The sequence below is a fragment of the Brachypodium distachyon genome, chromosome 3 (genome assembly GCF_000005505.3).
Source record: "Brachypodium distachyon strain Bd21 chromosome 3, Brachypodium_distachyon_v3.0, whole genome shotgun sequence".
Taxonomy (NCBI): Eukaryota; Viridiplantae; Streptophyta; class Magnoliopsida; order Poales; family Poaceae; genus Brachypodium; species Brachypodium distachyon.
Genome location: NC_016133.3, coordinates 42059508 through 42126933, shown reverse-complemented (window position 1 = coordinate 42126933; position 67426 = coordinate 42059508). Strand labels below are relative to the sequence as shown.

At 46.7% G+C, this 67426-nt stretch overlaps 10 protein-coding genes and 1 non-coding gene across 14 annotated transcripts; 8 read left to right on the top strand and 3 right to left on the bottom strand.

Annotated features, from left to right (window-relative positions):
* The first annotated feature begins 725 nt into the window (after positions 1–725).
* LOC100825635 (AT-hook motif nuclear-localized protein 10) lies at positions 726–4589 on the top strand. Its single transcript, XM_010236998.2, has 7 exons — positions 726–1112; positions 1211–1291; positions 1392–2082; positions 2515–2567; positions 3197–3328; positions 3521–3682; positions 4028–4589. The coding sequence occupies exons 3-7, from the start codon at positions 1572–1574 to the stop codon at positions 4274–4276; spliced, it is 1107 nt and encodes a 368-aa protein (XP_010235300.1). The 5' UTR covers positions 726–1112; positions 1211–1291; positions 1392–1571; the 3' UTR covers positions 4277–4589.
* A 154-nt stretch (positions 4590–4743) lies between these two features.
* On the bottom strand, positions 4744–7804 carry LOC100825124 (geranylgeranyl transferase type-2 subunit beta 1). The gene is made up of 9 exons (XM_003574712.4): positions 7644–7804; positions 7386–7539; positions 7169–7285; positions 6849–6915; positions 6602–6750; positions 5996–6129; positions 5433–5531; positions 5236–5311; positions 4744–5127 (listed from the first exon to the last, which is right to left on the bottom strand). Exons 1-9 carry the CDS (start codon positions 7704–7706, stop codon positions 5027–5029), a joined length of 960 nt encoding a protein of 319 aa, XP_003574760.1. The 5' UTR covers positions 7707–7804; the 3' UTR covers positions 4744–5026.
* Positions 7805–8303: 499 nt separating this feature from the next.
* LOC100839717 (heavy metal-associated isoprenylated plant protein 28) lies at positions 8304–9824 on the bottom strand. Its single transcript, XM_003572328.4, has 3 exons — positions 9646–9824; positions 9031–9103; positions 8304–8822 (listed from the first exon to the last, which is right to left on the bottom strand). The coding sequence occupies exons 1-3, from the start codon at positions 9649–9651 to the stop codon at positions 8632–8634; spliced, it is 270 nt and encodes an 89-aa protein (XP_003572376.1). The 5' UTR covers positions 9652–9824; the 3' UTR covers positions 8304–8631.
* Positions 9825–11005: 1181 nt separating this feature from the next.
* Positions 11006–14865, bottom strand: LOC100824822. The gene is made up of 2 exons (XM_003574711.4): positions 14190–14865; positions 11006–11696 (listed from the first exon to the last, which is right to left on the bottom strand). The coding sequence occupies exons 1-2, from the start codon at positions 14663–14665 to the stop codon at positions 11372–11374; spliced, it is 801 nt and encodes a 266-aa protein (XP_003574759.1). The 5' UTR covers positions 14666–14865; the 3' UTR covers positions 11006–11371.
* Positions 14866–25259: 10394 nt separating this feature from the next.
* Positions 25260–25368, top strand: MIR7786 (microRNA MIR7786). Its single transcript, NR_127078.1, has one exon. It is a non-coding gene; the product is annotated as a microRNA MIR7786 (primary transcript).
* Positions 25369–30123: 4755 nt separating this feature from the next.
* Positions 30124–34548, top strand: LOC100839108 (aminoacylase-1). Its single transcript, XM_003572327.3, has 5 exons — positions 30124–30714; positions 31420–31872; positions 32718–32855; positions 33604–33843; positions 34061–34548. The coding sequence occupies exons 1-5, from the start codon at positions 30322–30324 to the stop codon at positions 34172–34174; spliced, it is 1338 nt and encodes a 445-aa protein (XP_003572375.1). The 5' UTR covers positions 30124–30321; the 3' UTR covers positions 34175–34548.
* Positions 34549–34696: 148 nt separating this feature from the next.
* On the top strand, positions 34697–37327 carry LOC100838804 (pentatricopeptide repeat-containing protein At2g03880, mitochondrial). Its single transcript, XM_003572326.4, has one exon. The coding sequence runs from the start codon at positions 34770–34772 to the stop codon at positions 36696–36698; it is 1929 nt and encodes a 642-aa protein (XP_003572374.1). The 5' UTR covers positions 34697–34769; the 3' UTR covers positions 36699–37327.
* Positions 37328–37468: 141 nt separating this feature from the next.
* On the top strand, positions 37469–40544 carry LOC100824514. Its single transcript, XM_003574710.4, has 2 exons — positions 37469–37862; positions 39863–40544. Exons 1-2 carry the CDS (start codon positions 37683–37685, stop codon positions 40034–40036), a joined length of 354 nt encoding a protein of 117 aa, XP_003574758.1. The 5' UTR covers positions 37469–37682; the 3' UTR covers positions 40037–40544.
* A 2192-nt stretch (positions 40545–42736) lies between these two features.
* Positions 42737–46306, top strand: LOC100824208 (plant intracellular Ras-group-related LRR protein 4). The gene is made up of 4 exons (XM_003574709.4): positions 42737–44136; positions 44427–45340; positions 45435–45592; positions 45918–46306. The coding sequence occupies exons 1-3, from the start codon at positions 43479–43481 to the stop codon at positions 45576–45578; spliced, it is 1716 nt and encodes a 571-aa protein (XP_003574757.1). The 5' UTR covers positions 42737–43478; the 3' UTR covers positions 45579–45592; positions 45918–46306.
* Positions 46307–52588: 6282 nt separating this feature from the next.
* Positions 52589–60318, top strand: LOC100838194. 4 transcript variants are annotated; one of them, XM_024460658.1, is made up of 5 exons: positions 52589–55212; positions 55315–55378; positions 55454–55505; positions 57509–57595; positions 60025–60318. In XM_024460658.1, exon 1 carries the CDS (start codon positions 52932–52934, stop codon positions 53472–53474), a length of 543 nt encoding a protein of 180 aa, XP_024316426.1. In that variant the 5' UTR covers positions 52589–52931; the 3' UTR covers positions 53475–55212; positions 55315–55378; positions 55454–55505; positions 57509–57595; positions 60025–60318. The 4 variants fall into 4 exon arrangements, with proteins under 4 accessions (XP_024316426.1, XP_024316424.1, XP_024316425.1 ...); XM_024460656.1 differs by having other exon boundaries at positions 55454–55547; XM_024460657.1 differs by having other exon boundaries at positions 55309–55378; positions 55454–55547.
* A 4139-nt stretch (positions 60319–64457) lies between these two features.
* Positions 64458–66875, top strand: LOC100837894 (protein CUP-SHAPED COTYLEDON 3). The gene is made up of 2 exons (XM_003572323.4): positions 64458–65137; positions 65964–66875. Exons 1-2 carry the CDS (start codon positions 64586–64588, stop codon positions 66528–66530), a joined length of 1119 nt encoding a protein of 372 aa, XP_003572371.3. The 5' UTR covers positions 64458–64585; the 3' UTR covers positions 66531–66875.
* The last annotated feature ends 551 nt before the right edge of the window (positions 66876–67426 follow it).

Genomic DNA, 67426 nt, shown 5'->3' with positions numbered 1-67426 from the left:
CTCAATTGAAGGATTGTACCTAGTTTGTAATCTTGCATCGCAATAAGTGTTACCAAGGAACCATGACTCAATTATCGAGAGACGCAACATATTGCTTTTAATTGAATAGACAACATGGTTTTCGAATTGGTTTTACACGAAACTATAGATTGTCTCACCTGATGTTGCGCTTAGTGAAGTTATTGCTTAATCCAGTTCCTGTTTTCGCGATAACACGTTGAACACCCCCCCCCCCGGCGGCCCTCCTGTAACACACACATAATTTTAACATTGTCCCCTCGTACAAAAGTATTCAACACACGGTTAATCACCATCGCTTGCAACAAGAAAAGGAAGAACTTACAATATTTCATTTTTGCAAAAAACTTTAAGACCGTTGTTTGGAACCCAAAAGTTTTTCACAATTCCATGGAATTTTAACCGTCTGGCGTCATAATCTATACTAGCTGTGAGCAGCACTAGAAATCATAAAATTAGATTCTCTTGCCAATCTGGTCAAACAGAAACGTGCTCTTATTCCGGGCCGTGCATGCCAGTTGGGTTCATTCTGGGATTCATCAGGCCAAGTGGCCACAGTGGAAAAGAGCAAGAGGTAGCCTAGGGCAAGTCAGGCCAAAAGACAAAAGCTGAGAGGAGGATCCTAGAGCAAATATCACATACGCCAGGGGCCAAATCGGATAATACCCCTGCATCCATCCATGATCCATCTACTCCTACAGTCCTACTACTAGTTCTCTCTTCTCCTTCTTATCTGCTACAGCAATTATATATTTCCCCCAAAGGCAATTTCGGCGTGCTTTACTTACCACCTGCCTATTTTTCTCTCTTTTTCCCCTGACAAAAAATAAAGTAATCTTTGTATTGCTTTGTTTTTTTGTTAAATTGGGTAAAAGAAAGAGTGCGTGTGAACCGGGGAGAGAGAGGCGAGAAAAAAGGGGATATATTGGAGGGTGTAGGCAAGAAATTATGGGAGCTGGGTAGAGGAAAATCCCCAAATTTCTTATCTTCCTCTCGCGCTGATGTTCTTCTCCTTCTGTAGAGCACTGGAGTGAGTGAGAGCTCGCGGTGTCTCCATTTAGGACAGAGGAGTGTGCAAGTGTGCTTCTTCTCCGGTAGTATTTTTTTTTCCTCTGTTTCTTTTCTGCTCCCTCAGATATTTTCTTTCCTTTGGCTGGAACTGTCGAGGTCCGAATCGTGGTGGTTTCTCTAGGTTTCTTTTCATCTGTAAAATCTGGTGGGGAAGAAGGGGATCTGCCATTTCCGTGCTCATTCTGCTAAATCCCTGGCCTAAGTATGCTTCTTTAGCTTCTCTTTCATTGTGAGATTTTACCGTTCCCCTTTCCAGTTTCTTGAAAGTAATTTCCCTTCCCTTTTTCATATTTTATCTGCAGGCGGTTGTGCTGTAAAACTTTCTGTGTTTGCTGCAACAAAGATCTCGTCTTTGACCAAGCGATGATGGGTTTATGGGTTCTTGCAGCTTCCTAATCCCTAGTCCTAACCTCATCACAAGCGCTCGTGAGAGTTAGTTAGCGGTGTAAAAAACAAATCCAAGCATCGGTTTGCTGCCAGCCATGGAGGTGAGGTCCGAGCAAGGGCTAATGGCGGGGAGGGATCTGTTCGGGATACCCAAGAGCGCGCCGGCACCGGTGCCGTCGTCCGCAGCCATGCAGCAGAGCGTGCGCATGGCGTACACCGCGGACGGCACCCCTGTGTTCGCCCCGGTGAGCTCCGCGGTCGCGCCGCCGGGTTACCAACCGGTCGCAGCGGCGCCCGGCTCCAACATGTCGACCGCCGCCGGGGCCGCCGGAGGTAATGGCGTGGCTGCGCTACGGGACATGGGGGGACCGTTGGCGAAGAAGAAGCGCGGGCGGCCAAGGAAGTACGGGCCCGACGCGGCCGTGTCGCTGGCACTGGTGACTGTGCCGCCGGGTGCAGCAGGGCCGACAGTTGTGCCACAGGGGGCTTCTGGCCCGTTCTCACCCACGGCGCCGGGGAGCGTCGTGCCATCGGCGTCGCCGGAGGGAGGGAAGAAACGTGGCCGGCCTAAGGGGTCTACCAACAAGCCCCGGGTGAATGTTCCTGGTAACATCTGGATTCCCTACAATTATTATGTTTTAGAGGCTATTTTGCCGTTTCAAGATCTTGCTGTTATTTTATGCCCTAATTTTTTTTAATAACTGAAGAAAATGGTTAATTGTTTTGGTGCATATGAGAGAAGAGTTCTCCTTGAACTGGCTTAAGTTCTGTTTGTGGTTAGTGGTAGAACATGAGAACATTTCAGCAATCTAGCATTCCCTTTCTCTTTTTTTTTCCTTTGACAAATTCACGGTGTAATTTTCCTACAATTGTTTTCAGTGCTTCGTATGTTGATGTATCGTTTAGGATGTGTAATGTACCATTCTTTCTTAGTGCACTATTCATTATGTTAATGTGAAAAATGATGCCTGTTGACTTTATCTTTGATGATGTTCTCCCTTTTTACATGGTTAGTCCTAATTTGGAGCTATTTTGCAGGACCGGTAGGAGTTGGATTCACACCTCATGTTATTACTGTTCAAGCTGGAGAGGTATAACAGCAATTTGAACTTATTAGTAGCTTCTTTTATTGTTCTTAGAATATGTTCTCTGATTTAAGTTTCTACATTACTTTTGGACGTTCCAATTTGTCAGTTTGCTGTTGGTGTTTGTATCCCTGTCCGTAAAGTGTGGTTTGATATTTTTAGGACAATCTATGTTAGACAGAATAGAGTTTTATTTTGAAACATGCACTAGTTACAACATTTTAAGCTGAGGACCATATTGTATCTAGATACCTTTCCACCATATTTCCTGATGGCTATTTTGAGTGCATAGTAATTCTTTCGCACAAACTTCCCTCGTGGCCATTTGTGACCTGTAAATCTCAATCAACTTTGTCTTTGACATCCTTTTTCTAAGATCACCTATGGTAATATATCAAATACTCGACACTTGTTCCATTGAGCACAAAATCCAGCCTGCATTACACCAACCTTATCATGTCCTGGCTTGTTCTCTTTCCGTTATACTGCCGATTCAATACAAATATAAGTTATTTACTTATTTGCATAACTTGTATGCTGCATTGTATATTAGAAAGTTTTAACAGAACAAGTTCTGAAGATGAAGGGGAACATTTTCCAGAAAGTAATAAGAACGCTTAAACTCCTCTGTTCAGGACGTGTCAGCGAAGATTATGTCCTTTTCTCAGCATGGAACTCGGGCAGTTTGTGTTCTCTCAGCAAATGGTGCCATATCAAATGTAACACTTCGCCAAACTGCTACGTCCGGTGGAACCGTAACCTACGAGGTTTGTACGTTTAACCAGAGGAAGCTAATAAAGTAGAGGCTACTCACTCTTAAATAGATAGCATGTTGTGATCTGTTGGTACCTAAGATGTTATGGTCAGATGATGATAGGCGTGTTTCATGTGAAATTGTGAGCCCACTGTCTATTATATGTGAGTCACAAATGCTCATTACTCGTTGGTTCTCTCCACAGGGACGGTTTGAGATACTGTCGCTCTCTGGGTCTTTCCTTGTAACGGACAATGGAGGCCAGCGTAGCCTAACTGGGGGGCTCAGTGTTTCATTGGCTGGTCCTGATGGTCGTCTCTTGGGTGGAGGTGTTGCAGGACTTCTTATAGCAGCTTCGCCAATCCAGGTACCGTTTTTTCGTTTTTGCCAATTTTCAGTAGCCTGATTTTTTTTTAAAATTCTAGGTCACCTAAAATAGCACTCTCTAAAGGTGTCCAAATTTAGTGAATGTTCATTGATTTGCACTGCAATTTTCACTCTCAGTAATCAAAATGAAGGTGTGTTCTGAACATGGTTTGATGTCCTGCAAGACTGTAGTTGGTTTGACATCATTATGACACTTGGTCTTAGAAAAAATAGAGGTGTCGATGACATGAGATGCTCCAACTATGCACAATTTTTTCTTGCTTAACTAGATTTTATGCACGAGATGCTCATATCATTTACCTGTATTACTCTGTGCTACACACAGATAGTAGTGGGAAGCTTCAATTCTGATGGGAGAAAAGAACAGAAGCCGCAGGTTATGCCGAAGCTGCAGGTTTCTTCTGAACCAACACCCTTGAAGGTCGTTCCAGCCACTGGGATGGGGCCCAACAGCCCACCTTCTAGAGGCACATTGAGTGAATCATCAGGTGGCACTGCAAGCCCTCGACATCAAGGCTACACTGCCACCAACAATAACCAGCCGCCGATCTTGTCAAGCATGCCCTGGAAATAAACTCAGGATCCTTGACTAAATCCGGACTCTGGTAGACTGTCAGATGAACTGCCTCCATGGCAGAAAATAGAAGTGGCGCATCAGTCTAACTAGCTATTATGTAGTGTAAATCAGAAGTTCAATTAGTGAGCACTGTAGCTGGTAAGTGATAACTGCAACTGTTGTGTAGGTCTCGCCTTGAATTTGTGTATCAGGTAGTTGTTTATTGTTTGTCTTGAGATGATGTATTCAGCTATGATAATGCGACCCTATGTGGCGCTTCAAGTTCTTATGTTCAACAAATTTATATATTTCCAACTGATCTCCTGCAAAAGCTGATTGATTATATGGCTCGGTGACCTGATTTGGTCTATCTCCCTGAATTTAACAAACAAAATGCCGGCAAAGCAAGGCAACAGTCTGAACATAGGACATAATTTTTTGTCAAAACAGATATCAAGCATCAGATCAATGGAAGAGCTGGCAAGTGATCGAGCAAAACAGGCAGTTTTTTTTTTTGAAGGCAGCAAAACAGGCAGTTCATACATAGGAGCTTCAGTTGGAAACAGTATACAGTTGACTAATAGAAGTTTACAAGGATTATACTATTCAGTTCAAACAAGACGATCTTGATTGTATTTAAATTCGATTCCATGTCCTTCATTGTTACGTTCTACAAAACCAAATGTTTGGATTTTCGGGTAAATATGGGGTTTGAACTGCATCGAACATTCAACATCATTCTGCCTATCAGAACTGACACAAGAAATCTTATTGTTGTTTTCTCAAGAAAATCCGGTTGACAACATCCAACGGCAGTGCATAGGCTGGATCCATAGGCTTCACTCCAGGGTACTCCATCAATGAAAGCCCTGCTCGAAAGAGGCTAACGGATTCAGCAAGGGGTTTAGAACTTGAAAATTATTATACTGCAAGGACCCGTATGATAAGACACCACACTGTGGGAAGAAAATAAACACCTGCAACTCCAAAGTATGTGTGGTAGATATCTACTGCATTATCTGGTCTGTCTGAAATCCCACCATTTTCTTTGTCCTGCAGATGAATAAGATTTTATGGCAAAGAAATATGGGAAGGGAGAAAACTTACCTTTTAATTGATGCCTTGATGGAAACGTAATTATCAGAATACCAGAGCAAGAATCATGAGCAGTTACCTGACAGTTCAGTATGAATTTTGCAAGTTTTTCCTTGTCAATCCAGTGCACTCTATCAATCATTATCAAGCTTGATAACACCCACCACGAATAGCATACCTATAGTGAGCAATTCCCTTAAATCTAGTGTCATGGTACAGCGACAAATGCAAAAAGCACGATCTAAGAAGAGAAAGTTGCACAAAGAGACGCACCTTCAAGGGATGGAGTAACAGAATTCAACAACTCCCAAGGGATTTTAACAAAAAATATAACTTTCAAGACTAACGAATAACAGAAAAAATCATGTCTTGCTTGTCCCACATGTCATACACAAAACTAATGCACTTACGGCTGAATCATTCAATCATCCATTTTAAATGAACTCAAAGTTGCGTATGACAATTGGGACCTGCAAATTAAATGGTAAACTTGTGTATGTCGGTTATTTTTGTTACTCATTAGTCTTGGGAGTCGTGGTTTTTGTTAGAATCCCTTCAAGTTGTAGTTTTCTGTTACTCCATCCCTTAAAGGTGTATCTTGTGCAATTTACTGATCTAAGAAAAAAAGGCAGTAAATCTCACATCAGCAAGTTTCTCAGGCCGCCCATTGAGTCCTCCATCTCTACACTGGCGCTCACAAAGCCACCATCCAAGGAGATCTCGATCAACATGATGCAAAGAGCCGGTGATTGCGAGAGCACCAACACAGCAAAATACTGAAGGGAAAATTAGATTTTCAGGTTATCTGACAGCTATAAAGTGACAACTTGTAGACTAATAAAAAAATGGAAACAATCTTGGGAAGAAATGTAAATCTCAGGTGATCATAGGAGCAACTAATTTCCAATAATGTTATGACATACCTATTGAAATACCACAATAATAACTGTAGTAAATATTTAGGCTACAATAGTACATATCTTGCAACTTTCAGAAAAAATGTTTTTACGTCTGTACAGGCGAAGTGCAGTCCAGAATGAGAAAAATAATCTTGTTAGGAAATAAAAAAAAACTCAGGACATCACAGGAGGAGCTATCTAGCAATTCCATAACTCTTCTTCTTTCACAAATAAATAGGAATTCAGATAGATGATCTGATAAAAAGTCACACTAGACACTTGATTAAATTCCAGTTCTACTGAGGTACTGTAAAAATAGAATAAGAGAACAAATGGAAACAATACATACTCTGCCCAGCATGGGACTCTCCTCCTGGCATAGCTCCAAACCCGCCATCCAAGTTCTTACAGCTAACAATATATTCTACAGCCTTTTCCACATTAATTTTATGCAGACGATGCAGTAATGATAAGGTGCATATGGAAATATATGAGAATCTACAAAATATGTATCAAGCTAGTATTAGTAGCTCAAATAGGTGCTGAGTTAAAAATAGAAGATATAAGAACTCAAAAGGAATAGTTAAGAGTTTTACCTAGTGTCAACTTCACCCCAAATGTCACCAGCAAAAGATCCATCCTCCTTTTGAAGTCCAGCAACATCTGACACGATTTAGATAGGAAAAATAATATGGAACAGGGTTTCGAGCTCAATATGCAGCTACTTCAATTCACATCTGAAAGGAATGGTAATGTAAATGCATACAAATGTTTCAGCTTTCCTATCATATTCAGGGAAATCAAGCAGTTGCAAACCAAGTTGAGAGATTGTCTAGAATCATCAGGACATCGTAATCTAATGTTCGCAAATCTACTACGCCAGCATGAAGCTCACACAAGACCTTAATAAGGATACAGTCAGCAATCTTGTCTACATCGAGAACATCGAGCCGATCGAAGAGGCAGAGGACCTGCACGGCGCTGAGCGTGTAGAGGACATGCGGGTCGTGCCCGACGTTCCCCGCGAACCCACCTGCGGAGACACATCCCAAGAACGCCCAAATCAAGCTCTCGCAACTCAAAAGGACCCCAAATCAAGGAAACCGAGACTTTCGCCCCGTCGTCGTCAGTACCAGATTCCGGGTGGTAGCAGGACATGATCCAGTCGACGACCTCGCGGGCGTCGACGGCCTGGAGCTTGTGGAGGAGGTCGAGCGTGGTGAGGCCCCAGTAGGCGCCGCTGAGCCGGAGGTGCTCCATCACCAGCGACTCGAAGGAGTCCTTCTTCTGCGGCCACGGCAAAGGGAGGGGGAGGAGGATGCATGAGCTGTCTGCCGCCGGAGACGGAGATCGCGTTCGAGCGAGGGGGCGGTGGTGGACCGGTGCCGTACCTTCTCCGCGGTGACGATGTAGCGGACGTGCTCATCCGCGGCCAGCTCCCCCGGTTCCCCCATGGCTTCCTTCCTCCTCCTTCTGGTCGATGGCTCGTTGCTCTGCTCTGCTCCGCCGTGGCTGCGCGTGGTGGGATCGGGGAAGTCGGGAGGCTGGGCCGAGGTGCGATCCGGGCTAGGTTCCGTGGATTGCTGTGGGGAAGCCCATGAAATGCGCAAAATAGATGGGCTACTTGGAGCCCGGTGTTGGTAAGTAAGTTGGACCGAGATGCCGCTGCTCAAGACGGCGGCGCCGCAGGGTGATCGACGGGAAAAAACTTTTTTTCTCTTTTATTCGGAGGGATCCCTTTTCTTCTCTCTCTGATATTCATATTCCACCCGCGAGGCCCCGTGCCAAACTAGCACCAACAGTCTAAAACGAATTTTAAAGCAAAGTAAAAATAACCATCAATTTGGGGGACCCACTATCAAGCATCCATGGCTTCTTGTTGTGCCAAAGCCAAAGGTTATATTTCCACGAAAAACTTACTTATGAACTTCATTAGTGTTCGAAGTCACTATTTTATCCCCCGACTCAATAAATCAAAGACTTGACCGGAAAAAAAAAATAGAAAGGGACAGAACCTTCCACTTAGTTTTCTCTTGTTTCCCCCCGGAAAATAACAACAACACACGCATAGTGAATATTGTAAATTTTTTTCCCTGAACATTAAGGGCTATAGCCATACATTGGAGTGTTTGTCCATGCATCTTTGTCACCAACTTAATCCCATGTCTTCATAACACAAAGTTGAAAAAAGAAAAACTTGTAACCTATGTACACACATGGTAAGAAAAGATAAAAAGCCATCCAAGGCACATAAAAGCAAAGAAATTAACGAAAGCAACACCCATCAAACAAGCACCAGCTAGAATTGAAGCCTAGAACCCGGGGTATGTATCATCGATCGTCAGGCTTCAGCCACCGGAGATATCATATATGAGGGGATCAGAAGAAGGCGTAGTTGTTGAAGGCGAAGCTCCCGGCGGCGTAGGTGGTGAGCAGCAGCTCGTTCCGCGGCGACCAGAGCTCGGCCCTGAGCCCCACCCTCCTGAGCGCCTTGAGGATCTTGTTCCGGTTGGCGTAGCCCGTCACCACCACCTTCTGGATGCTCCCCTCCACCTCCACCCTCTCCACCCCTGCATATATGATCATATCCATTATATATTCATTCAGTCTACAGTGAGAATTAAAGGTAGATATTCATTCATGGCATTGTCTAGCTTGTTGGTACTTGGTGAATTAAAGGAGAGATCATATCGGTCTGATCCGTATGGATGGATGGGATGATCAAAGCCAAGCCGGCTTTAGATTTTGGTGTGGGTGTTGAGTGTAGTACGTACGTACCTTTCACTTTGGAGAGGCATTTCCGTACCCTCTTCTCGTGCAGCGCCACCATCTCCACTTTGAGTTCGGTGCTCTGCGTAATGCATTTCATAATCTACGGGGTCAGGGTCAGGGAACCACCGCAGGTAACTTAATCATGTCGTGCACATGCAGATATGCACCGGTCATCATGCGAAAAATGTACTTACATGCGAAGATAAATACGGAGTACATATATAGATAGTGCATGCAATCTTTTTTTATTTTCTTTGTCGAGAAAATCGAAACATTTTGTTTGCCAAAATTCCATCTCTCGTGAAACTGAGAGCACTAGTACATGCATTTGCTTACGGCGGTTTAGGGCATATATACACGAAGGCTAAAATATTTATACGTAGTTCCAACCGACATGCATTGGAACTAGCTAGTGTCCTCTAGCAACTGGAGTATGTTGAGAGAGGCGCACATGATCCGTTAATTTATCTCACGAATTAAACACAAATTCCTCTTCGATCATTCTGAAGAGGCAAAAGGTAATTGAACTAGGAATAGCAGTTTGAGCTAGCCTCACACACTGACACGGACAAATTCAACAACCAAATGAATTGAAGAGCAATGGATTCGATCCATGCATACCTCCATGAAGGCGATCGATCGAGCACACCGGCCGGCGATCTTAATTAACTACACCGTCTATGAATTGCCGGCGTTCAAGACGACGGCGGGCGGAAGAAAAGAAGGAGAATAGAATCGAACACGATGAGGTCGACGGAGCAGGGCACTTATAGCAGAACCACAAGTCTGGGAAAAGCGAAAAGAGCCACCGGCAGGATGTGATGAAGGGAAAAGGTTAAAGGAGACGCCGGCGCCCCAAGAGAGATTCCTGGTGTTTTTCAAGCCACCAATACCTACACCACACCAGCTGCCTGTCGATTCTACGGAGCACTTTTCTTTTTCCCAAAGGAAGCTCGATCAGCCCGGTCGCGGTCTACATGGAGAAGAGCGCGCCTGACCGGCCGCTGCTGTGGGTGGTCGTACCGATGATCGAGGCCTAGCTAGCTTAGGTCTCTCTTGCTGCTAGCTGCTAGTTTTACTTGTTACTCCCTGGCCCTGAGCTCAAGTCTCGATGTTGATTTTCAGCCTTGCATTGATCCACGTAGTATATGTATGTGTTGCTGTACGTCAGTCTCTTTTGGTTTTTCATGTCATCGATCATGTCGATCATGTGCTAGCTACAGTTGTTACCGGTGGCGCAGATGAGATGTGTATGCTCCAAGAAAGGCATATTATGATGAAGATGAGTTCTGAGGTGAGGCAGGGATGCAATCGGGATTAATTCCGTTTATGTTTCACTTCTAGATACGTCACTACAAACTTGCCAGTTCAAAAAATTTACTCAAAATTTGACCCGAAGGGGATGACTCCATCTTGCTAGTATACAAATTCTGATGCTCACATTGACATGGACGTAACTAGGTGTGGTACGCCATTGACGAGTCCAAGCTCGCTTTTGAGGTGTAGCAGTAGTAGTGCCTCCCCTGCAGGCTGGTCCTGGAATACAGTTTGGAATGTCTGGAGATCTGCAGGACGTATCTAATGGTTACAAAAAGAGCAAAAGCGCAAAAGGTAAAAGAAGCGCATGACATAGGTGGAAGTGTGGGGGCCGGGGAAAGAAAAAAGGAGAGCCGTGTGAGATCGACAGCAAATGGACCATGGTGCAAGTTTGGTATTTCTTTGCCTTAGCCTGGGCTCTGAACCGCATCATCATTATTAATTCTACCCTGTTGGATATAAATTACTAGTCAATTATTTGCTTTTTCCCCTAGTTGACTAAGGAGAGCAGCTGCGTGATATACGACTTCATTTTCTTACTTGATAAACAAAAAGGCTAATAATGTAACCAACAAACAGATGCTTCCCTTCTCCATGGAGTAAGAGAAGATCACACACACACACACACACCACAATTGTTAAAGTGCTGTTGAGGCACAAATTGTTGCGCCACAATGATCAGACAATTAACCCACAGGAAAATTGCATGCAGAACCACTAGCATTCTCTTTTCTCTTCTTGGCATTATTGTTCACAAATCCGCTACAAACTTTTCTGCAAACCTTATTATGTCGACAAAACTTACTGCCTCACGGTGCAGACACATATATGCAGCAGATGGATTACACAAAACTTGGAGAAGGAACGAATAATAAACCAACACAATAAACACAACAGCCACCATGAATCATCCATCTCAAGCCTCGCTAACAAGCCACTAGCTGGCTCACCTCTCCGCATCTACCTTTTTGGAACCGAGTTTCACTATTTTCCATCAATCATAACGGAAATTGCGACAGGTTTCTGACCTTCAGACCAACACGTTTCTGCTGGGTCTGGGGAAGAGGTCCTTGAGCAGGACGACGTCAATATAGCCAGGGCAGCCCTTGCAAGACTCCTTGTCGCAGTTGCCGTGGATCTTGCTGTGCCGGACATAATCGAACTCGCTGGAGGCGTTGCCAGGGATGACATGGTACCCGACTTCCTCGATGGCGGTGTGCTCGCTGCAGACAGCGTTGAAGGTTGTTTCATCCAGGGTGCCATCACGGTAGACAATGATGCCTTCCTGGTCGTTCCTCATGGCCCTGAAGACCTTGTCAAATACCCGGTCCTGCTTCGTCGTCACTGGCATGCATCTGAACGGAAGAGAAATGAAAGAACCAGAATTAGTTATATTCAGAATTTCAGATGCATTTTTTCACACAGCTCGCCTATTCTTTGGGCTAGCAAAATTTGGTAAGATAAACAGCCACAGGCAGCTGATTCGAGATGACAAACCAAACAACCCAAGATTAATTAATTTCAGTGCAAACTAATAGTTGCAAAAGATTAGCATGATTTGCAAAAACAGATCCCTAGCAACACCTGATCTCACGCCTCCAAACTTCCCTTAATTTTAACACATCCCCTAACAAATATGCATATGCCCATGTCAGAATACTGGGTGTACTGCAAATATTATTATATTTGTAAAATATGTTCATTTGCATTTTCGAACATACAATTGTTTTATTTGCCCTACATTCATTTTATGATTGTGCTTAACTCAAGTAGAATATTGTTTTCATAAAATTTGCAAGTGCATAGTATTTGACTATTTTAATAACTTATTGAAATTTGCTAACAACCATTTACAACCTTCATCAGGCCTATTATCTTTGCAACTGACAACCGTCAAGCATCCAATGGCTATGGGTGGCTAACGGGCTATATAAGTATGTGAGTTAGAGGGGCATAAAAAGATAGGAAGCGGGTAAAATCAACATACATGAGAACATACAGGAGAGTGCTAAGTTACCTACATGAATTGAATAAGTATGAGTAGTATTTTAGCTCTATTCGTTTTAAAAAAACTAAATGTCACATTCTTTAACGACAAGTAGAATTAAATGTATATCTAAATTTACTAAATAATAAGACCAAATTGCTCTAAAATATTAATAATTACATATAATCAAATATGAATACAAAAGAATGTTATTCAGCTTACATATTCGACTTATTTTAGTGTTATATCTCTCTCACTGTTAATATCTAATAATGTTTCAAAAAATATTTTATTAATTTAGAAATAAAACAATAAATATAATATCAAATTAGTCATATACTTCATATACTACCTTATAAGAGGTAATGATAAACCCATTAATTGAGTCTGATTCATTAGGCAACTAGAAATTAAGGCCTAATTTCCAATACTAACTCAAATCAATGTAATTAGACAACTATCAATTAATGTATATTTTCTAACCTCAGCTGTAATCCAACTATGAATTAATGTTCGTTTCCTAATCGTTCCAGAGTCATCCTCCCCAGATCGTGTGGATTGCGTCCCCGCTGTCAATCAGGTGTATACCGTAATCGTTCCGTAGTAGTAGTTTTGGTCAACACCGATTCTCGACCCTCGTTCCCGTCCCCATTACTCAACCCGCTTGACCTGAAAACTCGGCAACTATTTGCGTACTTTTTGACAAGTTGAGCGATGAAAAACATACTTTTCTCAGATCCGGTTAGTACGTACATATCGCCGTACGAAATAGATGAAGTGCAAATAACAAAGTACCAACACTACTCCGTAACAAACTATACAACTAGATAGTTTAAGTTACTAAAAAAAATTATATTTTGGAAATTAAACATTTCATCATCATCATCATAATAATAATAATGATTTCGATAGTAAAAATAGTCATTTAAAAATAAAATATCAACATACTTAAGAAAGATATCAACCCGATTTATCAAAAGCATGACTCGCACTACGTATTAGTATTCCAAAAAATATTTCTTTCACTCGATGTTCATAGCAATTACTCTCATTTATGAAAATGAAGTGGCTGGCTAGGAGGAACTAGCCAACATATTAATAGAGCAGTATGAGGAGTCGATCCTGGGCCGGCCAACACACCAACTGTGTCAAGACAATAAACAATTGAGCGTTTATTTCAGCAAGTTCAGAATTCGATATGTTCTATAACTAATCCTTGAATCAGCGTGGCTACTGTAACGCCCTAGCGTCACTCCTGGCAGCTCTCTAGGCTTCAAGACTGGCCCCACAGACCAACATATGTCTTTCCAGCGCACTTTGTCCTCACTCATGCTCTCTCGGGAGAAACTTTCTGGTCGGTCACCCATCCTCAAATTGCTCTCAGCCAACCACGCTTAACTTTGAGGTTCCTTTCGGATGGGCTACCGGAAAAGAAGGTATACCTTGTTAATATGAGTATTCTATCAATCTTATTAAGCCGTAGGCCAGTATGCCACAGCTAACGTACAGTAACGAAAATCTATCCTCAACAACAGCGTAGAGCTGCTGCTGCTGCTGGGCACCTTTTCAAGTTTTCAGAACAGCAAAACGACGCTGCCCTGTCCGTGATCATTTGAGAGATGACGGCCGGCAACGAGTCAGAAGTAGAGTACTGAACATCCACTATCTAATCCGAGCTATCACCGCTTATACACAGACGTCCTTCAAATTTCCATGGTTCTTAGCCTCATATAGGCGCGCGCACACTGATCGAACCAGAAAACATATTTTATCTGCTCTGTTTTTTTTTTCCTGTTCTAGTACAAACACTGCAACACATATTCGGAAATATTCGGAAAGGGATGGGACTGACGGGACGGACCTGACGTGGAAGAGGTTGGGCACACGGGCGGCGCCGAGGTAGACCTCGACGGCGCCGAGGAAGGCCTGGTACGTGCGGATGTGCAGCGCGTCGACGCGCGGGTACGGCAGCCGCGGCCTTGGGCCCGTCCAGCCCACCACCGCATTACCACGCGGCCCACCCCCTCCGCCTCCGCCGGTTCCGCCGCCGAGGAAGGCGTACTCCCTCCACAGCACGGCCGGCCGCTCCTGATGATCCTCCGTCCCCGTCCCCGTCTCCGGCGCCGGCGGGGGCGGCGGGGGCGGGGCGAGCGGCAGCGCGACGAAGCCCGCGGCGTAGAGGATGGGCTCGAGGTCGTCGTGGGTGAGTATGGGCCGGAACGTGGCCGTGTGCCACAGCGCCAGCTTCTTCGCCGCCTCCTGCACCGTCAGCCGTATGTCCCTGCTGCTGCTCCTGCCGCCCCCACCCGCCGCCGCCGATGACGCCGCCGCCGCCATGGATTGGATTGGTTGGGGAGGGAGCGGGGGTTTATCGAGGGGACAAGGGAGGAGAGGCGGGGACGGCTCTTGGAGTTTGTTTACGAATCAAAAAGACAGGGAGAGAAATTTCTCCTTTCTCGAGGGGAGGAGCCGAGGGAGGTGGACAGGGGCAGGCGTTGGGATTCTCTCTGCTTCCGCGATTTATTTTCTCCCTTCTCCGTCCGGCTGCGGGCCAGCCGTCCGTGATAAACGCTCCCCGTACCCGGGTACCCCTGCCGCTTTGGTGCGAGCGGTTTTTGCAGCCGTGTGTGTGCCGATGACATGTGGGGACGGCCTCAGGGCGGTTTTCAGAGCCGTGGGGATGACGTGTGGGGTCCCCTTTCCCCGTTTCGGCGCCGATCCGGACGTGATCTGTGAAACGGTGCCGTGTTCTTCACCGTGGGTTTACGCAGTGGAAACGGAAACGGGGTTTCTTCTTGCTTAAAATCGGAAATGGAAGGAAATCATTAATTTGATGTCGTCCAGAAATGGAAGTCCAGCAAGCAAAGTTTGATGTATTTTGGGCTCTCCGGCTCTCGCGTGGTGTTTCTATGTTGTTGTTTTCTGGTATTTCTTGATCGATGAAAATTAGCGATTTGCATCTCACATGTGTTATAACTTAATGATTATTAGATTAAACTTAAACATGAACTGGCCATTAATAGAGCACTAACAGTAGAGAGATTAAGGTGATTCATACGTGCGATGGAGGAGGACGCCATTACTGTGGAGTCGGTGGAGAGTTGACGCAGTGGCGATGCCGTAGAGGAAGTAGTCGATGGAGGTGTTCTGGTGAAGCTCCTCCTTCCTTCTGGCCGCCACCTGCACTGCCCCGGGACGGGAGCAGCAAGCTCGGGTCTTCTCGTCGTGGTCAGTGCTCCCCAGATCGGTTTGGGTTTGTTAGCGTTTCGGGAGTACGTGAGCAAAACGAGAACCAATCTCTTTATCCGTTTGCTGCCGATCCTCCTTTCTTATATAGCACTGCACGACAGGGGACCAGAACCATCGATTGGTTTGGCACCCCCGATCAGGGTGCGTTTAGTTGAGATAAGGCCACGAACGTTGGTTCGTGGGCCCCACCCTTATCCTAATCCCATCTTACTCAGTCTAAGCCGAGACCAACCAACATTCTCCCCCTTAATCGTTAGGCTTATTTACATTCGTCCCTTTCCACAGGAATATCATACCAAAGTAAGGTGTTACAATGACCGATAATATGTCTTTGAAACTCAATACTTATAGTATTACTATATAATAAATTGGAGTTGGTCGGATTGCCGCGGGCGCCGTACGTCAACTTCATTAAATTTACATGAGTATGCCACCGCGCCCCCTCTTGTACGTCCCGATGCGAACCCCCCTCCCTTCGTAAAAAAAACCCTCTCTCTTGTCTACCTGACCAGCACTCGCCGCCTCCTTCGACCGCTGCTTCTCCTCCCTCCGCCGCAAGCCTCGCTTCTCGTTCTACACGCCGCAGCCGCCCTCCTCCTCTACGAGCGCCGTCTCCGCCAGGAAAGATCTATGGACGGCCCATCGCCGCCGCGCTCCTCCCCTGCGCACGCCGTCATGGAGACTGGATCCGCCGCCGCCGCCATGGATAATAAACAGTCTGAGAGAGAGTCGATGAGCCAGTCCATCGGGGAAGATGAGGTGGACGAGCCGTGGAGATGAGAGAGAGGCGACGTGTCTCTGAAGTCGCTCACGCACGTGAAAGTCAACCATGGCCGCCGAGGCAGCAACAGCAGAAGAGGCGCCGCATGAAGCGGCGACAGCCCTCGCGAGCTCGCTGCAACCGCACATGGCCTTGGCCTTCTTTGCGTTGGCTGCGTGCACCGTGGCGAGATCGGCAGAATCGGAGCGTCACCCCTCTTCCATGACCATGCCTCATTCCCTCTTCCCCGACCACGGCTTGCCCCGGTTGCCCTGTCTCTAGAGGCGAAGCACCGCAGCTAATGAGGCGTAGTCCGACGAGATCCAGGCAGAGACAAGGAGATGTGGGGTCAGTGAGGACAGAACGATCCACTGCCTTGTGCTTCACCTCTCATGAGCTCCTCATTCAGATTCATTCCTTGATTCAACAAATTCAATGAACTCGGCCTCTATTAGGACATAGGGCGATGGAGATTTTTTTTCCTTTTTTCTGAGATTCTGTTTTGGTTGTTTGTTCTTTCCAGATATTTGTTCTTGCATTTTTTTTATGACAGATCTTGTTACTTTCCATTCATGGTTCAGATCTTTCTTCCAAATGTTCATGTTTCTGATCTTGTTTCATTTATTTCTTGCAATTAGTTCATGGTCAGGGAAGACAAAGAGGAAAGGGAGATTACAATTAGAATATAATAAAACCATAAGAGGAGGAATAGCAGGAAGAGATTTGGCCAATCTGAATCAGCCCAACCCGATTCGATTTCCCAATCAATAAGTATCTTTTGCATCTGTTGTACGAGGCCACCTTGTGTATTTATATAGATGTACTCACATCCTTCAGTTTTTTAGTGTGTTAGATTTATATGCTTTGGGCCGGGAAGATTAGAATCCTTAGATAGTGTATACAAGTGACGACCATCTTGTGTTTGGACCGTGGCAGCGCACGAAATTTCCACTATACTTATAGTATAGCAGCCTGTTTCAAAAGATAACATTTTTCTTATTGGGAGTGGTTCCCTTTATTGGTCCCTTAAATTTCCAGGATCATTAAGCTTCCAGTAGTCCCATGCCGGCAACATGATCACAAAAAATACTGGGTGGTGAATCCGCAAGCATATGAGTGGTGCTGATATGCTTGACATCAATGGTTTGATCATGGATTCTATCTTTCACAACATGATACTTTATGTCAATGTGCTTGGCAGCAGCACTTGACTTGTTGTTACTTGTATAGAAAACCGCGGGTTCATTATCACAGTACAACGCCAGTGGTTTAGAAATGCTGGCTACCACTTTAAGTCCGGGAATAAAACTCTTTAGCCATACAGCCTGCCCAGTGGCCTCCAAACATGCTACAAATTCCACCCAGTGGCCTCCAAACATGCTACAAATTCCGCTTGCATCGTAGATGAAGCAGTCAAAGTTTGCTTGGAGCTTTTCCACGATATGGCTCCCCCAGCGAGTGTGAATATATAACCTGACGTGGATTTCTTAGTATCCACACACCCGGCAAAATCAACATCTGAATAACCAACAACTTCCAGGTTATCAGATTTTCGATACGTTAGCATGTAATATTTAGTACCTTGCATATAACGCAAGACTTTCTTTGCGGCCTTCCAGTGGTCTGGTCCTGAATTCGATTGGTATCTGCCAAGCATCCCGGTAACATAAGATAAGTCAGGGCGTGTACATACTTGTGCATACATAATGCTTCCGACAGCTGAAGTGTAAGGAGCATGCTTCATTTGATCAGTTTCAATTTGGTTTATGGGGCATTGAATGTCCCAAACTTATCGCCCTTGACTACAGGAGCAGGTGAGGAGGAGCACTTGTGCATATTGTATTTCTTCAGTACCCTCTCAAAGTATGCTTTCTGTGATAGTTCTAATGTGCATTTAGACCTATCTCGATGAATCTCAATGCCAAGGGCATATGAGACTTCACCGAGATCTTTCATATCAAAATTAGATGACAAAAAATTCTTGGTTTCATATAGCATATCCTTATCGCTACATGCCAACAATATGTCATCCACATGTAGGACTAAATTTGTGAAGCGACTGTCTTTAAATTTGACGTATATGCAGTTGTCCACAACATTTTCCGTAAAACCTAAAGTTCTGATAATCTTATCGAACTTGAGGTACCATTGTCTTGAAGCTTGATTCAAGCCATAGATTGACTTCTTCAGACGACATGCTAAATGTTCTTTCCCTTCCACCACAAAACCTTCCGGTTGAGTCATGTATACATCTTCATTTAAACCACCATTTAGGAATGCCGTTTTAACGTCAATTTGATGTAGCTCTAGATCATTATGAGCCACTAATGCCATAATGATTCTAAAAGAATCTTTGGATGACACAGGAGAAAAAGTCTCGTTGTAATCGATTCCCTCTCGCTATGTAAACCCTTTTGCGACAAACTTTGCTTTAAATCTTTCGACATTCCCTTTGGAGTCATATTTAGTTTTGTAGACCCACTTGCAGCCTACCCATTTAGCTCCATTGGGAATTTCTACCAAGTCCCAAACATTATTTGTGTCCATAGATTTCAACTCTTCCTCCATGGCAGTTACCCACTTAGACGAGTTTTCGCTTTTGATCGCCTCCTTATATGAGGATGGGTCCTCCACCTTTCCAACATCATTTATATCATCACTCATAAAAGTGACATAATCATCTGGGATGGCCTTCTTTCTTTCACGTTGTGATCTTCTCACAGGAGGTGATGGTGGAGGATCATTTTCTGATTGAGGATCCTCATTTTCTTGGTCTCCAGTTGGCTGGGGACCTTCTTCTGTTTCAGGATCTCCATTTGGTTGAGCGCCTGAGCGACGAACCTCAGGTTCAACATTCCGTGTCACGTTAATATTTCGTATTGGGAAATAAATCTCTTGGATGGCCGGGGATGGGACACATACCCGTTTCTCCTCAAGATTAATTTCCCTTATTTCCGTGACTTCATTATCCTCAAAAAATACCGCTTGTCGGGTCTCTACAAATTTAGTGGTGTGACCCGGACAATAAAAACGGTATCCCTTTCCAATATGAGGGTATCCAATAAAATGGCAACTTATCGTTTTTGGATCTAATTTCTGAAGTTGTGGATTGAAAATTCTTGCTTCTGCAGGGCAGCCCCCCACACACAGATAGTTCAAACTCGGCTTCTTTCCCGTCCACATCTCAGGTGTGTTCGGTGTTGACTTTGTTGGAGCGAGATTTAATATGTGCGCAGTTGTCTTTAAAGCCTCCATCCATAGGCTAACTGGCAAACTTGCATGAGTGAGCATATTTCACACCATATCCATGAGTGTGCCCTTGCGACGCTCAGCCACACCATTTTGCTGAGGTTCACCAGGCATTGAATATTGGGCAACAATCCCGTTCTCAGCTTAAGGGTCCGCATATGTCAGTATGAATTAATTCGAGGACCCATGAGGCTCTTGTAGCTCCCTTCTTAATCGTTTTTTCATATTTTCCTTTAATGCAGTCAATACACTTGTCTGCATCTGAGAAGTCTAATGGGAGAAGAATTTCATTTTTAATAAGGCATTCCATTCTCCCCCTCGAAATGTGGCCTAAGCGACGATGCCACAATTTTGAAGAAGTACTTGTGTTTCTCCATTTCTTCTTAGCATTACATTCATCATTCAAAACTAACATCATTCACATTTAAAACATTAACCAAAGAATTAAGCATTAACATATATAATTTGCCTCGTCTGACACCGAGGCCAACGTCATTATTACAATATTTGATAACGCATCGTTGATTTACAAACAAACATGCAATAGAAATATCGTCGAAGCAAGAAACTTAAATTAAATTCCTACTTAATGTAGGTACATAAAGGACATTATTCAAATGTAGATGAAAGCCGCTGTGTAGCTCCAATGTGAGAGTCCCCACGGCTTCAACATCGGCTTCCTTCCCATTGACGAATTTAATGCTTCTTGTTCTTGCCTTTATGGTACGGATCAAACTTAATCCCTGCAAGGAGTTTGCAACATGAATGGTTGCACCTAAGTCAATCCACCATGTATTTTGAGAAAAATCAACATACAATGATTCATCAACGAAAGTAATTTCATCATTACCTCTCTTTAACATCCACTTGAGGAATCCATGGCAATTCTTCCGGAAATGGGCTATCTCCTTGCAAAAATGGAAAGCATTCTTCACATCTCCAGCAGAGGTGCTGGCAGCATGGCCCTTGCCCTTTGGAGCAGCTTGAGTATCATTTTGAATGAACTGCTTCTTTGGGGCCTTTGAAGAAGATGCCTGGCCGTCATGCTTTCTCTTGGAAGAGCCAACATGAAAAGCCTGGTCCTTTGCCTGTTTCATGATCCTCTGTTCCTCCTCAACAACTCGAGGAGTCATCTCCGCGAGCGACCATTTTTCTTTCAGGAAATCGTAATTGATCTTGAACTGATCAAATTCTGGAGGGAGAGACTCTAATATCAAGAGGATTAGGATATGTTCATTAAGAACAAACTCCAAAGCCTTAAGCTTGGAAGTCGCATTCACCATCCTCAAGATATGGCCTCTTACATTTCCTTCAATCACATACTTCTCAAGAAGCTTGCCAAGAAGCTCTCGAGAATATACCTTTTCCGAACTTTTGAATTGTTCTTCAACTACTTTAAGAAATTCTTTAGCAGTGCCCTTGTCGGGGAGATGTTAGGTTCGTTGCATAGGAAACAAAAATTTCCTACGAGAAGTGCGGAAGAAAACCCAAGAATATATATACTAGATGTATGTAACAAGAGGGATCATGAACACCATACCCTCGTAGACCGCTAAGCGTTACGATCACGAGATCGTTGTTGGTGTAGTGGAACTTTCAATGAGATTAATCTCAGTGCCGAACGGACAGCACCTCCTTGGTATCCACACGTTCAGCTTCACGTTGTCTCCTCCTTCCTCGATCCAGCAAGCGAGAGGGAGAGGTAGACGAGATCCCGGCAGCACGACGGCGTGGTGACTATGGTGAATATTCTCACGGACAGGGCTACGCCGTGCGCGTGAGAAGAGGAGGAGAGGAGGGCTCAGGGGAGAGAGATCCAACTGAAAGCTTGGGGTGTCTCTCTCCCTTGCCCCCCCCCCCTTCTATTTATATAGGGGTAGAGGAGGCGTGGCCGGCCAGGACTATCCCGTGGCCAGGACTCTCCGGCGGCCAGGACTCTCCCGCGGCCAGGACTCTCCTCCTGGCCGCATGGGCCCTGTGGGCTAGCCCCTCGGCCCATTAAGGCCAGGGTGCTCCCTCACAGGCCCATTTAGCCCAGGGATAGGTGGGCCTCAAGGTGGAACCCTCCGGATCCCTCCGGAACCTTCTAGAAGCTTTCCGGTCAAAACCGGGAAATATTCCAAACTTTCCAGAACCCTGAAAACAACTTTCCATATATAAATCTTTATCTCCGGAACATTCCGGAGCTCCTCGTTGCGTCTAGGATCCCATCCAAGACTCCGAATCATAATTCGATATCATCATCATTTATCTCATCTAACCCAAGCAACATGAAACGTTAAGTGTGTGACCCTACGGGTTCGAGAACATGTGGACATGATCAAATATCAATAACCAATAGCGGGACCTGGATGTCCATAATAGTTCCCACATATTCCACGAAGATCTCATCGGTTGAACCACTATGTCGAGGATTCAATTAATCCAGTATCCAATTCTCTTTGTCTCGCGATATATTACTTGCCCGAGATTTGATCGTCGGTATCGCCATACCTAGTTTAATCTCGTTACCGGCAAGTTCTCTTTACTCGTTCCGTAATATAATACCCCCGCAACTAAACACATTAGTCGCATGCTTGCAAGCTCATTAGGATGTTATATTACCGAGAGGGCCCAGAGATATCTCTCCGTCACAAGGAGTGACAAATCCCAGTCTTGATCCATACAACCCAACAAGCACCTTCTGGGATACCTGAAAAACACCTTTATGATCACCCAGTTACGAGATGACGGTTGATGCCCACAAAGTATTCTTCCGGTACTAGGGAGTGGCATGATCTCATGTTCTAAAGAAATAATACTTGACATAATAAAACATAAGCAACTTAAACTTAAGTGACACGATCAAAAGCTATGTTTAGGTTTGGGTCTGTCCATCACATCATTCTCCTAATGATATGATCTCGTTATTAAATGACAACACATGTCTATGGTTAGGAAACCTTAACCATCTTTAATCAACGAGCTAATCTAGTAGAGGCGTATTAGGGACACGGTATTTGTTTATTTATCCACACATGTATTTGAGTTTCCAATCAATACAATTATAGCATGGGCAATAAACATTTATCAAGAACAATGAAATATGATAATAACAAATTTATTATTGCCTCTAGGGCATATTTCCAACAGGAGAGCCCCGATGATATCAGGGGAGATTGAAGTTTTCATAACAAGAAAGGCGACATGATTTGAATTGTCACACTTCTCCAGCTTTATTCATAAGCATCAAACCTGGCAACTCCAGTAGCTGGAGGCTTAGGTTTCTCTTCCCTGAGAGCATAATCGAGTCCATTGACCCCAAACTCATTTTGACATGGGACTTCCAATTCTGAAAGTTGCTCCCCGTTAGTACCTCAATGTTGTCATAACGCATCAATGTAGCGGCTGTCATTATAACATAAGAAAATCATAAGTTAAATTGCATGATTAAAAATTTACGTTGGTAGATTTATAAACATGCAAGAGTATACAATTCTAAGTCATATCACCGTTGGGCAGAAAAGACAAAGAATTGTAGCAAACAAAATGTGGCAGCTCATAAATTAAAACAACGTTGGTCAGAATTAATTTTAGTGCCAAAATTTTACCAAATTAGACATCAAGAATATACATTAGTATTTTAATCATTAATTGATGCCTAAAAGGTAAACATCATAGGACAAATAAAATATTCCAAATGAAGCATCTCGTTGGTTCAACCTCATTCAAAATAATTAAATGTCCAATTTGTGTCAGCAAGAAAAATTTTGGGCCATTTTCCATCAATTAACAGTGCAAAACATATTAAAAGAACATCTTATAGGGTAAATGCACTGGAATTAAAGAAAAAACAATAAAACCTCATTTTGGCCGAAATTGGGCCGGCCCACTTATTTCCCACGCGGGCGCAGCGGAATACATAAGGAACTGCGTGGGCCATCTCAACCTAGGCCGAAGCCCGTGGCCAAAATTGGCCCAACTCTTTCCGCAAGCCCATCAGGAGCCCTGCGTGAGGGCAGACCCAACGGCTGAGGCATTCCTCCGACGGAACAAAAACGTTCCCCCTGGAAAACCCTAGCCGTCATTTCTCCTCTCCCCGACCCAACATATCCGGTTCTTCCCGATTCGCGCGGCGACGCCCATGGAGATGCGCTCACGACCGGCGGCAACGACGGCGCAGAGGCTGCGCTCACCGGAGCAGCGTGCGTGGGTCGACACCCCGCGGGCTCCTCTGTCAAGCGTGGACTCCGGCGCCCGTTTTCCCTTCGGGTGGCGAGCATTTTGAGGGGCGCGGCGGCCGGCCGACCACATGCCGGCGAGCTCGGCGTCGTTCCCACGAGCCGGAGCGACGTGGTGGCGGCGGGGGCGCCCTCGCATGCTGGAGTTGCCATGCGGCTCCTCCCCGAGGAGAGGATAGGCGCCGCCACGGCCCGTTCATGGCGGCCGGCGGCCAGCGGCGGGTCATTTGGTTCCTGCGACGGTCTATGGAGTCCAAGACCCCACAAGGCCCGTCCATTAGAAGATCCCGCCGAGGTTAGTACAACATTTTATCCCGAAATCTTTTGATTTGGCGTTCTAGAGTTCGGGGAAATTGGGGAAAAATTCTAGGGATTTGGATTTGGTTCCCCTCCTTCTAAAATTCTTGCTAACCGACATGCGTGAGTGAGCCAAAATTACCCACGGCAAATTAATCCGATTAGAAAATTTACATCATTAACAGTGTTAATCTAATCTTAATTAATCCTTAATCATGCAAGATTAGCACTAACAGAAAATAATTAAGCAACATTAACCCTAATCGGATTAACCCATAAACCAAAAAATTAGGCTCTAATAAGAGCACTAACAGTAGAGAGATTAAGATGATTCATACGTGCGATGGAGGAGGACGCCATTGCTGTGGAGTCGGTGGAGAGTTGACGCAGTGGCGATGCCGTAGAGGAAGTAGTCGGTGGAGGTGTTCTGGTGAAGCTCCTCCTTCCTTCCGGCCGCCACTTGCACTGCCCCGGGACGGGAGCAGCAAGTTCGGGTCTTTCCGTCGTGGTCAGTGCTCCCTAGATTGGTTTGGGTTTGTTAGGGTTTCGAGAGTACGTGAGCAAAACGAGAACCAATCTCTTTATATGTTTGCTGCCGATCCCCCTTTCTTATATAGCATTGCACGACAGGGGACCAGAACCATCGATTGGTTTGGCACCCCCGATCAGGGTGCGTTTAGTTGAGATAAGGCCACGAACGTTGGTTCGTGGGCCCCATCCTTATCCTAATCCCATCTTACTTGTTCTAAGCCGAGATCAACCAACAACATGAACGACGGATGATGTCTGTTGCCATAAACATAAGTGTTTGTCCTCACGGGATTTATTTCTGTCGTGTTTGCTTATCTAAGAAACTTGCGTGTGTGGGTTGCGTTTACGGCTGATAAGTTGGTCAAACCGAAACGGAAAGGTACGAATGCTGCCGTCATTTTAAACGCGCAGAAGATAAATGCAACCTCTGAACCATATCATACCTGGAACATTTATGTCGACCGACGTAAATGATGCAATGTTGTGAAGTTCAAAAAAAAAAAGCCAATGCTGACCTTGTACGCAGCTGTGCATATGACAAGCGTGGTAAGCTGCCGCGTAATGAAAAAAAGATAATGAATTATATCGTTGGAACAAGGAAAACCATTATTGTATTCCAATATAAATCTAACCAATGTGTCTGTGTCTGTGTCTATGTCTATGTCTGTGCACGCGTGTGTTAAACTGCAGAATTGCACAAACTGTGGAGTAGTCGGCAGAGGAATCACTGCGAATTCATAACTGATCGCCCGCACAGGCTGTTTTAGTTGCAACTTGCAAGTTGTTTCGTGATGAGAAGCCTGCCAATCACCTCCTTTGTCATAGTAATGTGGAAACAAAGAAAAACAAATGGCCGTACGCAAATAGAATCGGATCAATGGTGCTATATGTGGTATGCGCGTGTTATGTATCTGTGTCCTTTTTTACATTTGGTAAGTTGCACATAGATGTAAGAGTTTGTACGAAGTAATGATACATCGTCATAAGTGCTCCCCTCACACAGATGCTTGTGTGCGGGGTCCACTTACCTGGAGCAAAAATCGCGTATGAGATAGAGCAAACACAATAAAGTGATGCAAGCATGTCATAAATGTAAAAGAAAACTTGCAAAAGAATTGTACATTTTTCATCAAATGAACATTTATGAACCTGTGTGATGTGCCAGGTTATACGTGATTGTGCTCTTGATACACAACCCACGCTTCTTAAAGAAAAAGAACGTTTGTGATCGCTAAGCAAATGGGAAGAGGCAATTTTCGGTGCTTTTAACACACACAAAATAAACAAAACAACAAACTTGTTTTTTCCATAAGCTGTTAAAAAAACTTTCACAATTTTTTTTCCACACACACAGAGAACGGACACCAATGACTCATTATTTCAGTACTAAAAGTAACCGACATCTGAATCTTTCTTTGCATTACCGGTGGGCCGAGCGGGAGAGAGATCTGCGTGTGCGTGGAGCCGGAGCCGCGCGGGATCCTCGGCGGGCGGCGGGGCGGTGGCCCTTGGGCCTTGGGTGGCCTGAGGCAATGCACCGAACCGTGTCGGGTCCGCCCGAGGCTGCTGCGACTGCAACTGCCTGTTCCCTGCACGCTCCGCACCCACCCTCTGCAGCCCACTGGTCCGTACGATCGATCGATCGCGCCCTGACCGTGCGCTGCGCCGCACCGGTCGAGCCAGCAGCTGACTTTCTGCGGTCCGGCTCCACCGCGTTTAATTCGTGGTTCCGTTCCATTCCCGTCCAATGAGGGACCGGGAAAGCCACGCCAAACCGCGCTTGGTTTTTCTTCTCTCGATTCGCAGCCTCCCGCAGGGGTCGTCTCGGCCGGTTCTGCTCTTGTCTTGCGCCGCGCGCGACGCGCGGTTCTGCCGGCTTGCTATGCAACGCAACGGAATGGATTGTCACCGTTTTTTTTTCTTTTTCTTTCGGAAGAGCGGACGTGTTAACTGAAAGGCAGGCCGTCCGGTATGATCCTATTAACCGGTGGTCGAATTAAGCGGTGGTCGGATTTACACCGCTGAACATGACCTCCTTTTCACTTTAATCTTTGGGAAACCTTATTTATTTTTTATCGGACGTATCCATGCTACAGATCACTCCGCGCTTTTTTTTTTAGCAAACTCTCTCATGGATCCTCCAAACTTCCCCTTTTTTTTATCTCGTAGAGTCTATTTTTATCTCTTAAAAAATTTCATCCTTTTTTTTATCCTTATCTATACCTATCTAAAAAATACGGTCCATTTCCTTCGCCACGCGTTTTTGTTGCTTTCCTTCCCTCGCCTCGCGCAGTGCGTCCAGATATGCCATCGTGCCCGCCCGCCTGATCGTACCCCCTTAGCCCCACTAAAAAAATTCTCACGCCCCACCACTCTCCGATCCCCTTCTCAAGCGCATCTGCTCCGACGCATCCATGGCGGACGTTGCACCTCCGGCGTCTCCATCGGCTTTGGCGGCACGCGGGGCGACGGCCTTGATCTACAGCCATGGCCCTCCCCCGTCCGATCCCGTCGATCGTCGGTCAGCGCCCCCGCACCTGCAGGCTGCACCATGTTGCTCGCACATGAAACAAGGGTTTCTCTCACCTTGGTAGTCCCAACGGACCGAATCAGCTGCCGCGGCGGATGGCGTGGTGACGCCGGCAGGGGGCGTGGCAGCATAGTGCCGGGCAGCGGCAGCCCTGGCCTGGAGGCGGGGGCTGCTCGGAACGGAGGCCACCACCGGCTACCTGGCAGGTCACGCGGCAGCAGTGGGGAAGGGCAGGCGGCAGCTGCTCCGAACGGAGGCCGCCACCGTCTTCCTAGCAGGTCGCCCGGTAGCGGTGGAGAAGGGTAGGCGGTGGCCGCGGCTTCGAATGGAGGACGGTGATGGACTGACGGTCGGCGGCAGCGGCTGCCTCGAATTGGCAGCGGCTTGAGAAGCACGAGCTGCTTCGCGAAGGAAACGGCAGCGTTTCCGTCTGCTCGCCTTTTTCTGAATTTTTTGAAATTTCTGACTGCAACTGCTATGTTTTTCTTCAGTATACAAGGGAACTGATCACTGGTCTCTACTGGATCTCAATCGGATTTGTACATGCATTAGTTGCCGACAAACAAACAAAAATTTTGCCAAAGAATGGGAAGGGAGGAAGAGCACAGCTAGAGTGTGTAGTAAAGGGACACGTGTGAAGGACATAGTTGGTTGTGTCTACATCTGCAATAAGGTACGTAATTGAAATTGGCAGCTGCGCTGTGCTTGGAAGTAACGTTTGTGAAATAAATTCATTACCTATATATCTTTTCTCAAGATACGATGGAACAAATTAAACCGAAGATACAAACCGATGGCGAGGAAGGCCGGAAGGAAAGCAAATGGAAGACATGTCTATATCTTAAGTATAATTTTATTAGATATATATCTTAAGTATAATTAAGTACAACGAGTGGATGTTCATCGAAATTACCAGCATGCCTGACTGCTTGTCTGGTTGTATGTTCACCTGATAGTTGTATAAGAAAAATTGATTTTATATCACACAGGATTTTATAGTCAGCCATGATTCTGTTGACAGTGTTTGAAATTTCTCAAAGAGGAGCAGACGCGTTGGAGGTTCATAGTTAGGTTGTCTTCAGGTCAATTTTAAGGTTCCGTAGCAACGCACGGGGACATCTGCTAGTTTCAGAACTTATAAATTCGGAAGCATTTGTCCTAGTCTAAGTTGGAGCAGTATTTCTATGATCTGGACCGGTTCTCATCCCCACAACTCCAACTCAACGGCGTGGGTTTGTTTTTCCCGGCCCGAATACCTCGTCATTCTGGTATTTTTTTTTCAACAAATCCATGTAAATTAGTATTCCCTTCGATTCTAAATCTTTGTCACACGACAACAATTTAAAATCGATGGAGTAGCTCATAAGTAGCTTTAGCTCTTGTGTACATGGAAAACCCATAGCTTTGAAGGCAGAAACGTGACAAAATTAGTCCATGGTTGCAAACTTCATAAAAAAACACGTTCAATTGACAAGTGCAGAAAAATCATGTACCGCCCAAAAAAGAAAAACAACAACAGATTTCTCCTCCTCTCCTACGAATCTCACCCCCCCCCCCGTCCGATCCGGATCTCGCCAGCATGCCGCTCTTGGTCCTCCACTAGCTCGTGCGCGTCGGCGGGGTCCGTGTGCGGAAGGAGGATACAGACCCGCGGCTCAATTGCGCGCCCCGACCGCCGCCTCCACCGGCTCGTGCGCACCGTTGGCTCCCCGCGTGACTTGGACGGCGATGGGATGAGCCTGAGGCCGGGATGGCAGTGGCCTCACGCAAGGCAACAGAGACCGCGTTGGCACGAGCCATCGGTGGCCCTCCCGACGGGCAGTGGTGCACGGCGAGCAGTGGCCGGACGCGATGGGTGGGCGGCGCGCGGGCACAGCGGACGGGCGGACAAGGCTACGAGAGGGCGTAGGCGGGCGGCGCACAGGCGTACCGGGCGGCGCGCGGGAGCAGGCGGCGCGCGGGAGCAGACGAGCGGCGGGAATCTACGGGCAGAGGCGGTGCGCACAAGCGGGCGGCCGCGCATGGTGGCGCGATGTTCAGTGACAGGATGAATCGGGACGGGGAGAGGAGTTGCGCTCAAGATGGATGGAGAGGATAGTCAGAGCGAGAGAATTTGGGAGAAGTGATTTGAGAAATAAAGTACGAAGTAGGAGTAATAGGAGAGCAGGGCAAGGATCCATTAAGCAAAATTTTATACTGTCGCTTGCTTTATGTGATGGCTGCTGCTGCTTGCTATTAAATCATCACCACACGGGGGATCGAGCGGCTTGGACGGATGGAAGTTATAAACGTTATCATTGCTATGTTCTTCATTATTCATGATTATATTAAGAATCACTTTATGAATTCAGCAAAAAAATTGAAAGACGCTCACACATGACTTTTCAAGTGTGGTGTATGTGAGAACAGTCATAACCTGGAAGTAGAGAACAAAAAACTTAAGCATGTGTCATTTTCTCTTTACATGGGATATAGAAATAAGATAAGTGCAAAAGAGAAACTTGATCAAAGTATACATATGTGCTCATGAAACACATCAACATTTAACTGGACATTCTGATACAATTTCCCGTTGTTCCGTAGCAACGCACGGGTCTTTTGCTAATTTAGATATGTTCTCAGTTAAACTTAAAAATGTTTGACTATGTTTATATTTAAATGATCAACATTTAATATTTACAATACCAAATAAATACAACATGAAAACATATTTTATTATGGAAATAATAATACTAATTTGGTATTTGTAATATTTGCCATACTTTTCAACACGATCAATAAAGCACGCATTCTTGAAGGAAAAAAAAGGTTTCTTGGATAGAATTCTTATTTCTGGTTCGATTCTCACTTCTTGTTTTTTTTTACGTTGGCACAATGGCATAGAATCCGATTCACCTGTTTCCACGTCAGTCGCCAATTACTCTTTTTTTGGAAGGGAGTCGTCAATTACTCACAATTATCAAAACCAAAAAAAAGGTGAAAGGATTCCCCTTCCCACCAGGCCACCACCAGTGGCTCACCGCAACAACTCCGAAGTCCAAACCCGTCTCCGCCGCTCTCCCAGCACATCGTCGCGAACCTCCCACCCCGCAGCTCTCTCATCGCGCTCGCCTCGCCAGTAGGCCGGAGCAAAAGCCTCGACGCGGGCGCGTCCCTCATGGCGGGATTCACCGGGACTCTCCTCCCGCTCCTCCTCCTCCTCTCCGCCGCCGCGGCCGCGGCCGCCTCGCCGGCGCCGTCGGACGCGGTGTCCCGGTTCCAGGAGTACCTCCGCATCGACACGGCGCAGCCAGCGCCGGACTACGCCGCGGCGGTGGCCTTCCTCCGCGACCAGGCGGCAGCCGCGGGGCTCGAGGCGCGGACGCTCGAGCCCGCCGCCGGCAAGCCCCTGCTGGTGCTCCGGTGGCTCGGCCGGCGGCCCTCTCTCCCTTCGATACTTCTCAATTCCCACACCGACGTTGTGCCTTCGGAGCCGAAGAAGTGGGAGCACGCCCCATTCTCCGCCGCTCTCGACGAGGCATCTGGCCGCATCTACGCCCGCGGCTCCCAGGCAAGATCGCTTAACAATTTAGACTCGTTTCCTGTGATTTGCGTATAATCGTTATAGCTGTAGGCTGTAGCCTCATACGAACGTAGTTATATCCCAGTGAAGCTTCTTGGTTGCCAACAGTTCTACTACTGTTTTATTACTCAACCAGGCTGCTTGATCCATGGCTAAGCTGGAGTACTTTCTACTTGATCTAATAAACTATGCATCTTTCTAGTTATGATTCGTGATCTCTCATGTGTCAGATAAGTGAATTTTATGACTGAATTTGCTCACAGATGTTCTCTATGGATGCTGTTTCGGAACTTGCGAGTTGTGTCTAGATTCATTCCTGCTGTAGAAGTGTAGAGATCTATACTTCATGTGCCATCGTGTCCCTGTCTGTGCACTTGGTTCGGATGCAACCGCTATTACCTGAAATATATGAAAGCCACCACCTATGGTTGTATATGCACGTCTCTTGTCCCCAATTGTCCTTTTCCGGAACAACTTAAAATTATCGTTTCTCCTTTGTTGTCTAATACTAGTATCTAGCTAGATTTAGATTTGTGGTTGGAAATCCATGATCCTTTGTTGACCTTCTAGGGTATATTCTTTCTGAAAAGTGAAAACTGCTAGAAGCTAGTACAATGCTGTGTAATATGGTATTACGTCTATGTGTTTATCTTATCTAAGAGATACGATTTTTGCTGTCGCCCATGAATGTAGGACATGAAGTGTGTGGGGATGCAATACCTTGAAGCCATCCGACGTCTCCGTGATGCGGGATTTGTCCCTGATCGGAATATCTACATAACATTTGTCCCTGATGAGGAGATTGGTGGACATGAGGGTGTTGAACTATTTGTCACATCAAAGGAATTCAAAGAGATGAATGTAGGATTGGTTCTTGATGAGGGACTTGCATCCCCTGGGGAGGAGTATCGGGTGTTCTATGCAGAGCGTAGCCCTTGGTGGCTCATTATTAAAGCAAAGGGTGCACCAGGGCATGGTGCAAAGCTGTATGATGGTAGTGCAATGGAAAATTTGATGAAGAGCGTGGAGGCTATCCGGAGGTTCAGGACATCTCAATTTGATTTAGTTAAGTCCGGAGAGAAATCTGAAGGGGATGTTGTATCAGTGAATTTTGCATACTTGAAGGCTGGTACGCCGACTCCGACGGTTAGTTGATTCAAGTTTCCTGTTTACAATGTAGCTTGTAATTGGAGTTGCTGCTTGATCTTTTACTAGATCCTGTCAGAAAATATTTACTAAAGATATTTTTTTGGAAGAAAATCCCATCAGAAAATATCAGTAGCTCCTGATTCCTCACTTATTGCTAATTTGATGTCCCTTTGTTGATTAGCCTATCTCATCTTTTTAAATCCATTTTTAAGAAGATACAATGCATAGGTTTCATATTTGGTATTCGTTAGAATTGAACACTAGGATCCATGCTCAAATATCTGTTTTGCATTGATTTAGTTTAATTTTTCACGCCTAAGAATTCCAGACAAGGTTAGTTTCTACCTGTAGGCTGTAGCTGAGGTAAGCAATAAAGGAATTACCCACCTGCTAAAAACAGAGGACCATATGCTTGGGAATACCTTCGTTATTTTCATCAGCATTGTAATTCAACAACTAAGCTATTTTCTTCCCAGTTGGTGTTGTTTAGTAACATTACATCGGAAGTTTTTTTTTTAGAAATATCATCAGTAATTCACCTGATACTTTTTTGTTCTGCCCATTCATGGAGTCATAGAATTGATTTTCTTTTTTTGTTCTGCCCATTCATGGAGTCACAGAATTGTACTCAGCTCTCAAAGTTCATTTTTTCAGAAATACACCATTGAGTTCACAATCATCATTATCTCTCTGATGCTCTTTTGTACTGTCAATTCCTGGATCAATTGCAGATTATTTTTATCTTGCTCACATAGAGTATGTAGAAATGAGAATACTTCATCCAATTCACCTTGATTGACTGATGTTTCCAATTAATTAGTTTATCTTCGCTATTCTCTCAGGGTTTTGTCATGAATCTACAACCATCTGAAGCAGAGATAGGTATTGACATCAGAATGCCTCCTAATGTTCATATTGAAGCACTGGAGAGGCGTCTTGCTGAAGAATGGGCACCTTCTTCACGCAACTTGACCTTCGAGGTATGACATTCTTGATAGGGCAAATACTTATGCAATATGAACATATTACCTTACAATCTTTGTTTTAGACATCTTGCATCCGTCTATGATGTTTGTTGCATTTTGGTCTTCCGTCATGGTGGATAGCCCATCTGCAAAGGTTTAAGTTGACATTGTTTTTCCGGGCTGTAAACCTTTTGAGTTCTTTTGGGTAGAAAGGCAAGAAACCTTTGGAGTTACCTTTTAGTTAAATTAGACACAATTAACTTGACAAGTTTACTGTTTAAGGCAACTAGATTTTCAGAACAATTGAAGAAGTATCATTTTCTTGCAACTCTTCATTCAGTTGAAGGGTTGAGGTAATTATTGAGGTTTGCATGTTAGTTTGTATTTGCGACATTTTTTGGGTGCTTAGGTTGAGGCTGTTACTTTTACTATCTAGCTAGTGTGTTAAAAGACTTAAGTCATGAATATTTGATCTGGTCACTGAAGTATAACTAAATCTAGTTTAGTTTGTGCCTACAATAGATAATGTGAAAAGACAATGCATTGCAGAAAATTCGCCAAGAACGAACATTATTTAATCAAGGGGTGTGGACTAACATATTAGTGTTACGTTTTGATGAGCAAAACAACAAAGGAACATTTCAGCTGAGATTTCCCTTTTATTTTGAATGCTGCAAGCTTGCGAGTAATACATGTTTGACCTTTGTTGCTTGAAGCTCAAAGAAGTCCCTAATCATGTTTCTTCTGGATGTCTATTTGACAGTTTAAACAGAAGGGCACTGTCTTTGACAACTTTGGGAAGCCAGCCATGACACTTGCTGACAGTTCAAACCCATGGTGGCCTGTGTTTGAAGAAGCTGTAAAGAGAGCTGGTGGCAAACTTAGTAAGCCGGAGATATTTCCGGCGTCTACTGATGCTCGTTACTTCCGCCAAATTGGAATACCAGCATTCGGTTTTTCTCCTATGGCAAACACACCAATACTGCTCCATGATCATAACGAGGTTTGCGTCACTGTGCTCCAGTTAATACACAAGTCATTGAGTTACTGAAATATTATTTAGCCATAACTATAGAACCAGAAACATCAACGTGCACATATAGTGCCTGGCAACTGAAACAAAATCTGAAATAGCAAGGTCAATTGGCCATGCCACTTTTCTTTTATACACAAGAAAACACCAATATTCTTAACGATTATCATTTGCGCATGTCTTGCAGTTCCTGAGCAAAGATGAGTACCTCAAAGGAATTGAGATATACAAGTCCATCATCAAGGCACTGGCTACCCACAAAGGTGACGAAGTCGATGAGGAGTCCAGGGCAGAGCTGTGAGAAAAGATGACCCTTTCCTGCCATGGTGGTGTACCTCTCGGCTCTTGCTGTGGAGTTCAGAAGCATGATCCGTCAAAACGAATGCTTCGTTTCTGCTCCTGGGACGGGAGCAACACGGCAAACACGATCCATGTACATTTCTAATAATCTGACCTAAAATAATTGATGATACTGCATCTGTATAGTTCCTCAGCATATCATACTTCCGTAAGTGATGGTATTGCATCTCTAGTCTCGGCGTAATTGACGTTACTTCTGCTGCCTCATGCGTCACTGCTGTATAAACCTTTGTGGCAATGTCTCTGTTTTTACCTGCTGTATGTGCTGTGATATGTCTTGAAGCTTGGATCTTATTAGCTAATGTTTATCTGAAACTAGCTGAAGTTTCCGGCCTAATCTGAAACATGAATTTCAGAGGAGAAATGCGATCCAAACGTGCCTCGGTTCTTATAACTAAATTTCTCAACTTTGACAAGATTTGTTTATCGCTTGTTTTTGGATCAGAGAATGAGTTTGTTTTTAAATGTTTGGCCGTCTGGATCAAATGTGTTCGTTGTATTTCTCTTGCGCACGACCGAAACAGCTCTAGCCGTCCATGAAATCGCTGCTCAAACATCTCCTTCGCAAGCGTCTCACCGCAGATCGTCGGAGTCGCCGCCGCCTCCACTCCGGCTCCCATTCCCACCCACACCCTCTCGTCTCCATCTTCTCCCGCCTCTGCCTCGATGGCCCCTTCACCGCCGCGCTCGCGCTGCTCCCGGACATCGCCGCGGCCGGCGTCCGCGCGGACCCGGTCTCCCTCTGCCGCCTCATCAAGCTCTGCGTCCGCCACGGTACGGTCGGCGACGGCCGCGCCATCCACCGCCACGTATCCCTTTGCGCCCATGGAGGCGGAGGAGCGACCCACGGCAGCCTCTTCGTCTCCAACTCCCTGGTCTCCATGTACGCCAAGTTCGGCATGCTCGACGACGCGCTCGAGCTGTTCGGCGGAATGCCCCAGAGGAACGTCGTCTCGTGGACAACCGTCGTCGCGGCGCTGGCGAATGCCCCTGGGAGGAAGAAGGAGGCGCTGAGGTTTCTCGTGGAGATGCGGAGGGACGGAGTGGCTGCCAACAGTTACACGTTCTCGAGCGTCCTGGGCGCTTGCGGCACGCCAGGGGTGCTCGCAGCCATGCACGCGGACATCATTAAGGTCGGGCTGGATTCTGACGTGTTTGTGCGTAGCTCCTTGATTGATGCGTATATGAAGCTTGGGGATTTGGACAGCGGGCGCGGAGTTTTTGACGAGATGGTCACCTGCGATTTGGTCGTGTGGAATTCGATCATCGCGGGATTTGCACAGAGCGGTGACGGTGTTGGGGCGATGGAATTGTTCATGAGGATGAAGGAGTCTGGGTTCTTGGCGAACCAAGGTACTTTAACCAGTGTACTCAGGGCGTGCACTGGGATGGTCATGCTCGAGGTGGGGAGGCAGGTCCATGCTCATGTGCTCAAGTATGACAGGGACTTGATTCTGCACAATGCACTTCTGGACATGTACTGCAAATGTGGGTGCTTGCTGGATGCAGACGCCTTGTTCAGCAGAATGCATGATAGGGATGTCATCTCGTGGAGCACCATGATCTCTGGTTTGGCGCAGAATGGGAGAAGCGTTGAGGCATTGAAGGTTTTTGACTTGATGAAAGCTGAAGGACCTACACCGAACAACATAACGATGGTTGGAGTTCTATTTGCATGCAGTCATGCCGGTTTGGTGGAAGATGGTTGGCATTACTTTAGGTCGATGGACAAACTCTTTGGCATTCAACCTGAGAGAGAACACTGCAACTGCATGGTCGATCTCCTCGGTCGGGCAGGTAAGCTCGATGAGGCTATGAAATTCATTGGTGAGATGAAATTTGAGCCAGACTCGGTCATATGGAGAACTCTTCTTGGGGCGTGTAGGATGCACAAAAATGCCACCCTTGCGTCATATGCAGCAACAGAGATCCTGAAACTGGAGCCTGAAGATCAAGGTGCCCGCATATTGTTGTCAAATATATATGCTGATTTGCGACAATGGTCAAATGCTGAGAAGTCATGGAAGACGATGAGAGACCAAGGGGTCAAGAAAGAGCCTGGGCGAAGCTGGATCGAGCTGGGGAAACTGGTCCATGTGTTCATTGCTGGCGAGTTGTCACACCCATGCTCAGATCGTATAGTTCAGGAACTGAACCGACTGATCAGGCGGGCCAAAGACCTCGGTTATGTTCCCCAGACAGAATTTGTGCTGCAGGATCTTGGGACTGAGCAGAAAGAAGATCTGCTGAAATATCACAGCGAGAAGTTGGCCATTGCGTTTGGAACAATGAATTCAATGGAGGGGAAGCCTGTTAGGATCATGAAGAACCTCAGAATCTGTGGCGACTGCCACGCATTTGCGAAGCTCGTCTCCAAGACTGAAGGCAAGGCGATCATCATCAGAGACCCGGTTCGGTTCCACCATTTCCAGCATGGAGTTTGCTCATGTGGCGACTACTGGTAGACATGATGATACACATTGCCGAGGCTCCTGTTGCGACTAGTGGCTTGATTAGAAGTCCCGACGGCATTTTCTTTGTGGCTGATAACAACTTGTAGATTCTGAGACGCTCCGCACCCTTGATCTTCATCTTATACTTGGAGAAACATCCTGTTTGTAAGAGTTTGGAGCAGAAAGGAGTCCGGTTGAGTATTGGCAATGGCTTGACGATGAAAATCCTGTTGGACAACTGGATTCCTGGCATTACTCCGAGCCTGCGTCGTCCTCTTGTGCCACTATCGAGCGGCCAGACTGAATTCTCTGTCATGGGATGTGGATTTGGTCCGTTCCATTTTTGAGCATGGTGTTGCTATCAAGTGCTCCAGGTACCGATCAGCCTTGCTGATCAAGTGATGTTTTTGTTTCCTGGCCTTTCTCTGTGGGCCATCAAGGCACCGGGCAAGATGATCTGTGGCGCTTTGCTTATGACTGCCCCCCGTTTGGTCACTAGATGACGCGCATATATGTCCTGGCCTTGGACGCCTGCCTGTTCTCTAAAAAGGAGGAGCACATGGAGCATGCGCTGCTAAATTTGCCACATGTACACTGGTATTTTTTGGAAAAAGAGTAAAAGTATGGCACTTGTTTTTGGATATTTTGTTTTGTTTTCGGAGACTCAGTAAGAGTATATGCGTATATAGCAGTCAAAAGAACAAGGGCAAAATAAAAAAAAGAGGGGTGGAAAGCAAGAAAAGAAAAGGAGAAAGAGAAAGGCAAAGTGAATAAAGAGGCCCACTGGGCTAATACCCTCCTCCGCTGCCCATCCGCGATCCGCCTCATCCACGCAAACGCCGAAACAGAACAGGACCAGGAAAGGAAAACGCGCCCTGGAGAATTCCGGCGTCCTCTTCCTGCAAGCCCTAGAAGAAGCCATGGTCCGTGGAGGCCGCCGGTGACCGCGGCGCCGATATAGCAAAGAGGTCCGCGGGGGAGGCGAGGCGCGGCAAAATGTCGGTGCGGATAAAGGCGGTGGTGGACAGGTTCGTGAAGGAGCTCAAGGAGGCGCTGGACGCGGACATCCAGGACCGCGTCATGAAGGAGCGCGAGATGCAGAGCTACATCGAGGAGCGCGAGCGCGAGGTAGCCGAGCGGGAGGCCGCGTGGAAGGCCGAGCTCTCCCGCCGCGAGGTAACGAATCCCCTAACCCAATCCGTTTCTATTTTAATTCCTGCCTCCCGTCACCCTGATCAGCATCTGCTGGTACTCTCACGAATTCTCGCTTGAAATGTGAGTATTTCTTGATTAGTTGGTAACAATGTCCTTCTGTTTCTTGTGATCCTGTTCTCCACCAAAAGAGAAAAAAAGAAAAAGGAATCAGTTTGTTGTGATGCTGAAGAAGTACATTGTACTTCCAAGGGATTATTCCTTGCGTTTAGACTGTAGCATTCACGAGGCATCAGGGGAATAAAGCTGGCTGGCCCCGTTCAGTTCTATAGAGAATATAGTCAACCATATAAAGGAGACTGACAGGTGAAGATAAGAATGTAACTAGAAATGTCTGAGAAATTGGTTCTGAAACAATGTCTGAGAAACTTTGGTCCTTATATGGTCTTAAGTGATTAGAATAAAGCATATCAGACTGGTAATCTTTAGTTCTTAAGCACGACATGTCATGATTTATTGTACATGCACCAGAAAAGGGAATGCTACACCTTGGTACTTCGTACTCCCTCAAATCCGTGCCAACCTTTATGGAACAGAGGGAGTATTATCCAACCTTATTACTGTAATTATGGTTACGTAGTATAGAAATTTCCTTGGAAAAAAAATTCCTCGCAAAAAAAACATAGTGTAGAAATTATACACCTGATCGATTGAAGTGTGGTAGCTGAGTCTTGGTGAAATTCTTCTAGGGAAAGCAGAAGAAAATTTAGACTGAAGAACAAAAATGAATTTCTAGCCAAAAGAAAAGTGCATATATATATGGTCCTGGTTTCGTCAATACCAAGTATCCCATATTGTAAGATGACACTAGACAAGAAAATGAAAATCTAAAATAGGAAGCACCTCCTTTGTGTACTGGGAGTGTGGGACTGGTAGAGACGTAGAGGTGACAAGCTGGAGGGAGGTGGGAAAGTGGGAACAAATATGTGTACCCTAGCTAGGGCTACAGGGATCCCATTTTGGGCACATAATCTCATAGACTTGTGCACCCTAACGGCTGGTATGCTTTGTTTGTGAACCTGGGCTAGTTAATCATTTAACTAAAAAGCTAGATTGAACAGCCACATTACATAATTGTGTTATCCATTTTTCCTTATTGTTATTATTTTGAATGGTACATTTCCATGGTAACTGGTAAATGCCAACGTAAGGTTCAAATATTCCTAAGTTGATTACTTAACTATACTCCATTTCGATATGGATTTCCTTTGAGTTCAGACAATAATTAAGGTGTAAGTGAAATGCCAATATGGTCTTTCAGTCATTTCCACTTTGGAGGCAGAGGAGTTAATTAGCTTAGCAAGCATCACAGCAGATCAATTAAAAAAATAGAAACATGCAGGCCAGCACATGAGTAATTAGCTGTCTTTTCATGACATTGATGAAATGCAAAATAATAACATGACTAAAACTGCACTGAAAGCCAAAGTTTTGCAACACAAGTATTTTTAGAAAACTTGGAGCGAGTAAAAGGACATCTATTTTGAAACAGATGGAATACTGAATATGATATCATCATCTTGCTTGTTTACTTGCTGCTTCTCCAATTATGTATCTGTATGGTCTGTTGGGCAAACATCGACATCTTGTAATCATTATTAATAGACAATTGCTTTGTGGGCCAACCAGGGGATAGTATGTCGAGATGATAACTTAAAAGCCAAAACTGAATCATATCCTGAACTGATGAAAGTTTAAACCTAGTGGTGAAGTTTTCAAACTAATAGCAAATCAATATGGTATTTTCCAGTTAGAGCAAAAACCATGCAGCGTGTAGTCCAACAACATTTTCGCCCTGTGGAGTATGCCATAGAGAAACTCGAAACCTTAAATTTTCAACATGGCTCAAGGACCTTTAGGTTTCTGATATCTCCTATTTCCTTTTGGTTTCACTGCTGCTCTGTAGCTCATCATACATGCTTTCTTGACATATAACATGCCATGCTATACTTGGTCTTTTGCAGGCTGAAATTGCACGCCAAGAGGCAAGACTGAAAATTGAAAGGGAGAATCTAGAGAAAGAAAAGAGTGTCCTAATGGGAACTGCTTCGAACCAGGATAACCAAGATGGCGCCCTTGAGATCACGGTCAGCGGCGAGAAGTATAGGTGCCTCCGCTTCTCCAAGGCGAAGAAGTGAGGTATATGAGCTAGGGCACCACTAATCAGGCAGATGCCCGTCGGTAATCCACCGTCAGCAAATTTTAGGCCTCGCGTCTTATTCAAATCAGAGCAGCAAAAAGAAATGCCCCAAGCGTCCTCCCAAGGCCCCAACCAAGTAAAGGAATCTCTTTTCCATCTGTTTGTTAGGCACTAGTCATTTAGTCACTGCTGCCTCCCTCCTGTTGCTAAAATAATTGGGCGATTGAACTGAACGCCACATGAGATGATGCCGGCCTGCCGGTCGATCAGAGTGTCCAGGGCTGCAATGACATCAAAGGTTGTCCAGTTAATCACCAGTACTTCATCACAAGACAGGAGCCATGTTACCTTGATTGCCAGTGTCCATTCATTTTGACAAACAAGTAGGAAGGTTCCCTATTCTTTTGTGTTTCCTTTAGAAAACTTGAGGTGTCCATGTTCTTCCAAACTGATAAATCTTGAGTTTCAAACCGAATACAAAACAGGCTACGCTTTTGTTTACTCTACCCCTAATTCAGTTATACTCCTATAATCTGGCCAAGCATTTGGTCATAATCTGAGTGTCAAATTAGGACCCCCCCCCCCCCCCCCCCCCCCCATTTTCCTCTTGGTGAGAGTGACCACTGGAGGGCTGGAGGCATATGAGACTACGAGTAGATAGATAGGTAGGTGGGTATAGGTAGGTAGCTGCTCCTGATGACGACTGTTACCCGAAAAGCTAGAGCCTGTCCTCCAGCACAAGTTTGTTCTAATAATAAGTGCCTGATGTGTTCTCCTCAACTGTCTGCCCTTAAAACAATCTTCAAATATTAGTGTCCACCATGCAGTTTTAATTGTTATATTTTCTTAAGCATGTGTTTGTAAGAAGTTTAAAAATTACTTAATCCCTTGTCCTTACTTAGATGCTTTCAAACAAACTACTAGGTAGTTATAGTTAAACAGATGGACAGTGTAAGAATATAGTGTCATCGGTTGGGATGGATCTAATAATTGACAGTTAGGAGTACTTCTCTGTGGAATCATGAGGGCTACTGCACGGGCAGCACAGCACATAGTACTGCTAGGACACACATTGGGATCTGCAGAGCAGCATAGGCTGTGCTGTACTCTGCACCAAACAGCCTAGCCTAGCTACATATCCCCTCTCTCCAGTCTTATCTCATATCCATCTCATCTTATCTGTGTTTCGTTTTGAAGCAGCCATGTGCTGCGTGGGCACCAGCGGAAGAAAAGAAACAGTGACCAGCTAGGCGGTTTAGGGTTGTCACAAATTATTCAGCCATCTGCACCCCTGCATCTCACGATCTGTGTGCAACTCGCCGGTCCCTCGTGCCAGTGACAGGGGTCGAAGACAAAGAAAGGGGTGTCATGGTTGGTTGCTGGTGCGAGCAAATATTTGCGCGTGCAACCGCTTAGCTGAAACACAAGAGAGAGAGAGGAAAAGACAATTGTGCACACGTGGCCTCTGATGCTGGTTTCACAGATAAATCATTTATTCAAACTAAATTTTTGTTGACCATCAATCAACATTTTAAAAATTTAATATAATTAAAATATCAAATTAATGCTCTTTACAAAAAAATGCTACCTACAAAAACATATTTGATGGTGGATCTAGTGATTTTGATATGACACGACGGATATTTGATATTTTTTTACTATAAATTTGATCAAATTTAGAAAGTTTGGCGGTCAACAAATTTTATACATCTTATAGTTTGGAAAGGAGGAAGTATTAATTGGACCCATGAGGAGTTAAACAAAGATCACATATCTGTTTGACTGTTATTCTTCCGCTTATACTATATGTGAGGCTTCCATCCAAGATCGCAATAATAAGAAGAAAACTTTCCATAAGTGCTTTCTTCGTTTCAAAATAGTTGTATATGTTGTCTTTGAAACAAAATATCATTTGGTCTCTCTCGTCGTATTCCAACGTTATTTATTGCACCATGCATAATAAAGAAAGATAAAATAGATCCAGATTTAATGTTGAAAACACCAGGACCAAGATAAAACACAGATAACAAAGCATAACACTAGTACCAAAGCAAAAATGGGTTAATGCATGCAAATATATTAATACTTGAGTGGAAAACAAGAGAATTAATGCATGTAGTTAAGAGGGGGACATGCGAGAGGAGCTTTAGATTTGTGAATTTCAATACGAGCATATGAGCTTTTTAAATACTGCTCCGCCGTCCCATATTAAGTGTTGCTGATTTTTTCAATACTCCAGGGGAGTACTACTAACATTGTGTTTTTTTTAACGTTTCTTACTTTCTTTTTGAACGTCTGTTTGGTACTACTTTCTCCGTTTCATAATTCTTGTCGAAATCTTACATGCATCTAGACATTTTTTAGTAATAGATACATCCATTTTTGTGCAAATTTGAGACAAGAATTATGAAACGAAGAGAGTACTAAACAGTAGTGAAAATTTGTATCCATTCTTTTTCACGATTTCAACTTACATGTTGTTTAACTTGGTGGATCATCTCGCTTGACCTATAAATAGCAAATCTGTGAAATAAATCAGCATGGCATCTTATACCTAAGCATCTGCCGTATCCGAGTGTTAAATAGCATCTGAAACCTTAGATGTTCTGTACCATCAGCGGTAGCCAAATCAATCTGGATGAAAAGCAAGCCGCTCGCTTTTTCTCTCCCTTTTCCCTCCAGGAAAAGAAAAGAAAACCATGGGCCGAATGGAACTTGTATAATAATAATGCAGAGGTAGGAACAGAAGAGGATATCAGCAGCAGAAGTAGCTTCCCTCTCTCGTCCCCAGGCAGGCAGAGGCTCCAATGGAGTTGTAAGCACTGTCCATTTCCCATCTCCCCACCCCGAGAAAACCACCCCGAGAAAACCAGGGGCACGCCAAGAACAGCCCACGGGACGCACCGAAGAAGCTCGGTCGGTGCGAGCCCGATTCCCCAAATCCCGGCCGCCACCCGCCGGAGCTGGCAATTATTATTAACACGTTCCTGCAAATCTTGCTCTTGCCCGGCCGCTCCTCCGGCGAGTGACCGCGTTGTTTCGCTCGTTCGTTCGTCGGTCGGGAAGGCAGGAAGGTAGGTTTTTCCATTGGGATTTGGGAATTGCGCGGCTCGCGTTCTTGGATTTGGTTACGCGCGAGAAAAGTTGCCATCTGCTTTTTCTTGCCGGGGGTCCAAAGCTTTGATCTGCGTCACACACCTGTGCCTGTGTCTGCGGTTCTTCTTATCCGGAAGGCATCCGAGGGGGAGGAGACCACGGGCGGCACGTGAGGAGCAGTTGGCGATGGCGAGAAAGAGCACCGGCGACGGGCGGATGCCGCTTACATAAAGCGCAGGCGGGGCGCAGGGGGGCGGTTGGAGAGGAGATCTGCATTTCCTGAGCGTTTGGGTGCAGAAGAGAGATACAGAGAGGCAGAGGGAGACAGACCGAGAGAGGGAGCAATGGGCACCGCGGTGGAGGCGGCGGCGTTCGGCACGGTGGAAGGGGTGGTGGGGGAGGTGATGCGGCTTCACCGGTCGCTGCCGGCGCGCCCGTCGCTGGAGGAGGTGGAGGCGGCCGAGGCGCTGGCGCGGGCCGCGGACCGGGAGGAGCGGGCGCGCCTCGACGCCGTGGAGGCCCTGCGGAGGTCCCCCGTGGTCCCCGAGGAGCTCTTCTACGTCGCGCAGGAGATGCACCGCGCGCTCGCGGGCTTCCAGTGCCGGGAGCAGAAGCGTGACGCCACACGGCTCCTCGAGCTCGACGCGTTGCACGCGCTCTTCGACGGCCTCATCCAGCGCGCGTCCCAGTGCGTGCCCTCGTCCTCCTCCGGCGCTGCGCCGCGCATCACCACGACGACGACTGCTGCCGCTGCCGCCTCCTCCTCTTCGTCCGCCGTGGTGGCGGCAGTGGACCGCTCCTCTCTGGGCACCAACGGGTTCAATGTGGAGCGGAAGGTGGGGAAGGGCACGGGGCGTGTCTCCATGGATGACAGCTATGTCAAGAAGGCGAAGGCGACAATGTGGGACGGCGGGGTTGCGGCGGCGAGCTCCCTTGCGCCGCGGGGAACCGTTACCGCAAACTCTGCAAAATCCGCGGCGGTTCTAGTGGATGGCAGTTATGGTGAGCCCTTTCTACTTTTAAGTTTGCTTTATATGCCAAAATTGTGCTGAAATGTAGTGTAGGTGTACTGTCATGGTCTCATGGAAGTTATTATGTTTTTGTGGCTTCAATTTTTTTATAGATTGGAAGCATATTCATACTTAACATAGGCCAGGACAAAATGGGAAATTTCTTAGATATCGACTAATCACTGTTTTGTAAATGGATAATTAATTGAACCCTGTATTGTTGGCTGGAGCTGGAATTATGTGCATATTGATTGATTGGTTGGTTGATGAATTGGTTTGCAGGAGATGATAAGGAGAAATTCAGCCTCATTAAGCTAGCTAGCATGATTGAAGTGGCTGCGAAGAAAGGCGCTAGGGATCTCAACTTCCAGGGAAAGCTCATGGCCCAGATTGAGTGGATACCGGATTCAATTGGAAAGCTTATTGGGCTTGTTACCCTTGATATTTCGGAGAACCGGCTTGTGGCTTTGCCAGAGGCAATCGGGAAGCTTTCTTCTTTGACCAAGCTGGATCTTCATGCTAATCGAATCGCTCTTCTCCCTGAATCGATTGGGGATCTCCGCAGCTTGATTTGTCTCGATCTGAGAGGCAATCAGCTTACTTCATTGCCCTCTAGTCTTGGCAGGTTGATGAATCTCGAGGAGCTTGACATGGGTGCAAACCGGATTGTCACGCTACCTGATTCAATAGGAAGCCTCACAAGACTGAAGAAGTTAATGGTGGAGACAAATGACCTTGACGAGTTGCCTTACACAATTGGTCATTGTGTTTCACTGGTTGAATTGCAAGCAGGCTATAATCATCTGAAGGCACTTCCAGAGGCTGTTGGGAAGCTAGAATCTCTGGAGATACTCTCTGTGAGGTACAACAATATCAGGAGCCTTCCAACTACAATGGCATCTCTGACTAAGCTGAAGGAGGTTGATGCCAGCTTCAATGAGCTCGAGTCAATCCCTGAAAACTTTTGCTTTGTCACTTCTCTTGTTAAACTGAATGTCGGAAACAACTTTGCTGACATGCAAAAGCTGCCTCGCTCAATTGGCAACCTTGAGATGCTGGAGGAGTTGGATATAAGCAATAATCAGATTAGGGTTCTTCCAGATTCTTTTGGAAACCTGCATCATCTCCGGGTGCTTCGTGCAGAAGAGAATCCTCTACAAGTTCCACCAAGGGAGGTAGCTTTAAAGGGAGCTCAGGTGATTCTAGCTAACTGTCCTTGAACTATATATTATCCATCATATGCGACGTAGTTTAGTGACCTGTACTTCTTCTTTTTGTCATGTTTTGTAGGCTGTTGTTCAATACATGGCTGATCATACTACCAAGAACGCTACAAAGTCACAGACAATTAAGACAAAGAAGACTTGGGCTCAGTTCTGCTTTTTCTCCAGGCCTAACAAAAGAAAGCATGACCGGATAGACATGGAGACATGATTTACTCGAGCCAGGTGAGAATTAAGGAAATGTTTTCGTCGTTTTCTACTGCGTAAATGATCATATCACTATGACCCAAAGCTTGCCCTTCGACAATGGTCGATGGTGCATATTTCTGTTGTAGAACCAAGTCGGTTCGATTGCATCAGGTTTACTCTCCTTTTCACTAGGCCAATTCACCTTCAGAGTAACCCTCTGAATCTCCATCCTTCAGCAAAACAGCAGTGCACAACTTATCAATACGAATAATTAGATAGAACCATTGAAATCAAGACTGAAGTTTTTTATGGATGTACTGCTTGAGTATCCTTTAAGATTCTAAGATGCAATGGCATGCAGGATGCCAGATGGAGCGTAGCCTTATGCCTGTCGCTGGAAGATTGTCCAAGTGAGTAAAGTCAGCCTTCAGGATGGTGGTTCTTTCCACCTGTATTGAACTGTGTGATCAGGATATGCTCAACAAAAAAAAGAACCGTGTGATCAGGAAGCCGGAGGAATCGAACGAGAAAAAAAGAACAGAACAGTTTGCATGTTTGTTTCATTTTATTTATATATATGGTTCTCTTTTCCTGTAAGAACTACCAATGTTGCCTTAGAAAGAAGGAAAAGAAAAATACTCCGGTGGCTAACTGGACAATACCTTTTTTTGGAGACATAATTTACTTGTATTTATTCTTATATTAATTAGACACGTAGTACAATTTCAATTTGTAATTTGGGCCAAGAAACGCCGAGTCCGGCTTGCCTATACGCTGGGAATGAGCTTGATTTGCCATGCACAGGAAACTAAATCGTTCGACAGAAAAAAGAAGAGAGGTGGATTGTGATTGGAATTTCGTCTTCAACTGCAGGCATGTCTCACCTTCATATCCATGAGAGTTGGTCGCATCGAGCTCATGTGGCCAGCGACACGATATCCTGTCCGAACAAACCAATCTCTTTCTTATGGGAAGGAATATCGGCAGATGGCTACTGTTCGCCGATCTGTGAAAGCAATGTTTTCGTTCGTGTACTGTGGAGGAGATCCGGAGATGCATATGCCTCGATGCGCCGACGCCATCAATCTGCTTGGAACACAGTACAAATCGGCATTCTTCTTTCTTGCTTGCTTCAAAACAGGGACTGTCTGTGGAGTGATGCTATGCATTCCTTTCTCGTTCCAGATTAGAGATTCCTATACTGGTTCAGACTTCAGAGAGAGTGTAGCGACAGAACGCTTGTCTGTATTTTATTTTTTTAGGGGAACGCTTGTGTGTATGTGTGGCCCAGTAGTCAATCATTCTGGCCCGTGAACGGAAAGAGCGGACAATGTTATTCAGAGCGGGCTGCTTTTAGCGGGCCAGGCCCAAAGCTTAGACTCCAGCTATTTTCTCTCGCGCTCAGTCTGAAGAATCCAAACACTCGTGTTCTCCAAGAATCGAAAATAAACTGCAGAAACTTTACTCTAAGGATTAAACTTTATTCATTGCTGTCATAGAAACAATGGAAGATTTCCATTAGATTAAACTTCTTGCGGAAATCAAACAATTCCTCAGGAGCAGAATTCTCCAAAATCAAGCCCCGGCTAATTTTATACTATGCCTTTCTTGCTTCTGCCGCCGCCGATTGAGCCTATCTGCAGCTTTGCTTGCAATATACAGGCAAATTTATACGGTGTCTCCTATAATCGTGTCGTGCTTTACGTGATATGGAGCTGGAAGCGAGAGCAAAGCAAGAGATGGCAGTAGCCGACCAGCCATCGGAACATAATCCCGACCCGGAGAAGCAGCAGCCGCCGCTCACCACGAAGGCGGCCGGCGCCTGCGGGCGGTGGTACGAGTACTCCAGGGCCAAGGCGTTGTCCTTTCCCGGGGCGTTGGCGCTGGTCTTCGTCCTCGCGGCCGGCATCGCGCAGCTGGCGGTGTGGGCAGACCGCTTGGACTACGTCTTCTTCGCGTTCAGCGTCCTCGACGTCTGCGTGCTTACGTCGCTGCTAGCGCGGTTGGCGCTGCCGGACCCGGACCAGCTGGACTGCGCAGGCCGACGGTGCCTGCGGCTCGTGCTCGCGTGGGCGCGCGAGGTGGCCGGGTATGTGGCGGTGTTATCAGCTCTCGTCTTGTTTCTGGCGACGCTCGTGTTGCTGCTAGCCATGTTCTTGGCTATCGCGGAGTCCCGGGCCCCGCCGGAATGGACAGCCAAGCCATGAGTATAGCCGATCGATTAATTTATGCCCGTTCTTGCAGCCCTTGTAAATTAAGCCCGGCCTGCTCGCCGTTCAAGTTAAAGCCCCGGCTAATTCTGTATTGCTGTAGTACTATTATGCCTTTCTTGGTTATGCCGCGGCCGATCGGCCGCGGTGGATATGAAGAGAAAGATCTCTATCTCTTCATCAATGCCACAGCATAAAAGTAATATTAATAACAGAGTAAAAAATTATAAGCATATCCACCGGTGCACAAATCAGGTAGCAGTAGCACTAATCCTGTAGCTAGCGTACCACCGAAACTGGCCGATCGAAAATTGCCTCCACGCTATGAAGTAGGAGTATGGACTACGGGTCCAGCGCGATGCTAGAAAATGGCCTGTATTTTCACACACAAGAAGTTTGTGGAATGTGATAGATTGGACACTCCAATATCGTTGAGTTTGGTGTGCGGTTCATGAACTTCAGAGTATGTGCCTCGATAGAAAGTTTAATTCTTGTATGTATGAGACTATGTGCCCATTTCTATTCATATTGTCAAGTCTGACCCATTTCTATTCATATTGTCAAGTCTGACTTTTGGACCACCAGTTAAAACTTAAACCGAGAGCCTTACTTGTTAGAACACCGGTCCACTTTTTTCAAGAGGAAATTGCACGAAGAACCCATCATTGTGAGGTTTGTTGCGCAAAACATCCACTATTCGTACTTTTTTGCGCAAAACACTTACTATTCGTCTAATCCGTTGCACATAAGTCCTAACCCGAGTTTTAGCGTGATAACGACGTTTCTGACCGATGGGACCCACAAGTCATTGCCAACATGCCATCTCGGCCTTACCAGCGTGGATAGGGCCGGGCCGAAGAGAACCTCGGGCCGGCGGAGGCGCGCACCTCGTCCGTCCGCGATCTGGGCGCGTCCCGCGCGACCGCCCACGTCAGGTTGCACCACCGCGCGGCGCCACCCATTCCCCCAAGCCTGCACCGCGCTGCTAGCCGCGTCCGCCCGCAAGCCTGCGCCACGCTCCTGAGCCGCGTCGCCTACGCCGCCTGCACGCCCGTGTCATGCCGCACCGTCCGCCCGTCGCGCCTCACTACCACGAGGTCCTCTTCAGCCCGACCCAATCAACGCTGGCAAGGCCGAAATGGCATGTTGGCACTGACTTGTGGGACCCATCAGTCAGAAACGTTGTTAACGCGCTAAAACTCGAGTTAGTACTTATGTGCAACGAATAGTAAGTGTTTTGCGCAAAATGTACGAATAGTGGGTGTTTTACGCAATAAGCCTCGCAATGTTGAGTGGTTTCTGCAATTTACTCGTTTTTCCAATTATGCCCAAGATGCCACGAATTATGCCCATTCCCTGCAGCCTTGTAAATTAAGCCGGCTCACACTATGTCTTTCTTGGTTCTGCCGCGGCCGATCGAGCCTATCTGCAGTCAGCACCATAAATGTTCTCGATTAGACGATGCAACTGATGCATTCGCACCATCGAGTCGCAAACAACGGGAGCGGTGTCTCCGACACTGTTATTAGCATCTTGCAACAAGGATATCAGTTGCAGGACCAAAGCAAAAGATGGTATCCGACGAGTCGTCGACGGATCCCGACGTGGAGAAGCAGCAGCAGCAGCAGTCGCCGCCCACGACGAAGGCGGGCGACGATCAGTTGACGCCGGCCGGCTGCCAGTGGTACGAGTACTGCAAGGCGAAGGCGTGTTCCTGGCCGGCGGCACTGGCGCTGGTCGTCGTCCTCGCGGCCGGCACCGCGCTGCTGGTGGTGTGGGGGGACTGCTGGACTACCTCGTTTTCGCGTACATCCCGATCCATTTCTGCTTGTGCACGTCGATGGTAGCGCTGGTAGAGCTCCCGAACCCGGATCATCAGGACGGCCGGTGGCGGCGGCTCGTGCTCCCGTGGGCGCGCGCGGTGGCCGAGCAAGTGGCGGTGTGGTCATTGGTCATGGCGTTTCCGACGCTCCTCGTGTTGGCCTTGTCCTTTGTCTTTGAGATCGTGCGGTCCTTGCTCCATGGACAGTGACGACACGATCGAGGATCCGGCCGTTTGCTGATTCTGCTAGATATCCGTCTGAGAAACCATCGATCTTTTACAGCTGTATGTAGTGAAGTATCTAAATAACACACGAAAAAAATGGTTGATCGAGCTTATATGCTCTAATTGGAAAATTGCATTTGCGTCGGTACAAAAATAAAATAAAAATTCTATCCCTAAATGGTGCTTAGTTATAATGCCTTTAATTTTAGTAGCTTTACTGGGTGCGCATCAAACTGAAACCGCATGTACATTTTAATGAAGAGATTGAAACACTAGAGAAAAATGTTCGCAATTTTTTACATGGCAGAACTTCGGTCATTTATGGTAGCAACAAGTTGACGTCGGCAGACCCTGTAAAAAATGGCCAAGCCTCACGTGAGGACCCCCCGTAGTGCAACATACCGCGGCTGGGGGCGCCGGAGGCTTCTGGTTCCCGCCGCAAGCGCCAGGCCATGTAGGAGCTCTCCCCATGGCTATGGCTATTGGCTAGTGCCGAGCCCTGCTCTGCTTCTGCTTAGCAACAGAATCAAGATGGCGTGCACCTTGGCCCTGAGATCACCCTTCCGGCTACGTCCTGATCGCTCCATGAGTGAAAAACATCCCCAACCATTCCCTGAGCTCCATCGGTTAATGTTATTTACAGCCACCTAAGATCATCTTCACTAGGCTCCTAAGCAAGGCTACTACTCAGTTTTTAAGAGCTGACGTCAAAAAATCGTTTTCAGCGGGGCCTCTGCTCAAACCGCTGAAGCAGGAAAGCCCTTACATTTCTCGGGAGCTCCCGAGCCAGCCCTTAATTCTGTCCACGTCAGCTTTTTTTCTCTCTCATGTCTTCTTCCACGCACGTCCTATCCCGTCACCCCATGGCCACCATGCCCCGGCTCTGACCCGAGCTCCATGCCGCCGGTCGCCCCGTCTTGCACCGTGTCGCACTTGGCCGCCGCCCGTTGGCCGCGTTCGGACCTCGGGCCGCCGCCTCCCCGAGCACGCCGCCAACCTCCACCCCCAACGGCACCTCCTGCCCGACTCCGGCCGCCGCTTCCCTCCACCGCCGCCGATGCACGCCCAACACAGGAACGCTGCCGCCGCTCCGCCTTGCCTCGCGTCGCGCCTCTCTCTGCACGCCGCCGCTCCTTGCCCCGCGCCACGCCTCGCTCTGCACGCCGCCGCTCCACCTTGCCCCGCGCCGCGCTGCGCCGCCCACGGCCGCGGCCGCGGCCGCCCTTGGTTGGGCTGCCTCTGCCGCCTACGACCGGGATGGGGAGAGGCCGCTCGATCTGGCCATGGCACTGCGACAGTCAAGGAAGAAGACGAGATTTAGGGGATGACGCACAGATAGGTGGTTCCCATCTGTCAGTGTAAGAGAAAAATAAAATAGGGACCGAGATTTAGGAGATACAGTTGAAAATTGACATAAAATAGGGGCCAAAATTTTTAGGAAGAAGCCCCTAAACAACAAGTAAGGGTCATATTTTGGGGGCCATTGCTGAAGATGCTCTAGGAAGATGGGAAAATAAAATCTGTGAAAGCCACCTAAGATACCACGACTTATGCCCATCCTTGCAGCCTTGTAAATTAATCCCGGCCGCTCGGCGTTCAACTTCAAGCCCCGGCTAATTTTAAACTACGCCTTTCTCGGTTCTGCCGCGTCCAATCTACGGCTTTCTTGGAATACTTTAGACGATGTCTCCTCCGCAAGGATTAGACGAGACGCAACTCACAGAGTCACAGGCTACCAAATTAAGCAAAAGATGGTGGCCGCCGACGTGGAGAAGCTGCAGCCGCCGCTGCCACTGCCCACAACGAAGGCGCACGAGTTGGCGCCGCCCGGCTGCTGTTGGTACGAGTACTGCTACCGCAAGACCAAGGCGTGCTTCTGGCCCGCGGTGCCAGTACTGGCGATGGCGCTGGCCGTCGTCCTCGTGGCCGGCACCGCGCAGCTGTTGGCGCAGGAGGAGGCCTACGTTGCGTACGCCCTCTTCGCGTTACAATCGCTCATCGCCTGCGTGGTCTCGTCATTCCTGGTGCGGTGCGCCCTGATAATCCCGGCGGACACGGGTCATCATGATCAGCTGGACGGCGGCGGCGGCCGGCTCGGGCACGCGCGGGTGTGCGCGGTGGCCGAGCACTTGCTGCTGTGGTCGTTCGCCATGACGTGTCTGGTGACGCTCGTGCTGTTGCTGGCCGTCGTCTTCGAGACCGTGCAGCCCGACCCGGCGGCGGCCTAGAAGGTTTTTTTTTTAGGGAAGCAGAGAACCCCTTCGGAGATCAGATCGATCGTGCTATAGCTAGCCCATCGAGTTGGGCTTCTCTGATGTACCAAAGCTATTATATTAGTACTAGCCCAGCAACGGCTTCTTTGGGCTTTGATTGGCCCATCTGATAGCTAGGCCGGAGCAGGCCGACAGCATCATCCGCTCACAAAGATGCACGCACCAGCCCATCTAGCTCTACCAGTCATCTGCACATCAAAAAGAATTTAACCTATTCTGAAAAAAGAAAAATTACCCGTCCGTCGTGTAGCTCCGCTCAGGTTCAGGCGTTCAGCCACACACATGACACAGGCAGCTCCCTCGTGTTTCACGGAGTCATCCACGCGTGTTGGCCGCGGTGTCGGTGCGCTATACCCATCCGCTGATCCGCACCGTTGAGGCTTGAGAGAATCAAAACGGAGGATCTCGCGACCGACCGACACCTCCGAGCCCAGCGTACGCACGTACGTACCTAAAGCGATCCGTCGAAACCCCCTCGCTTATCACTTTATCAGGTCCTGTATTTGCAAGCAGGTCTTGGATCGATTGGGTTCTCGTCGCAAACGTGCGCTCCTTTTTTTGCGTTCGACTTACTCTAAACAAGAGACTTTAGTAGCACTGTAGACAGTGCTGCGAAGAGTATTAAGTACGGGCAGATGTAGACTGGAGTAGATGTGTATACACACAAAGTTTGTTGGTGTAACTGACAGTAGGCGCGCGTGCAGCCACCCGAGAATCAACCCACCCAAAAGGCCTTCATTTCCTTCCTCTCCTCTTGCTACCAACCAAAGCTTCAGACTCCAAACACCAAAAAGCAAGCAAGAAACAAACCCAGAGAATCGAATCTGAGATCTCTCTCCAACAGAATGGCCACCGATGCGATCCTGGAGACGATCAAGCCGCGCCGGAGCCTGTCGCGGGAGGACCTCCCGGTAACCCACGCCGCCTCCGCCTCCGGCAAGGGCAAGGCGGGCGGCGACCTGGACCTGTCCGGGATGCGACGCCGCGTGTCGTCGTCCCTGTCGGCGCGGATCCGGCCGCTCTCGTCCTCCTCCTCCTCCTCCTCGGCGGCGCTGTTCCGGCGCGCGCGGTCGATGCCGTCGATCAAGGCGCTGGCGGCGGCGGGCGCGCTGCGGCGGTGGTGGGAGTGGGGGCTCGGGTGGGTCATGGCGCGGAAGCCGCCCTTCGCGCGCGGGTTGGAGATGAGCGACGACGAGGCCAAGGCGCTCGGCGGGTGCCACTGCCGCGGCACGCTGCGGCACGTCTTCTTCAGGGCCCGCGCCGAGGTGCGCCGCCTCCTCGGCCGCGACGGCCGCCCCGTCGCGAGCTCCGCGCAGGACTTCAGGTACGACTCCGACAGCTACGCCCAGAACTTCGACGATGGCGGCGATGCCCACGCCAGATGCTAGCGGCAGCTGCGGCTGAGCGCCGCTTACCTTCCCGCATTCTGCCGTTCTCGGCGAAATTGATGGATGCGGCATTGCGTGCACAGAGTTGCTCCTCTGCTTCTGCGTACGCGGGAATAAACGGGACGAATTGTTCCTTGGTGGTAAAATGTATAGTAAGTACAGTATACGATGCGTGATTGTTTCTCTCTGTGTGTGTGAGCGGATCATGATATACCATCATGTTCTTTCACTCTTGTTTCTTCCGATTCGTTTTCTGATCCATGTAAGTAAACCGACCATGATGGTGGTCGATTCGATCTTGGACCGGCAAAAATGTACATACTCTATGTGTTGAATGCTCCTGCCGTCCTGCGACACCATGCATAAGCAAATCAATGAACGGACATTTCTGAAATCGGAACCAAATGGCATAGAGAGCATGTACTGTACTACTCGGACGAACAGAGCAGATGAGCGGATATTCGGATCGGATGCTGTTTTAGTTTATTTATTTTTCCCTCGTGGGATTCAGATTCAGATCTGGTTGTTCCGGTGGTGGTGTTGTTGGTTCAGGGTCCCTTTCCATTCCAGCCGCGCGCGTACCGCGACGCGGGAGCTACCGTTTCTTCTCTGGGGAGCTGTTAAGCTGCAGGTACAGATTTCCTGTTTGTTTACGGCGAACTGATCGATCTGGGAGAGGTTGTGGGGGAGATAGACGTACAGAGGGAAGATGATGAATGATGATGGCGAGTGGGAGCCGGACCAACCGTGGAAGGTGGCTGTCGTCGTCTTCATTGCACGATCATCGGCGTTGGGGCCAGCGGTATGAAGGATGATATTTGTCCAGGTCACCTGGGCTGAGCTGAGGACGATTCTGAGAGCCTGAGAATTGAAACTGAGTTGCTGCTGGTGCTGCTGCTTTTCTTTTTCTTTTTTCTTTTGAGGGGGGCTCAGCTGCTGCTGCTAGCCGACGTGTCCACGACTACAAGGTCACGTGCGGGGGGAGTCGTGGGGATTCCGAGGCGAGGGCCACACGACGGGCCGTCTCGATGCAGACTTTTCTTTTGTTTTTTTGACTTTTGACTACCGGTTTGTTTGCGGGCCGCGGCGGGCAACCACGGCTTTGACTCCTTGAGGTTTAGGAGCTCCTTCGGGCCTGGCCCAAGAAGATCATCGGGCTAGCAAAATCGTCCGATTTTGCTAGCGCCCAGGCGCCTGATTTTTTTGAGAAAACCAGTCGATTTCTGGGCCGTCCATCACATGCATCAAGATCCGTAAAAGCTTGGTTGGATTTTCCTTTTCTTTTAGCTCACACAGCGGCGTCGGGTGGTCTGTCTCTACCCATTCCCAACTACCAAGCCGCATGCCGCCGCCGCTCCTTCTGCGCCCTTCGCGGGCTCGTCGCCGCCGCCGCTCCTTCTGCGCCCCGGGATCGTCGCTGCTACCGGCCGTCTCCCCTGCTACATGCCGCACGCGCGCCGCCGCTGATCCTTATGCGCCGCCGCCGCGGCCACGTCACGGCAGAGGGGGTCCTAGGCGGTTCTGTTTTCTGTCCCCGTCTGGTGAGTTGCGCCATCCCCATCCGGAGAGGTCCAGGAGCTCGTCTTCCTCTGGTCACGGCCGCCCCTCGCGTCGCCGCACACGTCCCTGCCCGGCGGCTCGGGGTCGGCGTTGTCGCAGCCGCTCCACCTCGACGGCCTCGGCGCAGACGAGCTCGAGTGTTTCGGGAGAGTGCGAGGTGGAGGCGACATGGTGTTCGGTGAGTCCCCCGTCGGCGTCTCTAGCTTTTGTGCGATCTGCGATTTGCTTTGCAGCGTTTTGCCCTGATTTTTTGATCTCACTTATGTGTGGGGAGGCAAAGACAGCAGAGGCGGGGGAGGATTTGGATCTGCGCTCGTCGGCGGTGAGGTCTGGTCTGCTATCCGGTGAGTTGCTCATTTGTTTCTGCTTCCTCTGTCATATGGCTGTACTAATTCACTAACTTGAGTTCTCTTTTGTAGCTGATTTTGCTTCCCTCTTCGCGGCGAATTTGGCGAGGCAAAGGCAGTAGAGGTGAGGCGTGTCATCAGTGGCGCAGGGTGTTCTCCACGCATTGTGAGTCCTTCATTTCCTCTGTCCCCGGGAAAGCCCTGGCCAAATGGTAGATCTATGTTGATTCCTCGAGCTTGTGTATCATCCGGCTCTTGCTGTGGTTGGGACTCATGCGGCAGCAGTCATAGCTGATTTTTGGGTTCATTCCTCTGGCGCCGTGTTGGTGATTTATCGGATTGGATTTGTGCGGTTTGTTTGGGCGTTTCGTGTTGCTGTTATGTGATGTTTCTGAACGCCGACTAACTGTAGAAGTTATTAGAGCCATATTCAGAGTCAATTTGGAACAGTGCTTCAGCTCATGATTATGTGTGTTGGTGGTGCTTTTGATACTGAAACAGAGCCCTATTTGGTTGATCTTGCAACCTAATGTTCATTTGAATGAATATAATCTAGCAATTCCCATTTCATGGTTATTTTCTGGTGGTAGGTGTTTGCATAAGTGTTGTGTGCAGTGTGCACTGAAACTGAAACTAAGGGTTGTAGCTTGATTCTTACTGTTGTGTGTTGGTTGAGTTTGGTTCAATGCTAGGAGCAGTTTGTGGTGTCCAGAGGATTTTGATGCATTTTATTTTGCCCTGCAGTCATACTAAAAATACATAAGAGTGTGCTTTGTGTTTATGTATTTTCTACTGTTATACATAAGCTGGATGAATCATTTAGTAACCATTTTTAGTTAGGGTTTTATTTAAGCAGTTTACTTACCGTGCCATCTAACAACATTCTCTTCCCATGTGGTTGTGGTTTATATATCAATGGTGTTAGGCACTTGTGCATTTTTCACGGACTGTACAATGTTTTTTTGGAGTGTAGTATATGTGTGTGGTAACATGTGTAAATTTTGCTGCTATTAGGTGTAATCGACTACTAGGATTGATTCATGCACCACGCAGGTGTAGGTTAACAAGCGGATGTCTTAATCTCATCAATTTGTGTTTTCCTTGTAAAATTCTTATCATTTGCACTGTTCATCACTTATAATTGCACAAACTAATCCAGGTGTAATTTTTGTTAAATGCATGTGCATTAAGGGTTTAACAAACCTCTATTATCAGTACTTTTGAATTTTGTGGACCAAGGTTTTTGCACTACCCGGCTACTTTAATTGCACCCTTTTTAAAAGTTGTAAATCTTGGAGTTAGCAGATGCAATAACTAACTAAACATTCCTATGTATCCAGTGCATCAGCAGTAGCCCATTGTGTAGGTTTTGTTGGTTTCTACTACTCAAAATTTTGAAATATATGCCTTTTTTTGTTAATTATATTTTTTGCACTATCACCTCGTTATAATTGCAAGATAAAACATGTGCAATTTATCTTAAACGCAGGTGCAATTGCTGTTAACCCTATGTTTCGCACTGTCAGACAACCACAATTGCACTGATAAAACATGTGCAATTTTTCTAAAACGCATGTGCAGTCTTTTTGGATTTTCATGCATTTAGGTCCTACAAGTTTTTTGCACTTTGCAGCCACTTTAACTGCGCCTTTTTATAAAAAGTTGTAAATCTAGGGCATCCTAGCAGATTGAATTAACTATCTAAACGTTCCTATTTATACAAAGCATCAAATAGTAGCCCATTGTGTATGTTTTGTCGGCTTCTAGTACTTGTAATCATGAAATCTCATCTTTGCTGTCAAACCTATTGTTTTTGCACTGTCACCCCACTATAATTCTTAGATAAAACACTAGTCCATTGTGTAGCTTTTGTTAGCTTCTAATGCTCAAAATATTGAATTTTTTGTTGTTAAACATTTTTTTTTGCACTGTCATCACACCATAATTGCACAAATAAAACAAGTGCAATTTATAAATCTACCTTTTTTGAGTACTGACTGGGAAAATGTATAAATCTACCTTTTTTGGCTTCTTTTTCAATCAAATTGCACTCCTTTTGCACTGTTGTAATCCCAGTATTTTGCATGTTTTTTGGCCTCTTTTCACTGTTTCGGTCTTGTTGGTTAGGGAGGCCAAGAGAGGGAGGAGGTGAAGATAGTAGATGTGATTTTCATCTCTGCTCGTCTTCGAGGAAGTCTGCGACGGCTCCGTCCGGTGAGTATTCGTCTGCTTGTATATGGTGATTGTTTTTCCCTTGCTTGCTCTTTTCTGCGATTGCATTCTGTGCCCTTTTTCTAGTGTAGAGTGTGTGGTTGGGAGGTGGCTGCTAGAGGGGTGGTGGCGATTGAGCGTTGGATGGTCGGCTAGCTGGTGTTTATCTTATGTGAACCAGTAACTAAGTGCAATTGCAGTTTTTCTTTGCACCAGTAGCTAACTGCAATTGCAATGGATTTTAATCTGAATTGCATGCGAGCAGTTTCGTTTCTAACTAGCTTGGTGCAATTGTAGTTTTTTTTTTGCATCAGTAGCTAAGTGCAATTGTAACGGATTTTAATTTGAATTGCATGCGAGCAGTCCCTTTTTTTTAACGAGTAGCTAAGTGCAATTGTAGTTTTTCTGCACCTGTATCTTTGCTGGTTGCAGTGTTTTAAAAAAGTGCAATTGCAGTGTTTTAATTTGAAATTACATCCAATCTAATTTTGAGGGTAGGTTTTGCACCTGTAGCTTTGCTGATTGCAGTCCTTACAAAGTGCAATTGCATTGCATCTATATTGAAGTTGTATGCAATCTATTTCTTAGGTGGTTTCACACCTGTAGCTTTGCTGATTGCAGTTCAATTGCACTTGTAACTTGAATTCCTTGGAACATCCAAGTTGGAGTAAATTTGACATAATATGTTTATAGTCAAATATACAAAGATCTGTCCACATAAGATTTTGCTATTAGATTTTTAATCTTCTTTTTTATCACTGTAAATTTCTTGATGTTCTTATATTAGGCGTGCATGGTTCTGTTGTTCTATAGGGTATTCCATACTGTTCTAGGCATCAACGTCCTGAGGTTAGACAAAGTGGACATTGGGTTCTGAATAGTAAAGGTTTGTAAAGTCTTGTGTTAAGTTGAGTGTTGTTCTCTTTGCATTTTTTGCAAATTGATATGTTACCGGGTGCCGTTGTTTTGTTAGCTACTACCTCCAGTCCTTGTTAATTGGCTCGGATTTAGTACAAGTTGTAATAAATATGTGCCAATTAATATGGAACGGAGGGAGTAATTGTTTTGGATTCACCACTAGATCATCAGGTTTCAATTTCATTTTTTTCCAAATTTTTAGTTCAGTTGCATTGTCAGGTATAGGTTTTGCACGATATAATATGTGCAATTATGGTTTTGCTTACATGAGCGAATAATTGGATTTCTGTATAATTCTTGTCAACTACCTGTTCTCTCGCAGTTTCATATAATCATATTGATATGTTGTTAGCTGCATCTGCTTGTTTGCTAACTTATTTGGATTCAGTTAGCTAGCCAATAGTTCGTCATAACGATAACAAGCACGATCAGTGGTTCATAATAGATTGAAATTGCACTTATTCACTTATCTGTTGCACAAGTTGTACTCTGCAATTCAAGTGTTCTTAACTTGCAACTGCATTTTTTTATGCTTGTTAATTTTTGATTGATAAAAACACGGGTTAGACAGTAAAATTGGTTCAAAACTGTGTTTAAGTGTTATATAAGCCATAAGTGTTTAGAGTTTTTATGCTTTGTTAATTCCAGTGTTTAAACATATTGCATTATCCATCTGAAGTTTTTGCACTAAGTCTGGTTGTTTAAGTGCTACGTAAAAACAATAGGGTATAACTGCGCCCATTTTGTCTGCTGCTTGACCTCGAAAGTTCTGGAGAGGGGTGAGGCGGAGAGGCGGTTCCGAGATCCCCTTGCCGGCAGTGGGAGTCGCGTGGGGCATCTCTGTCTGGTGAGCTCCCTTCCTCCCCTTCTGTTGCTCTCTAGTGGCTTTTGTAGTTCATTTCTCCACGGTTTCACCTTGATTTTTGCTTTGTGAGGCGGGGGGATGTGGTGCGATTTGTATCTGTCCTCGTCGGCGGCGAGGTTGGCCGCTCCGCGCGGTGAGTTTCTCTGGACAAATGTTGTGTGGGGTGGCAGCCGCCCAATCAGCCGCCATCGCGGGGCCGCGTAGCCTCCAACGAGGTTGACACAGTCCGTTCTCCGACCAGCTCCTGCTATGCCCCAAGCTCCTCCTCCTATAGTCCAATTGACCATTTTTTAATAGAAAAAATATATGTGGTTATATGTGATTTCTGCAGTGAGTAATGAAATTGATGTATGATGCGTTTGAATCTTGATCAGAAGTTGTCATTTCTGCATGGATGTGTATAGGCAGGCAACAGGCATCAGCCGTTTGCAGGCTGACACTGCCAGCTTTGTTGTTGCTTCCCTTGAGTGGTTTTGCTCTGTCCAAATATATCTATCTACTGTTAAACTAGTCCACAACACAGATGACCAGGAATATTATTGTGGTCAAGCGAAGTGGATGTGACCGATTCAACGCAGATTTATTCTCTTCCAGAATAAGAGAATCACCTGAATCTGGATATAACAGTCAGTATTGCTTTTTTTTACAGGGTACAGCACAAGCCCAGAACCGGAAAGATTTTTTAGCTGAAGCAAAGTCTGACATAATGTAACCTGGGGCTGTTATGTGTGAATCATGTCCAGATCCTTGCATGATATATGTATTGTATTTTTCAGGCAATATGGAGCCGGATTTATTTTAGTCTGAGCAACATAGAGAAGCATGTGTCCATTTTTTGCTGCTTTTACATATCCAGGGATTTGTTTCTGGCGCCCAAAAACATATTCCAGGGGGTTTAAACTTGTGTGTTGGCTCATATCTAAAGTGACTGCTTTTTGTTGAATTAGCAGGCGTCTGTTTTCAAACATTTTTTCAGGTGACTGTTTTAAAACAAATTTTCAGGCGACTGGTTCAGAACACAAAAACAGGCGTCTGGGCATTAGACACACCCTTGTAAGCAGAAACAAACTCGCAGTCCTTCCTCCTGACGCAGCCAGGCCGGCCCCCCCTTGGCCTCTTCTTCTTGCACTTCTACCTGGAGTCCGGGACGCGTACACACACGCACGGACGCATGTATTGCTAGCCAGGCCGATCCCACCAGCTGATTCCAAGACCTCTCTGCACTGCGTGATGCCTTGAATGCGGAACTTGACAGGAGCGAGCTGCTGCCTGGCCGGCCTGCAGCATCCATTTCTTCGCACCTTGCTTTGCTTCCTGCCGCGCCTCGCGCATTCAATTGCCCGTCCCCGGCTCCATCGATCTCCTTCGCCCTGATCACATTTCATTCGCGCTGCATCGGCATCTTCGATCTCGTCTGCATGCATGTGTATATCTACCGCTCGCACTCTCATCACTCTGCACTAGAGTTATACGGAGTACATACTTAAATGCATATCTATAATCCATGACATACACTGCGTGTTATTTCTATTTGTGATTAAAATTACTAGGTGATGATTGTAGGCTGTAGGTAGTAGTGCGTGATGCGTAGGGTGGACAAATTATTGGTTGGTGTTTTGGGGGAGTAAAATGTCAGGAAACAGCTAGCTGTGGGAAAGCCAAGATGATCCTGCGCAGGGGCGGCCGGGAAGACGATCTAACAGACGATCGAGATCGACTAGTACCAGTATAATGGAGTACTGTATGATGCACAGTAGAAAAATATTTTGCTTGCCGTCCTACCCCTGCTGCAAACTGCATCCCTAGCTACCTATCTTAGCTTAGCTAGCCCCTGTTGAGACCTGAGAGAGAGAGACATGCGTGGAGCCGTGGAGGGCATGGGCAGAGAGAGAGGGCAGTGGGAGTCTGGGAGATTGGACGATCGCGTGTGCACGAGCGGCTCTGCAGCTGGGGCCAGGCCGACTGGCCGAGTCGTCTCGTCACCTGCCGGTCGCCGCTCTCGCACGTGGACGTGGCCACCCTTCCCCCTTTACCTTGCACATACCCTGCATGCACCGCGGCGCGGCAGCTGCAAATGCAACCCCATCTCGCTCTCTCCTTTCTCTGGCTGCCATGGCAGGTCGAGCTCAATAATGAAGGCTGCATGCAACAAAACAAGGACCTTTGGATCGATCAGCTTCCCCATGCATCCCTGCGCGGCCGGCAGCGGCACAGGCGCCGATCGAATTCGCGACCTCCAGCAACAGTTGCGCGCGCCAGATTTGCACAGCACGCTCTGTCCCCCTGGCCCTGCTCATCCTTCTGCCCCATGGCTTTCTTCAGGTACCCTCTGGCGGTCTGGCCTGGCCCCTCGGTCGATCCCCTTCCTGCAAAGCCCACCACAATTAAGCTCCATGCTTCATCACCGCCGCACGTTACGTGCATTAGATACATGCATCAGAACATGTACAGATTACTCGTTCTTCAGAAGTCCTGAACAAATTACCATCTTTAACGACTTGATATTGCTCGTACGTACAACCAGCGCCGAACAGTGCGAACACCTACACGGGATTTAGTAACAAGTTTTCTCAAAATGCATCAGGTTTAAATCTGTGTACGTATGTTCCTCACAACCAAGTTAATAAAAGAAGATTTACCCCAGATAGGCTAGTAGTAGTAGTTCTACAGGGCTAGACTGATGACCTTGTGATCTCATCCTCATCTCATCTCATCTCATCTCATCTCACACATGGCAATGATTGGCACACCCACAAGCAAATTATTACTCCTAGAAAAAGCATTCCCACTCACATCTAGCTAGGTGTAGCTAGCCCTTAGATTAATCTAGGACGTGCGTGCATGCATGTCCTCGTGGTTGTTATCGGGATTAGCGCTGCATCGATCCATATCAAACCGCTAGAGCCAAAGAATCGAAACGCATCGCGTCGCATCAACCTTTCAATTCCTTTCCCCGGCTCTCTGCTCCACTCCATCAATCCAACCTTTCCTGCTACTCCTATCTAATCTACGAGCTTCTAGCTAGCCAGCTACTCTACGTGCATGCGTACGTAGCTTAGCTAGTTCTGCAGTCTGCAGAGAGGCACGTACGCAGCGCAGGTCTTCTCCTTGCAGCTAGCTCCTCCTCGGGGTCGCCAACCTTTTTGGCCGGCCATGGCCATGCTGCATACATTGGCATGCACTCCGGTCAGGAGAGCAAGTCTCCTCCAACTTACCGTTGTGCAGTGCAATGCAGTTCTTTAACCATTTCAAACGGATCAGCTGTAGGAATCCTTCAAAATCCAGGCTAGGTACGTCAAGCATGCATGGTAATCATCTATCCATGGAAACTTCAAACTTTAGGGAATGAAGAGATCGATGTAAATATATCCAGGTGAGTTGGATAGAAAGAAATTTCTTTGTGTGCAATGATTTAATTTGAGACATATATGTATGTGTCAATGCGTGCACTGATTGATGTGTAAGCTAGAACCGAGATACAAGCAAGGGCAATTGTGGCAATTTAAGGTGGCCGCCCGGAGTGGTAGAAGTAACAGGTACTACTGGGGAAGAGATGGTATACGGCCACCAGGCAAATTTACTGCCTGTTTCGTGCAAACTCAACTCCATTCCAAACCCCGATGCCGCTCCTGCTACCTTCTTCTGGTAGTCCAAATTTAATGCGCGCAACCAGACAGGCGCACGCAGACAAAGCTCGAGCTCAAGAGACAGAGAGAGTGTCTCGGCTCTTGGCAGTAAACGGTAAAAGAATGATTCAGGTTCATGTGTGAGAAACCAGCTTTGTTTAATTTTGGCATAATGTTGATCATGTTCTGATTGCTAATGTTGTTTATCAGACCCACGTTTAATGTATTCTTTCTGTTTCTAAATAATTGTCACTAAAATAATTGTCGCTGTTTTAGTGCAAATTATGTCCGTGTGCTAGTTACCAGTATCTCTCTTTTCTATGCAAGCAAAAATTGTCTGCAAATATGTATATTTTGTACTGCGATTAATCAATATAATGTTGAGATGCATGCACGCTTCTATTGGCATAGGCCTGAGTACGTCCTGATCTACCATGACCAAGGCACGTACCTACCATATATATTAGCTATGTATATAAAAAATTGATTTTGTCGGCACGCCTCTCTGCTTCTCATAAGAGATGTATAGGACGATTTTGCATGCCCATATGCATGCAGGTAGCGCACATCATATCGTCGCCGTCAAATCTGTCACGTTACGAACAAAACAAGCGGATATGCTAAAGGTAGCACTAGCAGTGACTAGTTGGAGAGAAGAACCACATGATCGAAATGGCAAACAATCGAGTAGATTGATTTCGTTCATTTGCTTTTCAAAATGAGCTTCCTGCGCATGATCATATTTGTACCGTGAATAGTGTGCGGCGATCTTCAGTTCGGGAAAATCTTTCTTGACCACAAATGCACAGTGGCATTAATTAGTACATGCATGTGTGCATTGGTAGTGTAGTACCCTGATCGAATTGAAGTACTCGTACTCCTACATGGCAACAGTAGCAGGAACTTGTGTAACTTCACCATCTGCCTCAAGTTAATAAACTACTACACAATCTCTATGTATCTATAGCCTCAAAAAAATAAAATAAAAATATATGTATCTATTGGCCGGTGTACATGTATAGATCTGCCTACTGTGATAAATGTACATGTGTATAACAGTATGAATTTTTTATTTCGTCTCTCTGGGTTTTTTTTTGTACGCACGTCTGACTATAGCTAGCGAGCGGCAGGTTTGCGGCTACTCCTACTTTGCAAGAAGTTGAGGGTCCCGGTCCTTAAGCTAGCTCCATCAAGCTAGTTTCCTCTTTGTGCCCATTCCAGGTGCCACATTACCCTTCACCTCCATTTAATCTTACCCTTCAATTCTGCTGGACCTCTCCTACCTACCTAAGCTACATACACTGTGGGATAAAGCTTACAGGTATAGACACTAGAGAGAGATAGTTGGGGCTTTGTCCAAAGCACCCGTACTCCAGCATCACTGTAGTCCTTCTACGTTTCCGTGCTCGCCTATATAGACCCCCTACCATCCGCCTCTCCCCCCCCCCCCACATTCACCACACAACACCACCATAGCCAAGAACTCCCCAATAGCTAGCTCTCACTCTCAGTGCACCTCAGCTTGCTTCTTCTTCCAAGCTTGTACATCTAGAGTAGTGAGAGTTTCACAAGATCGCCGTCGTCATGCACCAGCACCAGCACCCTGCGGCGGCGGCCATGGGCGCGGAAGCCCTCTGGGACATGCTCAGCGAAGACATGGCAGCCGCAGCGGCCGCCGCAGCCGAGCACGGCCTCCCCCCGGGCTTCCGCTTCCACCCCACCGACGAGGAGCTCATCACCTTCTACCTCGCCCCCAAAGCCTTCAACAGCAGCAACGACAACGACAGCAACTTCTCGGCCGTGGACTTCATCGCGGAGGTGGACCTGAACCGGTGCGAGCCGTGGGCGCTGCCGGAGTCGGCCAGGATGGGCGGGGAGCGGGAGTGGTACTTCTTCAGCCTCCGCGACCGCAAGTACCCCACGGGGCTCCGGACCAACAGGGCCACGGGCGCCGGCTACTGGAAGGCCACGGGGAAGGACAGGGAGGTCGTGTGCGCCGCCACGGGGGCGCTCATCGGGATGAAGAAGACGCTCGTCTTCTACGAGGGCCGAGCTCCCAGGGGACACAAGTCCAAGTGGGTGCTCCATGAGTACCGCCTGGACGGCGACTTCGCCGCCGACCGCCGCTCCTGCAAGGTACTAGATCCATATGTGTTCCATCACACTGCATTTCTCCATGGATGGCACGCTTGGCTTCCTTGATCTTCTGAATCTGAAACTGAAACAGTTGCTTTGAGAGTTCAAGCCTAGATCAGGCCTCAGGGGGATGTGTTGTGATGTCTAGCTTGCATGGTCAGTAGAGTTGTAGATGTGGTGCATTCAATGCGGTGTGCATGCATACATAACGGTGACATGAGCATGCAGATGACTAGATGAGCATATGTGCAGATTGATCTGGAATATATGCTTATTATATCTGTGGTACACTTCAGTTCATTGCTGTACAATGCTAGCAGTAGTATCATAAAGAATGACGATAATGTTTTACGCGCACAGTGGTCTCGTATCTGCTCAAGATCTGTTTGCAGATTTGCACAACCGACACAGGATCTGTCTGAGTCTGAGCTTCCTATCTAGGGATGCCCTGCATCCATGTTTGTTCGATCCCTCTCAGAGTCGTCTCAGGGAATTTGCATATGCATGCATGTCGCCAAGCATTAAAACATGGAGTACTACCCAACACATGCATGTTGCATGAATGCTGAGTTGCTGACATGCTCTCAGGAGTAAAATATATATACATATACATGATCCTGTACTGCTAGCATCTCTGTACTTCTATCTATATCTAAATAGAATGATATTTACTACTAGTAGTACATTAATTGATCTACGTTCTTCTGAACAATGTACTACTGATCTACTATATCTTTCTGAACAATGTTCATCCATTTTTTGGTTGGTTGGTGATTTTGCTGAACACATATATTAATCGATTGTACATTATATGTGATTTATGCAGGAGGAATGGGTGGTGTGCAGGATCCTCCACAAGACAGTAGACCAGTACAGCAGCAAGATGATGGAGATGAGGATGATGAGCCCCTACCACCACTGCTACCACCCCATGAGCCACCACCACCACCCAAGCTTCGTCTTCCAGGACGCGCCTCCCGTCCCCTTCCCAAACCCTAGCGGCCAGCTCCCCGTCCCCTTCCTCCACCACCACCATGACCTGATCCCAAACCTTCAGCAGCCCTCGCCATTAACAACGCAGCACCACCACCAGCCCCAGGCGGCCGATAAGAACTCAAGCAGCAACAATGGCGGCTTCCCAGTCCCAGCCGCAGCAGCGGCTTGCATCCAAGATCAGCAGCCAGACAACAACACGGCGCCATACTTCCCTTTCCCTTCCTTGGCCTCCGCCGTCACCGTCGCTGCCAAGGCGGGCCCACTGCCCGGAGTCAACGCCGCCGGTCCGCAGGAGCTGCTGCCGCCGACGTGGCCGCTGGACAACTTCCTGCAGCATGGCATTGCCACCTACCTCTACGAGACGGGCCCACCCGCAGGTGCCCCCAGGGACGCGTGACGTGCATGATCGATCCGGACCGTTGGTTTTCTCCATCGGTCGGTTGCTAGTTTAAATATTGCAAGTGCATGTGCTCGATATTTAGATAAGCACTTGTGGCTTCTTAATTTTTCGATTATTAGTCCTTAATTTAGTCTTCATGTACTGATCATGTGGTCCGACTGTAGTACGTTCGCAGTAGCTAGCTAGTAGCGGTGCCTTTGCAACTGATTTGCTTGTATGCATATGCATTGGATCATTGGAGTAGTACGTACGGTAGTGACTAGTACTCCTTTGATCCATGCATGTATATGTGTTCAGACATGCAGTATGCATTGTTCTATTAATCGATATTTGAATCTAAAACATGTTCTCTGTTCAGCACGCATGCATGTGACTGTGAGACATTTGATGTTGTCCTTTAATTACTCCCTTTATCAAAGAGATCAGTGAACTTCTTTTTGTGCACTTATTAATTCGGTTCTTGCTAACGAGAAGTCGTTCCTTTTTTAGTTAAAAATCAGTCTACATGTTAGCTATTGGATCTTAATCCAACGCCAAGTGAGAGACGAGAGAACGGAAATGGCCATTACATCTTAATCCAACGGTTCTAAAACGTCGACTGCCATTTAAGACTCATTTCTTAATATCGGACGACTTAGAAATTGCCACACCCTTATTAATCAGGTGCACGTCCACCAGGTGATTTGATTATTTTGACTTATTAATCAGGTGCACGTCCACCAGGTGATTTGATTGTTTTAATCAAAATGCGTATTCGGAAAATTGAATCAAACGGAGATGATAGATCTACGCTACCATTAATTAATTTGAAGCATGGGCAAGCTAGCTAGGCACCCCGCTTGCACACACCGTTCTATTTTCCCCAACATACTCAAATTATTAGCACTATGCCA

What these genes read in the sequence shown, in the direction of transcription:
- LOC100825635 (XM_010236998.2), top strand. Translation starts at nt 1,572, where the DNA reads ATGGAGGTGAGGTCCGAGCAAGGGCTAATGGCGGGGAGGGATCTGTTC. An exon ending in TTACTGTTCAAGCTGGAGAG is followed by an intron (nt 2,568 to 3,196) that starts GTATAACAGCAA and finishes TCCTCTGTTCAG; the next exon opens with GACGTGTCAGCGAAGATTAT. An exon ending in TAGCAGCTTCGCCAATCCAG is followed by an intron (nt 3,683 to 4,027) that starts GTACCGTTTTTT and finishes TGCTACACACAG; the next exon opens with ATAGTAGTGGGAAGCTTCAA.
- LOC100825124 (XM_003574712.4), bottom strand. Translation starts at nt 7,706, where the DNA reads ATGGGGGAACCGGGGGAGCTGGCCGCGGATGAGCACGTCCGCTACATC. An exon ending in TGTAGACAAGATTGCTGACT is followed by an intron (nt 6,916 to 7,168) that starts GTATCCTTATTA and finishes AAATCGTGTCAG; the next exon opens with ATGTTGCTGGACTTCAAAAG. An exon ending in TGGGGTGAAGTTGACACTAG is followed by an intron (nt 6,751 to 6,848) that starts GTAAAACTCTTA and finishes CATATTTTGTAG; the next exon opens with ATTCTCATATATTTCCATAT.
- LOC100839717 (XM_003572328.4), bottom strand. An exon ending in ATGCCTCTCCAAAGTGAAAG is followed by an intron (nt 8,823 to 9,030) that starts GTACGTACGTAC and finishes TCATATATGCAG; the next exon opens with GGGTGGAGAGGGTGGAGGTG.
- LOC100824822 (XM_003574711.4), bottom strand. Translation starts at nt 14,665, where the DNA reads ATGGCGGCGGCGGCGTCATCGGCGGCGGCGGGTGGGGGCGGCAGGAGC. An exon ending in CCCAACCTCTTCCACGTCAG is followed by an intron (nt 11,697 to 14,189) that starts GTCCGTCCCGTC and finishes TCTTCCGTTCAG; the next exon opens with ATGCATGCCAGTGACGACGA.
- LOC100839108 (XM_003572327.3), top strand. Translation starts at nt 30,322, where the DNA reads ATGGCGGGATTCACCGGGACTCTCCTCCCGCTCCTCCTCCTCCTCTCC. An exon ending in TCTACGCCCGCGGCTCCCAG is followed by an intron (nt 30,715 to 31,419) that starts GCAAGATCGCTT and finishes CCATGAATGTAG; the next exon opens with GACATGAAGTGTGTGGGGAT. An exon ending in CACGCAACTTGACCTTCGAG is followed by an intron (nt 32,856 to 33,603) that starts GTATGACATTCT and finishes TCTATTTGACAG; the next exon opens with TTTAAACAGAAGGGCACTGT.
- LOC100838804 (XM_003572326.4), top strand. Translation starts at nt 34,770, where the DNA reads ATGAAATCGCTGCTCAAACATCTCCTTCGCAAGCGTCTCACCGCAGAT.
- LOC100824514 (XM_003574710.4), top strand. Translation starts at nt 37,683, where the DNA reads ATGTCGGTGCGGATAAAGGCGGTGGTGGACAGGTTCGTGAAGGAGCTC. An exon ending in CCGAGCTCTCCCGCCGCGAG is followed by an intron (nt 37,863 to 39,862) that starts GTAACGAATCCC and finishes GGTCTTTTGCAG; the next exon opens with GCTGAAATTGCACGCCAAGA.
- LOC100824208 (XM_003574709.4), top strand. Translation starts at nt 43,479, where the DNA reads ATGGGCACCGCGGTGGAGGCGGCGGCGTTCGGCACGGTGGAAGGGGTG. An exon ending in TCTAGTGGATGGCAGTTATG is followed by an intron (nt 44,137 to 44,426) that starts GTGAGCCCTTTC and finishes ATTGGTTTGCAG; the next exon opens with GAGATGATAAGGAGAAATTC. An exon ending in TAGCTTTAAAGGGAGCTCAG is followed by an intron (nt 45,341 to 45,434) that starts GTGATTCTAGCT and finishes CATGTTTTGTAG; the next exon opens with GCTGTTGTTCAATACATGGC.
- LOC100838194 (XM_024460658.1), top strand. Translation starts at nt 52,932, where the DNA reads ATGGCCACCGATGCGATCCTGGAGACGATCAAGCCGCGCCGGAGCCTG.
- LOC100837894 (XM_003572323.4), top strand. Translation starts at nt 64,586, where the DNA reads ATGCACCAGCACCAGCACCCTGCGGCGGCGGCCATGGGCGCGGAAGCC. An exon ending in CCGACCGCCGCTCCTGCAAG is followed by an intron (nt 65,138 to 65,963) that starts GTACTAGATCCA and finishes TGATTTATGCAG; the next exon opens with GAGGAATGGGTGGTGTGCAG.